Source organism: Eleutherodactylus coqui, chromosome 3 (genome assembly GCF_035609145.1).
Source record: "Eleutherodactylus coqui strain aEleCoq1 chromosome 3, aEleCoq1.hap1, whole genome shotgun sequence".
NCBI classification, from domain to species: Eukaryota; Metazoa; Chordata; class Amphibia; order Anura; family Eleutherodactylidae; genus Eleutherodactylus; species Eleutherodactylus coqui.
The window spans coordinates 102,863,720-102,935,808 of NC_089839.1; the positions used below are offsets into that span (position 1 = coordinate 102,863,720).

Consider the following 72,089-nt stretch of genomic DNA (forward strand, 5'->3'; position numbering starts at 1 on the left):
GTGGAAATATACCCTTATGGATTTTGGGAAGACCATGGAAAACAGCCATGGTGGGATTTGAGGGAGACAAATATGAAATAGTTTTATCATCTAAGATGCCAAATTCTTTGCCTACATGCAATAATCTGTCAAGTTCTTTTAAACAGCCTTGTAACGGGTTAATATCAATTTTTTTATATATATCATTATTATTCAATATTTTTTTGACAAGATTTGCATAAAGGTCAGAATCTAGCAATACTATATTGCCCCCCTTATCAGATTTACGTATCACTAAATTTTTATTATCCATGAGTTCCTTCAGACCGATTCTCTCTTTTGTAGTGAGATTATCTTTTTTCTTTTTTCTATGTAAATTGGTTTCTTTGATTTTAAACAGTTCTTTCTCCATGGCTAATTGAAAGTCATCCATGTGTTTTGTTCTAGCACTCAATGGGTAGAAGCTTGGATTTGGAACATGGAAATCGATCTTATTCACATTTTTTCTATCAACCAATTCACTCCCACCTTCTTTTTCCAACTCCATTAAATCTTTTATTACCAGAATTTCTTTAAAGGTACTTCTAGATGTACCGTCTGTCACTTGGCTGATAGAAGAGAGACCTTTTCTGACAGCAGCAATAATAAAGAGTTTAAAATTTGTAACTATATCAACTGCAATAGTACCAATGTAGTATATATGATTCAATGTAGAGAGTGTAATTTGAATTATATAGGCTGCACCACACGTAAGTTAAAAACTCGAATCAATGAACACATCCGTAACATTAGAAAAGACAATGTTAATAGTTCGGGTGCGGTTAAACATTTTTGTGATAAACATAAAGGAAATCTAAACACTTTCTCATTTTTTGGAATGGAAAAGGTCATAAATAAAAAGAAAGGAACGGTTAGCCCGGAAAGAGTGTTTAAAAGGGAGGCGTTCTGGATCTTGAATTTAAATACAAGATTCCCAAAGGGAATGAATTATAAAACAGACCTTCTATACATTTACTAGCCTTGGTAAATAACATCCACTAAGTAATATACACTGATTCCAATATGATTCCATTGTGCTGTAATTGTATAATGCAATGATTTTGAACATCATATGTTACCTTTGGTACTATCCCATGATAATAATCTATGACTAAATTTATTGCTGCTGTCGGGAGGACTGTCTTGCTTCTGCAACTAAGATTGAATTGATTATATGCTATATTGTATTTATTGGAATATATAATGTATAAATGTCTTATTCTATATGCCATTTGATATATTATGTATGGTAACTAATCAGGGTAAGTTCCTGCAGGAGGGACGAACTTTGGAAACTGAAGTAACTGATTGCCATAAGGGTTAACTGCATGTGTTTTTAATTCACTAATCTTCACTAAGCTTTTTAAAGGTTTGTGCAACAGTTTTGTTAGTCAGAGGTGAGCAAGGTTTCATAACCGAAACGCGTTCTCTGTATCATTCAAGCACTAAAGAAAATAAAAAGCAAGTTTTTCTCACAATAAGCTGGACTCCTGCAAATGGATTGTTTTGCGTCTAATCAAAGCCAGAAGTAGCTGGATGGCAATGGCTTGTGAGTATACTTGCCTGCGGGACTGAGGTTGCAGCACAAGAAGATAAGGTGGGACTCTTTGCATTTTGCTTCATACTTAGAGCGTGTTCCCCTGCCTGCGCTGTACATGCTGCCTGATCTCTGCGCCTCCCCTGCTACCTGGGCCGCGAAAATGCGCCTTCGGCCACTAGCGCTGTCGGATGGGAAGTTTACCATCAGTTTGTCCACCAGTGCCCTGTGGTATAGCATCATTCTCGAACCCCTTTCCTCTTCGGGAATGAGAGTGCAAAGGCTCTCCTTATACCGTGGATCGAGCAGTGTTTACACCCAGTAATCCGTAGTGGCCAGAATGCGTGTAACGCGAGGGTCACGAGAAAGGCATCCTAATATGAAGTCAGCCATTTGTGCCAGGGTACCTGTACGCAACACATGGCTGTCCTCACTCAGAAGATCACTTTCAGGATCCTCCTCCTCCTCCTCAGGCCATACACGCTGAAAGGATGACAGGCAAGCTGCATCTGTCCCCTAGATAGCTACAAAGCAGGTAGCGTAGGAGCGAGGGACTGGGGGGCGGGAGATTAGGACAGGAAAGGGTTAAGCGACCAGAGGAGGTGGGAGGAGTTAATGCAGGAAGAAGAGAGAAGGAGAAGGAGTAGTGTGCCATTCCACGTGGAGTAAGAGAAGAAGGAAGACGTGTGAAGGAAGGCAGAAGATTAAAAGAGAGAAAACATGGACCAGCTTGTTCTGCAGATCAAGGAAGCTGTTGCCAGCCAGGGACCTGAGTGGCTGATGAGGATGGCCGCGGAGTTCGGAGCCACGCCGTCGGGAGAAGCCGGGGCAGGAGAAGAACAGCCGGCGCAGATGGCTTCCAGTGCGCCCCGCGGAAGACCCCAGAGAAGGAGGATTCCCCCTACCAGGCTGAGCCCGAGCCCAGCCGTGAAGAAGGGGGGCCAGAACGCAAGCCCGAGACCTGCGCGTTCAAGTATCGGTGGCGGAGCGCGGCCGCAGCGAGCCGCGGCGGGAAACAACATGGGCGCGACCGGAAGAAGCGCCGGAAGAATAGAAGAAACCCCCGAGGGACTTACCGGGACTTCAGCAGCGGCATCAGGAGCGAGTAAGTCCAGAGTGGGAAGGGGTTGCCCCGCGGCTGTCCAGCGTCAGGCGGAGAGAGAAGGGGGACGGCCTGCGCGCCGTGCCGGCGGCGGGCGGATGGATCCGCGGGCCGGAAGAAGTACCGGCGCCGGGACTCCCGAGCGGAGGGAGATGAGCGCCAGCGGCGGCAGCGAGGCTGGAAACAGCGCAAGCGGCCACAGCAGCGCGAGCGCAGTACAAGGGGGAGGGGGGGGGATGAGAAGGGCGGGAAAACAGAGGGGGGGAAGGGGGGGGAGTACTATTAGGCAGTATGGCCCCCTTGTCGCCCCAGGGCTCATGCCCTAATATGAGGGGCAGCGGGATATATTATAAAGACGCCTCAGGCCGGCAAGGGGCTTACGGGGTACGAAGGAAGGAGGGAGGGGGAGGAGGGGCAGCGAGCAGCGATCACATGTCGCCCCGGGGTTCTTTCCCTTTTGCGAAGGACAGTCGAGCACAAGCAGTCGAAGGCACTTCAGGCCGGCAAGGGGCTTACGGGGTGGAGCAAAGCGGACAGGTGAAACAGAGGAAGGGTAAAGGGGGGGGGGGGGAAGCTACCTGCCCGGTAGTCAAGGGGTCGGTAGCGGGACGGAGGGGGGGTTAGGCGGCAGGCAGGGGGTTGGCAGCATGGCGCGAGGAAGCTGGCGCAGCGAAGCAAGGATAGATAGCTCGTCATCGGAGTCTGGTGAGCCTTGTACACGTCGGGAGGCGCCCCATTTCGCCAGAGGGTACAGGCGTTCGGAAGCGGTGGACAGGAGCGGTAGGCGCAGCGGCTATGGGACTTCGGTTTGGGCTTCGCAGCAGGCGTTACCATGTTCACCGGCTTCCTCCACAGATGAGAGGCGGGCCTCACGTACCGAAAGGCAGGGCGAACGGGCCGCAGCCTCCAGGGCGTCCTATGGCTATAGCATGCTACCCCGTGGTGTCTCCCGTAATAGGGACAGGGTACGACACGCGGTGGCGAGTCCGGAAAGGAGCCAACCGGGACCGAGTCACCCGTCTTTCCCCTCGGCAGGGCCGGAGGACGAATTGGAGGGTGAGTCCCAATGTGATAGAGTGTGGGGTGATTCGTCGCCCAATAACGTGAATAATTTTATGGTAGCGCTGAGAGCGCTGGTGAATGAGTTTGATAAAGGTAAAGGAACGGTGTTGTGTGTTAACCCGGGGAGACGAGACTCACCCGTGGTTGGTGATGTGGCTCACGCTACCGGGTGTTCGCCAGCGGTGGCGACCGGGAAAAGCGAAGAGTCGGTAAAAGATGGTCTACGTTTTTCAGATTCTCTATTTTGTGGCGTGGCCCCGCTGGGGGTGGGCCTCGCGGAGGACACAATTGAGAAAATCAAAAGTGGAATATACGTGGACATTTGGTCGCTCCTATCGGTGGAGCATGTGTCGGTTGATAAGGAGCGCTTCGCTGAACGGGACAAGAAGCCCAAAATAGCTAAAACATTTAGCAATTGGCTACAAGCCATGTTGACCCTGGCTCACGTTATATGCCAGTACCAGCCGGGAAAAGGCCCGGAGCTACTGGTATATATTAACACTATTCATAGCGCTTACAAGCTGCACGGCGGTGCAGCATGGTGGCGCTATGACGAAGATTTTCGTTGACGGATTTTGGGAATGAGTAACGTGAGTTGGGCGACAAAAGCGACAGATGCTTGGATCCAGTTGATCCCGGCGCAAAAGCCGGCGAAGCCCCTTTTTCAGAGCAATAACGCGGTAACTGGTGGACAGCAGGCACCCGTGGCACATAAGCCCTCGGGTTCCTGCTGGGCATTCAATGAGGGTAACTGTCGGTTTCTTGCAGCATGTAAGTTCCGGCACGAGTGCTCCTTTTGCGGCGGTGCGCATGCAGCGGTACGTTGTTTTCGGAGACAAAAGCAAAACTTGCCCGCGGCCACAGCGTCGCCCGGGGGCAACGCCAGTGAACGCGCTGTTCCTGGAGGAGTGGTTAGGCAAGTACCACAGGATAAGGGAAGCAAACCTTCTTAAAGAAGGTTTTAACACGGGTTTCGTCATTCCGCATCAACCGGGTTCGGCGTTAACGCTTAGTCGCAATTTAAAATCGGCGTAAGACAATAAAGAGATGGTGATGGAGAAGCTGCTAAAGGAGGTAGAACTGGGTCGGATGGCGGGGCCTTTTCAGGAACCGCCATTCGAGAACTTACGCGTTTCACCTTTGGGCTTGGTACCAAAAAAGGAAACGGGTAAGTTCCGGCTTATCCATCACTTATCCTACCCGACGGGCGAGTCAGTCAACGACGGGATTTCCAAGGAGCAAACAGCCGTATCATATACTTCCTTCGATAGGGCTGTCTGCCTAGTACGACTGGCCGGAAAGGGGGCTCTGTTGGCAAAAGCTGATATCGAGTCCGCTTTTCGACTATTACCGATGCATCCAGATTGCTTTCACTTGTTGGGCTGCCGCCTGGACGGCTTATATTTTGTGGATATGTGCTTACCGATGGGGTGTTCCATCTCTTGTTATTACTTTGAAGCGTTCAGTTTATTTCTGGACTGGATGCTTCGATACGAGACGGGCATCCGATCGGTGTTACATTATCTGGATGATTTCCTTTTCGTCGGGCCATCAGATTCAGAGGTATGCGGGTTGTTATTGGCATAATTTCAGGATCTGATGGGAATAAGCGGGAGTACCGCTGTCACGCGAGAAAACGGTCGGTCCGGTGACATGTCTTACATTTTTAGGCATTGAAATCGATACCATGGCAATGGTATTTCGTTTACCGGACGAGAAAGTAGCACGGTTGCGGCAAGAAGTTAAGTTGGCTGGCAGTTCTAAAAAAGTTACACTGCACCAGCTCCAAGTAATTATAGGCTTGTTAAATTTTGCGTGTCGGGTCATTCCGATGGGACGCCCGTTTGCAAGGCGGCTGTCATTGGCGACAGTCGGGATAAAAGAGAAACACCACTTCGTCAGAGTGACAAAGGGTATGAAGGAGGACTTGCACACATGGCAAGTCTTTCTTCAAACGTTCAATGGTCAGGTGATTTGTCAAACTGCGGAAGTTGCAAACGAGGAGCTGGGACTGATGTCGGATGCATCGGGCTCCTGTGGTTTTGGTGTAATTTTGGAGGACAGTTGGTGCAGTGCACCATGGCCCAGAGAATGGTGGGTGAAGAACATAACACTGCTGGAGATTTTTCCGCTAATGGTGGCGGTGGAGATCTGGGGGCCGGTTTTGGAAAACAGGAATATCTGCTTCTGGTCGGATAACCAGGCTGTAGTGACAGCGGTGAACAAGCAGACATCCAGATCTCCCTTGGTTTTGGCAGTTTTACGCCATTTGGTCTTGAGATGCCTGCAAAATAATATGAAGCTGAAGGCGAGACACGTACCCGGAGTAAACAATAACACGGCTGACGCTCTTTCTCGTTTCCAGATGGAGAGATTCAGGGAACTCCACCCGACAGCGGATGTCAAAGGGATATGTTGCCCGGCGATCTTATGAGAGATAGTAGAAGAGAGCTCACGACTCTGATTCGCAACTCCGTTGCGGAATCGACGTGGAAGCGATATATATATATGCAATATGGAAAACATGGTTGATGGCAGCACGGGGACAATTCCCTGATGGAGCGCGGGCGAGAGCGGTGACGTTAGACATTATGGCGGAGCTGCGGCGTCGGGGCGGATCGGCGAGCTCGGCGCGCAAGCACTTATCAGCCATTGCGTTTTTGTTGCGCCTGCACGGACGGCGCGATGTGACAAAGGATTTTGTCTTCGGACAGATACTTAAAGGTTGGAAAAAAGAAAGGTCGTCAAGAGACGACAGGCGGCCGATAACATTTGAATTGCTAAATGCAATGCTGAACGTTTTGGGAGCAGTGTGCAAAGACGAAAGCGAGGTGCTGCTCTTTCGGGTTGCGTTTTCGTTAGCGTTCTTCGCAGCATTGAGACTGAGCGAAATAGTGGCTCCCAGCTGTAGGAAGCTGGGGGGGTTGCGTTTCGAGGATGTGCTGTGCAGTACAGATGATATAAAGTTATGCATCAAAAAGTCCAAGACTAATGTGTATGGCGCAGGCGAGTGGCTGCGCTTGACGGCGTTGGGGACAGCTGCGTGTCCTGTGGCATTGCTGAAACAGTTTTTGTCGCAACACAGCGGAAAAGGACAACTGTTGGCGCATGCTTTAGGCGCCCCACTAACCAAGTTCCAATTTGGGGCGGTCATGCGCTCATGCTTGAAGAGATTAGGTTTCGAACCCAGCGAGTTTGGCACGCATTCATTCAGGATTGGCGCAGCAACGTCGGCGTTCGCTTGCGGATTAAGAGGAGACGAGGTGAAGCGGGTTGGACGCTGGAGGTCGGAGGCGTACAGGGCGTACGTCCGACCAAATTTGAGAGTTTTATAGTTAAAGTTACATTGTGGTGTGCCGTTATGTGTTTGTTTTGCAGGTTCGGAGTGGACAGTTTGGGTGGTGGGCCACTCTTTCATTCATTGGGCAGAGAAAAGAGCGGGGACCCGGCCCATTGGCAGGAACCTGGGCCTGAAAGAGGTCCAGGTGAAATGGCACGGGATAAGAGGTTTACAATGGGCCAGGCTGCTGCACGAGGTATTGTGTATCAGCAGATGGTCTTAAGGAAAAGTAATCCTAGTAATTCATGCAGGCGGTAATGATCTGGGGAGGGTGAAGGTAGCGGAGTTTGTCGCCCTCATGAAGGAGGATATGCTGAGGTTTAAAAAATGTTTTGAGGAGACTGTTATAGTATGGTCCGACATAATCGCTAGGAGAGTGTGGAAGGAAGCAAGGGATGTGGAGGCGATTGACAGGGTCAGAAAAAATGTGAATTTTAAAATTTCAAAGTTTGTTAAGGCTATAGGAGGGGTAGCCATTAGGCATTGGGAGTTGGAGAAGAAGGTGCCAGGGATGTGGAGGAAGGATAGTGTCCATTTAAGCGACATAGGCATGGACACATTCTTATCGGGGTTGCTGGACGGGGTTGAGGCGGCGCTGACGCTGGCATGTGGGGGGCGGATGGCAGCGTAGGCAGGCTGCATCCTTCGTGGCGGTTTAGCGGTATTTCCATGCCAGCTGGAAGATTGAGGGTGCGTACAGGCCGTAACGGGCTTTCTCACGCCTCGAAAGGTTTAGAGCATTAGAAGTTAAGAATAGGCGATAGGCATGGAAAGAAGGAAACAAGTTGATGTTATATATTAATAATAAATAAGCTGTGGCCTTCCCACATAATTTATGCCAGCATAGAGTGATATATAGATGTCTAATAAAGAAGTTTTGTTAATAAAGAAGTTTTGTTACTAAGAAGTGGTCACGTGTTTTATTGGAAGGGAGCGGGAAGAGTGGGGAGTCCCCCCAGTCGCTCAGCAGTGGGCCAAGCTGTCTCTTCCCCCTCCTCCTCATGCTCCTCCCCCTCCTCCTCAACGCGCTGAGATATAGACATGAGGTTGCTCTGACTATCCAGCGACATACTGTCTTCCCCCGCCTCCGTTTCTGATTCCAAAGCGTCTGCCTTTATGCTTTGCAGAGAACTTCTCAAGAGGCATAGCAGAGAAATGGTGACGCTAATGATTGCAGCATCCCCGCTCACCATCTGGGTAGACTCCTCAAATTTTACAAGGACCTGGCAGATGGCTGCCAACCAGGCCCACTCTTCTGTAAATAATTGAGGAGGCTGACTCCCACTGCGCCGCGCAAGTTGGAGTTGGTATTCCACTATAGCTCTACGCTGCTCATAGAGTCTGGCCAACATGTGGAGCGTAGAGTTCCACTGTGTGGGCACGTCGCACAGCAGTCGGTGCACTGGCAGATTAAACCGATGTTGCAGGGTCCGCAGGTGGCAGCGTGCGTGTGGGATTTGCGGAAATGTGCGCAGAGCTGGCCCACCTTCCCGAGCAGGTATGACAAGTGGGGGTAGCTTTTCAGAAAGCGCTGAACCACCAAATTAAACACATGGGCCAGGCATGGCACGTGCGTGAGGCTGCCGAGCTGCAGAGCCACCACCAGGTTACGGCCGTTGTCACACACGACCATGCCCGGTTGGAGGCTCAGCGGCGCAAGCCAGCGGTCGGTCTGCTCTGTCAGACCCTGCAGCAGTTCGTGGGCCGTGTGCCTCTTCTCTCCTAAGCTGAGTAGTTTCAGCACGGCCTGCTGACACTTGCCCACCGCTGTGCTGGCACGCCGCGTGACACCGACTGCTGGCGACGTGCTGCTGCTGATACATCTTGATTGCGAGACAGAGGTTGCGTAGGAGGAGGAGGAGGAGGGTTTAGTGGAGGAAGCATACACCCCCGCAGATACCACCACCGAGCTGGGGCACGCAATTCGGGGGGTGGGTAGGACGTGAGCTGTCCCAGGCTCTGACTTTGTCCCAGCCTCCACTAAATTCACCCAATGTGCCGTCAGGGAGATATAGTGGCCCTGCCCGCCTGTGCTTGTCCACGTGTCTGTTGTTAAGTGCACCTTGGCAGTAACCGCGTTGGTGAGGGTGCGTACAATGTTGCGGGAGACGTGGTCGTGCAGGGCTGGGACGGCACATCGGGAAAAGTAGTGGCGACTGGGAACCGAGTAGCGCGGGGCCGCCGCCGCCATCATGCTTTTGAAAGCCTCCGTTTCCACAAGCCTATACGGCAGCATCTCTAGGCTGATCAATTTTGCAATGTGCACGTTTAACGCTTGAGCGTGCGTGTGCGTGGCGTCGTACTTGCGCTTGCACTCAAACTGCGGCGCTAGCGACGTCTGGACGATACGCTGAGAGACATTGCTGGATGGGGCCGAGGACAGCGGAGGTGAGGGTGTGGGTGCAGGCCAGGAGACGGTACTGCCTGTGTCCTCAGAGGGGGGTTGGATCTCAGTGGCAGGTTGGGGCACAGGGGGAGAGGCAGTAGTGCAAACCGGAGGCGGTGAACGGCCTTCGTCCCACCTTGTGGGGTGCTTGGCCATCATATGCCTGCGCATGCTGGTGGTGGTGCCTCCCCAGCTGATCTTGGCGCGACAAAGGTTGCACACCACTGTTCGTCGGTCGTCAGGCGTCTCTGTGAAAAACTGCCACACCGTAGAGCACCTTGACCTCTGCAGGGTGGCATGGCGCGAGGGGGCGCTTTGGGAATCAGTTGGTGGATTATTCGGTCTGGCCCTGCCTCTACCCCTGGCCACCGCAGTGGCTCGGCCTGTGCCCACACCCTGACTTGGGCCTCCGCGTCCTCGCCCGCGTCCACATCCTATAGGCCTACCCCTACCCCTCAGCATGGTGTATTACCAGTGATTTGATTTCCCAGGCAGGAAAGAAATTGGCGCAAGCCTGCTGTTAAACGTAGCTGGCTGCGTATGTTTTTTGTTAACGTTCTGCACCCACCACACACGTACCCAGAATGCTGAGGACTGACAGAGGCAGGGCACATAGAATTTTTCCCTTTTTCTTTTAAAGAAAAGGCCCACTGACTATATTCAATCAGATAAGAAATCTGTTCCACAGAAATGCAGTTATATGAAGTGCAGCAGAGCGGTGATTTTTCCCAGGAAGGCAGGAAATAAATTGGCGCAAGCCTGCTGTTAAACGTAGCTGGCTGCGTATGAATTTTTTACTATCTCCACCCACCACACACGTACACAGAACGCTGAGGACTGACAGAGGCAGGGCACATACAATTTTTCCCTTTTTTTTTTAAAGAAAAGGCCCACTGACTATATTCAATCAGATAATATATGTCTTCTGGCCCTGCCTACACAATTCTCTCCCTGTAGTATTACTGCAGGGCGCAATGCTCTGCACAGCCGATTTTGAAAAAAAAAAAAATGCAACACTGCTAACAGCAGCCTGCACAGTACTGCACACGGTTAAATGTGGCCCTAAGAAGGACCGTTGGGGTTCTTGAAGCCTACACTCACTCCTAACACTCTCCCTGCCTAACCACCACTTCTGTCCCTGGACTATTACTGCAGGGCGCAATGCTCTGCAGACAGCCGATTTTGAAAAAACAAAAATTGTGCAACACTGCTAACAGCACCCTCCACAGTACTGCACACGGATAGATGTGGCACTGAGAAGGACCGTTGGGGTTCTTGAAGCCTACACTCCGTCCTAACACTCTCCCTACAGCAGCACCAGCAGCAGCACTTTCCCTCAGCTAACTCAGTCACAAGGCATCTGAGGCGAGCCGCGGGAGGGGCCGACTTTTATACTCGGGTGACATCTGATCTCCCCAGCCACTCACTGCAGGGGGGTGGTATAGGGCTTGAACGTCACAGGGCCAGAAATTCAATTGGCCAGAAAAGCGCTCTAACGTCTCAGAGAGGAAACTGAAAGTAACCCGAACATCGCGTGGTACTCGTTAAGAGTAACGAGCATCCCGAACACCCTAATATTCGCCCGAGCATCAGACGAGTACGTTCGCTCATCTCTAATTGTAACATATTTTAAATATGATCCTTAATTTATGATTATGATGGCACTGGTTATTAACAGGCTTTTCTAATATGCATATGCATATTTTATAATGTTTGTGTACAATATATTTTTAAATGAGATATAATTGGTTAACAACATTTTATCTATACAGTATTATACTGGTAGATGGTTTTAGGGAAAGGTTTTAAGAATGAATTTATAATAATGATGAAAAGAATTCTATCTCCAGTGTATGACTGAGGGCGGAGCACTTAGATAAATCCTGTTGAGATCACAGGATGGTCAATAAAGTTGATAGAGAAATTGAGACGCACCTTGCGGTCCAAACTAAATCGGGTGATGATTCACGTTAGAAAGAGGGGAATCCCTCCCACATCCATTACGTCATGAATTGGAAGGCGGAAGATGTAACTGTGTAACAATGTATTAAACTTCACAAAGTCACAATAATAGTTCTGAAACACGTAGCGGAATAAAAGATTTTATCAATAGAAGTTTCGTAGTTCATAATGGCGCGGGTAGGTTTTAAATAGTATATAGTGATATTCCTGAACTGGCTTTGCCTGAGAGCAAAAGCCTGTGTTACCCTGGACGCCTCTTCCCCACCAAGGAGAAAGTGGACAGAAAAAGAAACTTCCTAAAGCCGACTTGGACAACAGGTGCCGGAGGGTTCTCCCAGTGAGATGAATTAACCTTTCGAGCACCAGGTGAGTTACATATTCACCTTCCACTTTTATTTATATACATATAATTGCTTGAGGCACATTCTGATGTTATATAATTTCTTTCTGGTGACGGGGCTTTAAATACCCTTCCTCCAGCAAAGCGAGCGCTGTGATTGGATCGTGCGCCAGCCAGTCATAGCCGGCGTTCGATCCTATCACAGTGCTCGCTTTGTTGGAGGCGGGGTATTCAAAGCCCCGTTTACCAGACAGAACTGATACGAGGGGGTGCTGATAAGTCTTTGGCTTTGTGTTCTTTTTTTGTTTCTATGGTAACGAATGTTACATCACATGAAAGCCTTATATGTCTAATATATGTTTTCAAAATTTTTTGTTTGTAGCTTATGGCAACAGTGATCTAGGCAGTCGGGAAAACAAAATGGTGGAGTCTAAGGCGATATTCACAGCAAATGAGAGCAGAGGAGTGATAAAATTCTTGTTTCTGCAAGGAAAGTCCGTAAATGATATTCATGGTGATATGTCACAGACATTTGGGGATCAATGCCGTTCATATTCTACAGTTAAGAACTGGGTTGCCAAATATAAAACGGGCAACTTCAGCACCAATAATGAGGAACGTCCTGGACGACCGAGAGAGGTTGTTGTCCTGGAGATCGTCGATGCTGTGCACAACCTCATACTGGAGAATCAGAGAATTTCAGCTAAAGGAATAGCAGACATCATGGGGATTTCTCGTGAACGTGTTTGTGTCATTATCCATGAACATTTGAACATGAAGAAGCTATCTGCAAAGTGGGTCCCCAAATGTTTGACAAAAGATCAGAAAAGCATGCGAGTGAAAACTTCCCAGTCCATTTGTCAGCGTTTCCAGACTGATAAGAACTTCTTGGATCGACTGGTCACTATGGATGAGACCTGGATTTATTTGTATGACCCTGAAACCAAGGAGCAGTCAATAGAGTAGAGGCACAGTGGTTCTCCTCGCCCAAAGAAGTTCAGGGTGCAAAAATCAGTCACTAAGGTGATGGCTTCTGTGTTCTGAGATAAGGAGGGCGTGCTACTAGTGGACTACCTTCAAAATGGTTCCACCATCAATTCAAGGTATTACATTGAACTTTTGGACCAATTGAAGGCAGCTCTGAAGGCCAAAAGGCGTGGCAAGCTGTCCAAAGGAATCTTGTTCCTGCAAGACAACGCCTCTGCTCACACTGCACAAGCAACCACGGCAAAACTGGTGGAGCTAGGCTTCCAGCTGGTTGACCACCCACCTTATTAACCAGATCTAACTCCCTCCAGCTCTCATCTGTTTTCAAACCTGAAGAAACACCTCAAGAGTACCAAAATTCACACCAATTCTGATACCATGGCTGGTACGGATGACTGGTTTGAGGCACAACCGAAATCCTTCTTTTCGCAAGGCTTACAGAACTTGGAATACCGATGTAAGAAGAGTGTTGATATCAGTGGAGAGTATGTGGAATAAATGTAAAGTTTCATCTTCCTATCTTGTTTCTTTCTGGGTAAAGCCAAAGACTTATCAGCATGGCCTCTGTGATAAATTCTTGTAGATCAATCATATAATTGCTGTAATGTCTCAAATGATACTGTTAAGCCAACATAGCCACATCATGTGGGATACAAGTATGAATAGAAACCGCATCACGTCCTATCCAAAAAAAACTGAGAAGACCAACTTTAGGCTCAGAATTCCTGTGGACACCTGTGTAGTCATGAATGTACCCAGGAGCTTGCCGTACCAGAGGCTGCAAGAGTCCCAATCCAATTTGGCAAAAATCTGATCGATCACGGTGAACAGCAGTACTTAGATCAGCATATGAAATGCTAGTCTGAGTGATTATGCTCCATTGCTTCTCGGCAGAAAATATCCTTGATATGGCAGCTTATGGAGGCACCATAAGGCAGCACACAGTGCTTACAGCTCTACCTTGTACACAAGTCCTTCAAAATGCTAAATTCTAAAGAAAGCATAAAACTAAATTATGTACCCATCAAAAGTATTAACATTGATTATGTTTTGTGCAAACATTCTGAAAGACCGTCTGCTGGTGAACCAATTATCTTTTGTGGGTTCATTATTATTTTTTTGGCTGAAGCCTTTGTTTGTTTATCCAAGCTCCTTTTAATGTATATTGCCCCCTCCATACATTACTCATATAACATGATGATTATCTTGCTGGGTACAAGCAGGATGTACATTTTTAAGAGCCCTGCATAAAGCATTTAAAGGGGTTGTCCCGCGAAAGCAAGTGGGGGTAAGCACTTCTGTATGGCCATATTAATGCACTTTGTAATATACATTGTGCATTAAATATGAGCCATACAGAAGTTATTCACTTACTTGTCTCCGTCCTCGCGCTGTCTCTGTGTCCCCGTCGCCATGGTGCCGTCTAATTTCTTCTTCACCAGTCCGTTTTAGACGTGCTTGCGCAGTCTCTTCTCTTCCCTCTGTGAACGAGCCTCTCGAGCGTGCCCACGCGATACAGCTCATCTGCGCATGCGCAGACGAGCTGTCACTGCACGGGAGCGCGCAGGGGCGGCTATTCAGTTCCCGGCGTCCCTTTAAACACGGGTGAAGGAGCAGTCTAGCCTTTCACCCCGAATCAGCAGCAGCCAGATGGGACCATCCAGGAGCAGCCAGACGGGACCATCTAGGAGCAGCCAGCCGGGACTATCCAGGAGCAGCCAGCCGGGACAACCGACCAGCAGCCAGCCGGGACAATCGATCAGCAGCCAGGAGCCACACGGGACCAGCAGCCGCCAGCCGGGACGAACACAATCCAAGCCGTGCAGCTGCCTGGGTAAGTGAGGTGTCTGTGATGCTGTGGGCGCTGGGGGGGGGGGGGGGTGAGGTGTCTGGGGTGCTGTGGGCGCTGGGGGGGGGGGGTGAGGTGTCTGGGGTGCATGAATAAATGCATGGCTGGATATGTGTGCATAAGTGCGTGCGGATGCATGGATGGATGAGGCTGAATGAATGAATGCATGCATGGATGTGTGCAGGCCGCATGAGCGTTGGGATGAGGCCGCAAGGGCGGATGTGTTTGTACGTGATGATGGGTGCATAAGTCTGTGTGGATGCATGGATGGGGCCGCATGGGCGGATGTGTGTAGGCCGCATGGGCGGATGTGTTTGTACGTGATGATGCGTGCATAAGTCTGTGTGGATGCATGGATGGGGCCGCATGGGCGGATGTGTGTAGGCCGCATGGGCGGATGTGTTTGTACGTGATGATGCGTGCATAAGTCTGTGTGGATGCATGGATGGGGCCGCATGGGCGGATGTGTGTAGGCCGCATGGGCGGATGTGTTTGTAAGTGATGATGCATGCATAAGTCTGTGTGGATGCATGGATGGGGCCGCATGGGCGGATGTGTGTAGGCCGCATGGGCGGATGTGTTTGTACGTGATGATGCATGCATAAGTCTGTGTGGATGCATGGATGGGGCCGCATGGGCGGACGTGTGTAGGCCGCATGGGCGGATGTGTTTGTACGTGATGATGCGTGCATAAGTCTGTGTGGATGCATGGATGGGGCCGCATGGGCGTTGGGATGAGGCCGCAAGGGCGGATGTGTTTGTACGTGATGATGCGTGCATAAGTCTGTGTGGATGCATGGATGGGGCCACATGGGCGGATGTGTGTGTGGTTGTGTGTGTGTGTATAGGGATGGATGCATGCATGTATGTGTATGTGCAGATGGATGGATGTGTCTGTTGGTCTGTATCTGTGGGTGGGTGGGTTGGTTGTTGTAGCTTAGCATCTCTGTTGATCTACACCTTCTTGTCTTTAAAATGCAGAGCGTACACGTCGGAGCGCATCGGTGGCCATTGGAGATTCCAGGGTTTGGACTCGTGATATTCTTCCGAAGTTACTGCAGGAGGGTGAGTATTTGCACCACATTTTCTTTCCCACACACAGCAGATCAGTCACTTTAAAACACAAAATCACAATGCCTAGCTGCGTGGTTCCAACTTGCACTACATACTGGAAGAAGGGAGGCGAAAGTGCTTGTCTTCATGTCTTTCCAACGAAATCGAAAAAACAAGACTTTGGCTACAGCAGGCTCCTCACATCTTTGTTGACGTTGAAGAGTGGCTTACTAAGATTTCCCCAAAAAAAGATTCTTACAGTTATCGTTTGTGCAGCAAACATTTCTTGGAGGATTGCTACATAACAGTCGGCGACCGTAAAAAATTGAAGCCCAATGCTGTGCCAAGTATATTCCCAACAGCGTTGGAAATTGAGACCCGGTTAGCGAAGAAAGGTGAACCTTCAAGAAAACGCAGAAGAATTGGGGAGACGCAGCAGCCAGAAAGTTCAGCCACAGAAACTTCGAGGGAAGAAACTTCGAGGGAAGAAACTTCGCACAAAGAATCTACCCTGGTTGCACCTAGCGCGGTTCAAGAAATGACAGTCGACGTGTATCTACAAGGTGATGAAACACAGCTAGAAATTCCTATGACAGTAATCAGTGAAGGTTGTACAGTAGATGCAAAGGTAATTGTCAATTTCAAAAGACAGTTTGAGCAAAGAGAAACCGACAACGAAGCAAGCAATGCAGGGAGGGGTAAATGCAAGGCCTGTCAAGCAGCGGCAAATAAATCGCAACACAGGACACAACTCCAGTCAAGAAGCATTGGCATCCAATGCAATGAAGTAGAAGCCAGTCCACACCGGAATCCAATTTCATTTAAAATCCCACAGGGCACTCCGTGCTCTTCTACACCATTAAAAACCAATATGGGTAATACTGCCTTCCAAGAGATACCAGAAGAGAGCCCAATATCCAAAACAGCCAATGAGGCCGATAGAATCAATATGCAACCCTCAAGTTGCAATATTGCTTCTACTTTTGAGGAAAGCCTTTCAAGTGTTTTTTCTGATGATCAAAACGACTCGACATTCAAAGCATCGCAAGCATCGGAGAGTTCCGGTAGTGAGGATTTTGCCATTCCTTCTGATTCCAATAACCCCTTGAGCTACCCCTTACCAGAATTTGTAACCTTAGCTCCAACAGAGATGGACCCATCCGCTGAAGAAAAGTACATAGTTTTCAAAAGCTCCTTGATGGGTTTATTTTCAATGATCCCTTGCCCTTACCGAAATCAATGCTTTCTTAAACTAACTCATGTCAAGATTTTCCCAAAGGGATCAATGGTAATTGTGAAATCTTTCTGTGAAAGAGGCTACACCTGCAACTTGTGGCGAAGCCAACCACTCATCCACAATTGCCCGGCGGGGAACATTTTACTTGCTTCCAGTGTCCTTCTTAGCGGATCTAATTTTGCAAAAGTTAGTAATATGCTACATATTCTGAAACTTCAAGGAATCTCAAAAACCACTTTCTACCGCCACCAACATCACTTATTATTCTCAGTGATAGATAATCATTGGATGCAGCAGAGGGCAAATCTAATAGCAGAAATGAAATCAACACCCTTGTATTTAGCTGGCGATGGGCAATCCGATAGCCTGGGTTTTTCAGCAAAGTACACCGTTTATACTTTTTTGGAGTTGAAGAGCAAAAAAATTGTGGGCTTCACGGTGGAACAACTTGTTCCACCTGCTTCGTCAGTTTCACTCGAAACCACTGCATTCCGGAAAACACTACTTGAATTGATCGCCGATGAATTAAACATTCAAATAGTCACAACTGATCGGCATGTCTCCATACGTAAGGTAATGCGCCAGGAATTCCCAGAAATTATGCATGAATTTGATGTCTGGCATGTGGCCAAAGCTGTCGGCAAGCAGTTGCTTGTGGCTTCCAAAAGCACACACTGCGCAACCATTTCCCCGTGGATATCGAGCCTCAAAAATCATCTGTGGTGGTGTTCGCATACCAGTCAAAAAAATCCCGAATTACTGGTAGAAAAATGGAAATCGGCAACAAATCACATTATCAACGTTCACGAGTGGGAGAACAATGCCCAATATCACCGCTGCAGTCACGCCCTTCTTGAACCAACCACCGCTTGGTTAGCCCCTAACACTACAGCACATACCAAATTCAAAACCGTGGTTCTGAAAACAAGTTTACTGAAAGACATCCGCCATCTTTCCAATTTTTGTCACACTGGCGATTTGGAGATTTTTCACGCAAGTGTATTGAAATACAGGCCCAAACGAATTCATTTTTTTTATGACGGAATGGTGGCTAGAACGCAACTTGCTGTTCTAGACCACAATTACAACGTAGGTAGGATTCAAAAGCTCAGAAAAACGCAATCAGAAGACGGGATAGAGGACCGGAAGTGTTACCGAGTGGAGTACTCAAAAGCACGGAAGCAGTGGATTTTGAAAGCTCTTTATGAGCCTAAGTTCATTGCATTTGTATTTGACATAATTCGTGAGATTGTGATGTTCGCCAAAGGTGAGATGTCCATCTCCTGGCATTCAAAATCCTCAGAATTCCCTCATAATATTGCACCTGTTGTGAAACCCAGTGAAGAGGAATTGGTTCACAAATTTCAAAGTCGATTTCCAAGGTAATCAAGAAAAAATTTTGGTGGGTATAAAAAAAAAAACAAAAAACCAACACACTTTAACGAAAAATTTAGTAATATTTTTGTATCATGTGCAACCATTGTTTCATGTCTGTCTATTGTAAATAAGTGAACTACAATTTTCAACGGTTCGTCTGTCTCTTTTATCTGTGTCTCTTTATTACTTACTTTGTCTTTTGTATAGTTTACATGTGCGTTGCAATCTTATTTCCATGTGTGTATAGTGATATTTATTTAACATTTTGGTCACTTATCCTTATTTATTTCCTATGCCCTCTAGTCCCTTTTGTTAATCGCATTAACATCCCTTTTTACTCTTTGCAATCATCTGCATAAAATGTCTTTTTTGTATAGAATGTATAACTGGTACAATGTGAAATGTTGCCGGTCTTATCCCATAAATCCTATGCATTTTTCCACGGGTGTTTCTAACTAATTTTAAATTTTTTATTAATTTTTTAAATTTTGTAAAAAATTCGGTCCTTTACGGTAGAATTTTTAGTTAGGGAATTTTTAATTTTTTTAGATTGGTCTCGCAAGAGAATGAGGATCCTTGTCGTGGATTGCGGGCTTACGGTAAAATGACCAAATTAATGACACTCGTATTTAAAAGTATAGCCATAATATTTATAAAATGTTTTTGCACAAAAATTCTTAATTTGGTCATTTTATTAACCAATACCTCATTGCAAATTTTTTTTGATGTAAGTTATTGTACTAACATGACTTACAAAGTAGGTGCATGTGTTTGCGAATACATACGCACGCGCACCTTGTCCAAGTGTCCACTTGTCCAAGTGTACAAGCGTACATGTGTACATGGTTACGTCTGTCTGGGAGATATATATATCTCTCTCATACACACCCACGCAGACGTATGCATATATGTATGTATTACACACATACACACACACCTGTGGGTATGTTACATACATGCATACATAGACATACACGCGTATACTATATATATGTGTGTACACGCATATATACCCACACATATTTTGGTGAAGAAAACTATTTGTTCCATCACACCATCGATGTTGGGAGTGCATTGCAGCTATTACAGTACTTTCTGCTGAGACTTCAGCACTCGACAGCTCCCTGCTATAACGAAGCCTTGCCTCGCTGTGCAGGGGAAAGGTTCAGCACTGGACAGCTCCCTCCTCCCTTATAGAGACCTGCAAAGGAATACACAGGCAGGCAGGCAGAAAAACAGATAGAGGCAGACAGATAGAGAGAGAGAGGCAGACAGATAGAGAGAGAGAGGCAGACAGACAGAGAGAGGCAGACAGAGAGAGGCAGACAGACAGAGAGAGGCAGACAGAGAGAGGCAGACAGAGAGAGGCAGACAGAGAGAGGCAGACAGAGAGAGGCAGACAGAGAGAGGCAGACAGAGAGATAGAGAGAGGCAGACAGATAGATAGAGAGAGGCAGACAGATAGAGAGAGGCAGATAGATAGAGAGAGGCAGACAGATAGATAGAGAGAGGCAGACAGATAGATAGAGAGAGGCAGACAGATAGATAGAGAGAGGCAGACAGATAGATAGAGAGAGGCAGACAGATAGATAGAGAGAGGCAGACAGATACACAGGCATACAGATATATATGTGTGTCAAAATACATACACACACAACCCACAGTTTGTGTGTGTATATATTATACACACTAACATACGCATATGTAGTCATGTATATACATAATGATAGAACGATTAGTGATTATAGTCGAGACGTTCCAAATAAAAAAACCACACACTATATTTCACAAAAAAATGTATTAACATTTTAAAATCTGTAAAGCCTGAATACAAAATTGCACAAATTAAAACATCCTACAAGTTCAACTGGAAATCCAAATTGCTTTCAGTCGGGTCCATGTAGAACTGGAAACCAGTGTAATTTCCTTGCGGATCAGGGTAAGCTGTCCGTATTGATTTAATCACACACGCTGGTATGGGGATTCTATTGTTTTTCCCCAAGAATCCATGTATCCACGCTGTATAAGAGCGATATGCGCCCACACGCATAACCCTAAGAAAAAACGAAAGGAAATATATTAATATTTCTAAACTTATTGAAAAAATTTTAATAGTCTACATGAAAACAAAAAAAAAAAGACGCATTGATATCTTATGTTTTTCCATGTTGCCTTTTTCACTAACCTTTTTTCCTTTTCAAATAAACTTTTTCCTTTGTTAAAAATTATACTTGCATTGTCTTGTGTGTTGTACAATAAAATTGTAATAAATACCTATTGTTTGTGGTGTCGTACTGTCTCCGGGTGACCAGTGCAGATAGTCTTATCGCGTGTTCTATGTTTTCGCGCACAAGCGCATACTGAGCAAATAACGGATGTTGTGTAACACATACGCAAGCTTCTGGTAACATCTGTAGGACTACTTCGTGTTCTCGACAACAGACACACTCTGCCACTGTGGGCATGCAAATGCACTGCCCACAGTGACACCACTCTTTGTTGGCAAGCCTGCCATGGGGATCTTCAGTGGATCCTGAAGCACCCGCTTCTGGTGCACCCTGCGGATCGTTTTGAAAACACTGGAGACTGCTTATGTCCGCCTGAGCATATAGCGAGTCTGCCAGTTGTTGTTGAACCTAAGAAGGGATTAATATGAAGAATACTGTATTTAATGTTTTAGGAAAAAAGGAAGGGGTACATTTTTAATTGTATGGTGTTGCTGAAAGCGGCATGATCATCCTTATTAGGCAGGGCACAGATTCCTGTATGTATATGTGCATACATACACAGACGTACGTACGAGTTTGTATGTATATACACAGATGTACGTACGTGTTTGTATGTATATACTGACTTACGGGTGTGTATGCATTAACACGTACACGCGTGCGTACCAGTGTATGCCTAAACACGTACACGCGTGTGTCTGTGTGTATATATCTATATATATATATATTAAATATAATGTGTGTGTACACACGTAATTAAGTGTGACTGTATATACACATACACTCGTTCCTACGTGTGACTGTATATACACATACACTCGTTCCTACGTGTGTATGTATATACAGATACACACGTACGTTCGTGTGTATATACATACACACGCGCATGTGTGTATATACACACACATGTGTGTATGTATATACACAGGTGTGTGTATGTATATACACACACACACACGTGTGTATGTATATACACACACACACACACACGTGTGTGTATGTATATACACACACACACACACACGTGTGTGTATGTATATACACACATGAAATAATGTATTGAAATAATAAATTGTACAGGACTGATGCATAGTTGCGGTTTCAAACAATAAACAAAAAAAATTTTATACATATTTCAACACATACCGCCGAATAATGCCGAGTTTCGGGGAAATCCTCATCATTTTCCTCGCTATCAGATTAAAAGTCCTGCTAAAAAAAAAAAAAAATGTATTCTGTTTATTACCATTGGTTTGCTGCAACCTTTCTATTTTCAGCAAAAACTTACCTCTCCAAAAGAATCGGATGAATAATCAAGCTCCTCAAATTCAAGATCTTCCTGGTACATGTTTGTTCTTGAATTGGACTACAAAAAAACTTTTAAAAAAACAAAAAAACACCAAGTTAGTGGCACTTCAATAACAGTTATGGAAGCAGCAGCATTTTCTAATAACAATCTTTTAAAGGTCCATGGCAGGCATAATTTAGGCAAATTTTAGATTGATTACTGGGCGATTGTGGACAGATTGTTGATAGCTAGCATTATCCGCAGTCTGTAGGCAGATAGCATGCATATTGTATGTAGAATGCAGGTTAATAGTGTCGATTGAAGGCAGTGTTTGTGTGTAGATTGCATGCAGATGCTATGTCTATTCCATGCAAATTTTCCGAAGATTGCATGATAATTGTATGAATGAATTGTGCGGAATGTATGCTGATTCAAAGCGGTTTGCAGTCACATGCACATTGCAGCACATGGCAGGCACATGGAAGCACACGGCAGGCACAAAAAAAAAAAAAAAGGCAGGCACATGGAAGCATACGGCAGGCACAAAAAAAAGCAGCAAACGGAAGCACACGGCAGGCACATGGAAGCACACGGCAGGCAAATGGAAGCACATGGCAGGCCCCCCCAAAAAAAGAAGCACACGGAAGGCACAAAAAAAAATAAAAAAAAACATGGAAGCACACGGCAGGCACAAAAAAGAATAAAAAAAAAAAGGACATGGCAGGCACACGGCAGGCACAGAAAAAAAAGCAGCACATGGCAGGCACACAGAAGCACACGGCAGGCACATGTTAGAACCCGGCAGGCACATGGAAGCACACAGCAGGCACAAAAAAAAAAAAAGGGAAGCACACGGCAGGCAAAAAACAAAATAAAACAAAAAAACACATGGAAGGCACACGGCAGGTATATGGAAGCACACGGCAGGCACAAAAAAAACGAGAACACGCCAGGCACATGGAAGCACACGGCAGGCACCAAAAAAATAAAAAATACCCCTGGCAGGCACACGGCAGGCACATAAAAGCACACGGCAAGCACAAAAAAATAAAATAAAATACACTGCAGGCACATGAAAGCACACGGCAGGCACAAAAATAAAGAAAAAAAAAAAAAAGCCGGCACAAAAAAAAAGAAAAAAAAAATACACGGCAGGCACATGAAAGCACACGGTAGGCACAAAAAAAAAAAAATAAGCACATGGCAGGCGAATGGAAGCAGGCGGCATGCACAATAAACACTGCAGTCGCGATAGCAGCACACAGCAGGAAAAAAAAAACGCAGCACATGGCAGGCACTATAAAAATGTAAGACACATTACTATACAGGGCATGCACAATACATTTTTCATGCACAGACTCACTGCATAAGGCAATGATCCTGTGCTAATAAAAGCATGAAAGAGTACCGCGGAAAGGTGCACTTACCTGCGCTTCTGTGTGGTCAAGAGATGGGAGAAACAGCTGTTTGCTGTTTTCTCCGGTAGACTCCACCTCCCGCTGTGACGCTTTCTGCCGACCAGCCAATGTGGCGGCTGGAGCGGCGTTTCATTCATTTGCAAGTGCACGCCTCCACCGATGACGTCAGTCACCTGCTCACGTGACCGGCGTCTCGGGAGCGCGCATGAAGGCCTCCAGGAAGAGCGAGCATTGCACCGTGGAACGCACCCAGGGACAACGCAGGCGCCATCTTACATGGAGAAGTTTAAAAGTTATTATTTCTGCTAAACTGTAAGTAGGATGCGGTTTATAACCGCTCAAAAGGGCTGCTTTATGACGGGGGGTGACAGGGGGAATGGGCTAATAATATAAAATTTTGCGGTTTTGCCTCGGGACAACCCCTTTAAAACAAATTAAATTTCAGAAAAGCTTTGGGAGCTCAAGATGAATGTTTATGCGAAATCCAAGAAGCTGTTGTACAAACAGGTAAACTAAACATAATAATTCAAACTAATTGACTTTGAAGTTAATTTTTGTTTATTTAGCATCTATGAAAATATACCTACTTATCTTAACTCTAAGCTGCTCCATTACTTTACTGGGAATATAAAGTTTTGTGCTTAGCTTAAAGCCATATATAAAAGTTCTTCTAAATGTATATAGTATGATCATTTTCCTTAGGACTCTAAAATGTGGCAAAAAATGCCATTCTCACACCGTTATCCTACCAGCTGCAGGGTGTATTTTTTAGTGCTGTGCCACAGCTGCTGCAGAACATCAAAATATACACTATCAAAATAATTTTCAGACATGAATGTCTCTTTACTTCTAAGGCCGGAATCACACAGGCGAGAAACTTGCGCCAGTTTTCTGCGATGCAAGAGCCCGGAAAATGACACAACTATGAAATGTATTTTTTTCAATGTGTTTATTCCCATGTGCGACTTTTCTCTTTATGTGATCCTGCGAGAATTTAAAACCGCAGCATGTCCTGTCTTGTTTCAGAATGGTATGTCTTCTTGCCCATGTGTTCCTAAGGACCCTCTGTATTCTCGCATTGCCTTGTGTTGTCTTGCAATGTTTCTGTGATGCATTTTCATGCGTATTGCTATGGGAATATATGCAAATTTAAGCGGACGTGCTCATCAGCTTCTTAGCAGTGTGGAGGCCTGTTTGGAGCAGCGTGGAGGCAGGAGTTGTTGGCAACTTTCAAAAACACGACATACATTTATATAGACGAGGAGCACTTGATCTATCTGGTGCAGGGGCACCCCATCCTGTGGTACATCAGGAGAGTGGAGTACCATATCAGGAGCCGGAGGGACTTGGTGTAGGAGGAAGTTGCAGAGCTTCTTTTAGGGAAGCAGTGGGAGTCCCCACACTCCCTCCACAATACTGATGCCAGCCATAAGCCCCGTTCCCTGCAAATGATGCAACAGAATACCCGCCTGTATCACATCTTGTATCCAAGCTAAAGGCAGCCCAATAGGTTACTAGAGCCTCCATGCCCCCCTGTATCACAATTTGCATCCAAGCTAGAGGCAGCCCAACAGAGTACTAGAGCCTCAATGCCCCCGTATCACATCTTGTATTCAAGCTAGAGGTGGTACAACAGGGTACTAGAGCCTCCATGCCCACCCATATCCCATCTTGCATCCAGGCTAGAGGCGGTACAACAGGGTACTAGAGCCTCCATGTCTGCCCATATCACATCTTTTATCTAAGCAGGAGATGGTACAACGGGGTACTAGTGCCTCCATAGCCACCCATATCATATCTTGCATCCAAGCTAGAGGTGGTACAACAGGGTACTAGAGCCTTCATGCATGCTGTACCACATCTTGCATCCAAGCTAGAGGCCGTACAACAGGATACTAGAGCCTCTATGCCCACCGTTATCACATCTTGTATGCAAGCTAGAGGCAGTACAACAGGGTATTAGAGCCTCCATGCTGCCCTTATCACATCTTGTATGTAAGCTAGAGGTGGTACAGCAGACTACTAGAGCCTCCATGAGAAGGAAATATATATATCCTTGTAGGTAGATAAGAGAAAACAATGGAATATATACATTTATATAGATATAGTTATGTGCCTTTCTTTTTATATGTATACTAACTTTATTCTCATATGTACTAACTCTATGAAAAACTTAATACTTCGCCTTACATCAGATATGCCAAGATGCTTTGCAAGGCAAACAGAGAAAGAATGTCCAAAGAAACTGGATGAAGGTTAAAGTGAAGGAGAGAAGAGATATGGAGAATGCATGCTTAGCTGCTTTTTTAGAATTGAGTGGGTGATTCTTTGCACTGGAGTTAATTGAATATGTGATTTTCTGTACATAAGCCAGAGGCGCCATATCAAGATAACGACTGTTCAACTATGCATCTGAACTTTCACTATCTCAGGCCGGAAATCCGGACTTTCCATATATGGTTATACGGTGGAGTTGAGCCAATGAGCTCATCACCCATTTCTAGTTATGAGACCAAAGGGTATAAGATCCCATGTAATCTGTAATAAAGCGCGCGGCGCAGTCATGTCCCCGTGTGAGGAACTATACCAGACTTCCGTGTGTGGTGTTTTCTTCCTTACCGCCGGCAGCGGGGCAAGTGGGGTGGGCCTGATTGGTGCTGTACTTAGAATTTCTCTGACAAATGGTGCCGAAACCCGGGACGACAAAACCGGAGCCGTGCAGCCCTGTCCACCCGGATCCACGCCACGGGGAAGCCGTCCTGCTGCAACCGAGCCTGATCAACTCACAGAACTCCAGGTAAGACCAGCATATATTTATGTTGTGTTTTACACTGCGAGTCTTGCAGCAGGAGGGACTATCTGTGTTTTGTGACCGGACGGGTTGGGTTAAGAGTTCTACACGGTAACTCGTGTGGGCTTCGGGTTTGCCGTCATGGACCACTGACCGTGATATGCGCACCAATCGCTCACCCAGAAACTAGTCTGTAGTCTATTTGTACTTTGAAGTCCATAGTGTTTTAACAATAGTGGAGATTGTTGTATCTGCAGAATTTTTTTTCCTCTTACTTTTCATTTTGTCTCATAGTAGAAGGGACCCTCGGTTTTAGTTTAGTTAGTTAATGGTTTAGCAGAGGAGGAGATGCACTCTATGAGATAGGTCTCATAGAAGAAGGAACCCTCGATTTTAGTTTAGTTAGTTAATGGTTTAGCTGAGGAGGAGATGCACTCTATGAGATAGGTCTCATAGAAAAAGGGACTCTCGGTTGTTTTGCCTTATATATGGGGCTAACGATTTGATTTCAGAGAGATGCATTCTGTGAGGCTGGTTCCATAGGAGAAAGGACCCTCGGTTGTTTTGCCGGTATATAAGGGGCTGACAATTTGGAATTAAGAGGGATGCACTCTATGGAGCGTGTTATTATTATTGTTGTTGTTCTAATATGCGTAAGATCTTATTAAAGAAGACAGAGCCCTTTATGGGCCGCCGCCGTGCGGATCAATTGGTGGAGGAGAGACAGGAGTTCCAATGTGTAAAATGTAAGAAAACTTATGAAAATGTGTAACAAGGACCCGCACGGTAGATTACAGCATGGTGTCTGGGAGGAGGTCTTTAGGACCAAGAAGCGTGCCTTGAAAGACCAAGGTTTGCTAGAAAGTGCTGGAGTGAGGAGGAGAGAGAGACAGTCAGAGAAAGTTAAGTATGTACACATTATTTGTTTAGTAAAGTATCCGTAAGTGAAATGTTGGAAAGTACAGTAAGTGATCAAGAGGGTGTCGGGAGAGTGTCTATTGAAGGTTACATTGGCAGTTAGGTAGGGAGAGAAATATGGGGAACAAGCAAAGTCGAGAAGAAGGTTACAATGCATGTGATTTGTTGGCAAAGAGAGAGGAAAAGGTGTATAATATGTATAATCCATACTTGATGGATATATATATGTGTATATATGTATATACTGTATGTGCAAATGGTTAACTGAACTTGCTTTTAGATGAGAAAGATTGTTTACATGAAGCTGCAGAGCTTGTGTTTAGTTTTCAAGGTCAAGCGATAACAAAGTAGAGAGAATGAAATAATGACCCTGAAAATATCTTTGCTTGCTTAAATGGAATGAAAGCTTATAATGAATTTAATTAATTATACTGTCTTACAAGGCAGGAAATATAGCAATTTCTAAGGTATATTCTTACTTATACAGGGGTTGAAAATGCAAAACAACTCAGTCAGTGAATGCATATTCGGAGAGATAACAGTTGGTTTTACAAAAGGTGGGGGCTTTCAGATTTCACTCCAAACTCAGGGTCACAGAAACTAAAATACTTTAGCGTTTAATATAGCATATAATAGCTTCAGTAAATAAGAAAGAGAGAATGTCTCAGTCACTCAGCAAACTTTTTTCACATAATTTGTCAAAGATAGCGCTCATTCACAATCTCATCTCAATAGAATCATGTACTTTATAACATTATAGCACTCACCTCAATGTTTTTCAACTGATGTATGTTTGTTTGTCAAACTTTTTTTTGTCTGTGCGTCTGTGTGTACTGGGACACCTTCAATAGGGGGTGACGGAGCAGACTTGAGCGCATGGATGGATGAAAGTTAATGCCCAGTGCTCAGGCTGTGATGAATGTGGGATGTGTGATGCAGATATTGACTAGGGATGGAGGTCCCCCCCATGCATGGGACTTTACTTGGTTGTGATGTGGATGCTTGGACGGTTAAGCTGAAATGAAGGTGTGAAAAAAAAGACGCAAGCGACCAATATCGAAGGGGTGGAGCTAGATGATGTAAAGGACGTAATGTTTCATCCCTCTTGTCCACAAGGGAGGGGGTGAGGATCTTGAGCAGCTAGTAAAAGTTTTTTTGTTTTTTTTTCTCTCTCTCAAATTTGATAAGACATTGCAGGCAGGATCAGATTAATAATTAATTTGCTTAAAGGATATCACATTTCCAATATTAATAGATGTTTGTAGATTATTCTGCCCCGATGTAACTCATGTCTCTGTTATTGGTGCTAACATCTTACAGGCCTTATCTGCATCCATCAAATCTTTTTACAATGTGATACTACCTTGAACTCGGCTACTCTTCTTACAATTGAGTATCCTGGTTCAAAGGGGGGGGGGGGAGGAGAAGGCATAGGTGATCTAGGTATTGCAAATCAGCCATTTTTAAATTTTTTGCAACAAGATTCTGATCTTTTTGAAATAGAATATCAGCCTGATTGTCTAGCATTGATGCAACAAGAAAATTTAAGTTTTAAAAAGTTACTGAAAGCCCTTGTTAACAATGCATATTTTGAGTTGTTTTTTATAGATGGTACCAGGGTGATTGACGACTCCACACTGGATATGTAGTGGTCACACAACAAGATGTCCTAAAAGCAGAATGCTCCGCATGTCGCAGTACAAGAAGCGGAACTAAAAAGGCCATCACTGAGGCGAGTAGAGTGGCCACAGGTAAGACGGCAACCTTTTACACTGACTACTAGAGCCTCCTTTCAAGGGGTCAGTTTTTCACAATAAATTATCCTTTTGCACTGATATTGTAATCACTTACTTGTATCAAATATCAGAGAGAAAGTTTCATTCCATTCCAACAACTTCTCTTATGGGAGAGATTGTTTTTTGACAATGAGTGTACATGGCGGATTCTAAATCTGTATGTGGGTTTTGAGAGCAGAATTCAACCTTTAAGACCTAAGGCAAACTGCACCAAAATCCATGGCAAAATTCTTACCATTTTGTTTTTTCATTAAACTAAGCTTTTTATGAAGGGGTAGAAGAAGAACATCTTTTGGGTCCACAAGAGGCTCAGCAACGACATTTTTCTCGGCAGAGTCAAGATTTATTGCAGGCCAGTCCGCTTGAATGTAATTTGATTTCCTATCCCTACTCCAAGTGCTGCAGACCTCTTTTCAAATATTTTCCTATCCCTACTGTCCCACATACATAAAAAGCAACAGTATTTAGTGTACCCCAGTTGCATTCCTAAGAGTACAACCATGACTTTTAGATTTTCCTCTTGTGTTCAGCATATTTGATTGAGTCGAGGAGGGCTGTCATGTTTGCATAAAAGTCTCCTTCACGTGAACTGCATGACCAACAGGAAAAGAAGGAAGACGGTTGCTGTTGTGAAGTAATACAGCTTTCAAACTAAGCTTGGAGGAGTCTATGAATAGCCTCCATTTAGTTGGATCATGGTTCAGATTCAAACATTTTATCCAGCCATTAACGTCGCAGCAAGCAACCAGATTGGTTTTATTCCGAAAAAAAGAAGCAGATCCCCCTGACGTTGGAGAAGACTCCATTGCTGTAGTCTTGACCCTAGAAGTTACACCTTCTCCTTTGACAAGTCAAGCTTTCGAATGAGATCACTCAATTCCGCGTGACTCAGTCTGTGCCATGTATCATCTTTTACCTCAAAGTCAGGGTCATGGGATGTGGAAGGCTTGTTGAGTTCTTCTTTTTCCACACTTTCTTCAGTTTCTACTTTAAACTCATAATGTTGGGGTGGAATAGGAACTGGTCAACTATCTGAATGTGGAATAGCAGATGGAAGATTTGGGTATTGAACTGTTCCTGTTTTCTTCATTGACAATCCTTCCTTTATAGGCTGAGTCAAGCAGAAATAGCAGTCATCTGTATGGTTTGTAGGCTACTGCCAAACCATAGGCACGGCAAAAGCCATAGATAATTTTTTATTTTTCAGCCAATCTCGTAGTTTAACTGAGCAAGAGTTGAAACATATATGTGGAGCCCATGACTTATCCCGGTCCCCTACATTCATACCAAAATAATGCTGATAGGCAGTCTTTATAAGATTGCGTTTCTGAGACGAAAATGTTATTTCACCACAAATGTAACAAAAATTCTTCACTAAATTTACACATTTTTGTGGCATTTTGATATAGAAAATGTTACACTTCAAAGGCACTCCAAAACCAGAAATTCTGAGAAAAGGTAAAGCAAAAACAATATGAAACTCAGTCATAGCAACACTTATTATGTTTATAACCTACAAACATATGGAGAACGTTGTGTTATGTCAGATGAGAGGTGTGAGAACTACCCCCACCCCAAAAAAACCTCCAACAAAATAAGAATGTAAACTCTAAGAAATGATATGTCACTGTATCTCCAAAGCAAGAGCTAATCGGTCATTTTTATGTTGATTTTTGAATTCAGCAGATGAAAATACATAAGAATACGCTAATTTTGAGCCCGAAACAAAATCATCATTGGGCAGTGTAATCAATGTTAAATTTGTACGGCTTCTAAATGGTTAAAAAAACGAAAGCTTTTCAAATCTGCATCCAAAATAAGGTAAACGGATGGAAATATATATCCTAGCAAAAATGTGTACAGTATGTTTGTACATATTTATTATATTACAATTGAAAATGTGAAAAAATGAGAATTTAAAAAAAAATTGCCCAATTTTGGCGCTTTTAATAAATATACACAAATATTATTGGACTTCTGACCTAGTTGGGATAATTTGCACTCACAATGCCTAGGCCTGTGTTCCTTCCAGATTCCGTGGGGTCTGCTCTGACTCGTACTTTCGCTGCTGCAGGGAGGAAAAAGTCTCTCTGACGGCTGGGTCCACCATCTTTGTATCACTATCTCCCTGGCTTGTGATTGGCTCAGACTGGCTGGTCTGAGACTCAGCTTTCCCTCTTGTGTCCGATCTCTCCTACCACATCTTCTCTTCTCTGTCTCTCTCCCTACATTAAACTCTGCCCCCCAATCAATCCTAACCCAGACAGAAACCGCTCACAACACACAGAGCAGGTTAGGGTGACAGGGGTGCAAGAACATACAAGTTGGTTGGGACAACAATGACACAGACATACACACATACACATTCCACATGAGATAGCCAAACAAGAGCTGTGGGGGCCCCAACCTCAGGCAACTACAGTTGTTTGTCTATAATTGTCCTGTATATAACAACCAGTCCACATTTTTTACTAATTAATGTAGAAAAAGAGTTAATTACAAAGGGTTCACTTACTTTTTCTTGTAGCTATATGATATTAAAATCCCTTTTAATTCAGAATTGATCAGGAACTGTCAATCAACACCAGTGCACTGAAACTGCAAATATTAACCCCTTCAGCATTTGTATTTGTTGATGCACCATGCAGCTACAATGTATATATACATCCTCTACTTTAGCGGCACATCTTATCGTGTAGCTTTCTGCCAGTAGGTTAGCTCTTGCTAATAAACAGTGAGGAATGTAGTGGTCAAAATGAGTCAAATTACCAGCTAGCGACAGGCGAAACCAGAAAATTGAAATGGGGATCTTTGTTCTCAGGTCTTCTATTGATGATAGGCATGGGTGGACTGGCCAGTGAACTCACCAGGAAAATTCCCAGTGGGTCGATTGGGTCCTGGGGCCGGTGCTGGGGGTGACAATTTTTTTTAAATTTGACTGCAGAAGTGACATAAAATAAAAAAAACACATTTACTCACCTGGGTCTGTCTTCTCGGCTCATGGGCTCTGAAGTTCACTCAGCATTGGTTTTGCACTGATTTTCACATTACACGGTCACGTGGTTGCTACAATCAGTCTCCAGCCTCACCAATGCTAGGGACTGGCACTAGACGTAGCGATTACATGACCATGAAACCCAGGTGAGTGTATGTGGTTTTTAATTTTAATGCATACAATAGGGGGCAAAGGGGATATTATTATTATGATCAGGAGGAGTATTCTTATTACCAAAAGAAGGACAAGTGAGGCATTATTTTTATTACCAGAAGGTGGCCATGAGGGGCATTATTATTACTGAACGGGGACAGTAGGGGCATTGTTACTTAAAGGAGCCCGTATAGGATTTTATTACTTACTGAGAGTATAAAAGAAGGCACTTTTACTTTGTATGGGGCACTAAAAGTGGTACTTACTCTGTGGTGCCTACAGAGAGCACAAAAAGGGAATACTCTTATGCTTTATTACTATCTGGGCCACTCTGGATAGGAAGATTATGTAGAAGTATGCAAAACAAAGGCAGGTGGCTAGAAAATTGAGGAGTCACAGATGTCTATGTGTCAAATTCTGCAGACACAGGTTGTGACTGGGAGAAGTCATGATCGCAGTCTGGGCCATATGGATAAAAGGGAAGGGGTATTGGTATTCTTTAAAACCCTTTACTTTCCTAGCACATAGCCAGGTCGCTTTCTCAATTATAACACATTTAATCAATTGATCTTTTTTTAATCATAAGACCTTATCATTATACCATTATTACAACTATTAACCCTTTCCAATCCAATTTGTATCCTGGTTTTCCTAGGGGACTTACTCTTTTTCTGCCGTTATACAATGGCGCTATCTGTTGGCTAAAGCAAGTACTGCATGAGGTGACACGTTGGATAGGCTCCGACAGCAGAGAGGCTGGCAATATACAGTAAGAGAACCCCGATGGACGTCTTCTAACATCGGAGCTGTACAGCCTTAAATCATAATGTCTTCAGACATCAGACAGTGGATTGGAAAGGGTTAAGACATTGCAAAGGCTGGTCATGTTAGTAGCCTAGCTGTAATAAAACAGCAGAATGCTGCTACTATAATGCATCATTATCACTTATCTATGTAGGAAAAAACTGCTGAAAATTTGCACCATTTGCAAGAATTTTGACCATGACATGAAACCGCAATTATGTTTCTTTCTGTTTCTCCTAATTCATGTGGATTGTACACTATAACCATAATGGTGGAATAAATTGTATATTCAGTTGTATCTGTGAGTGGTCAAAACTAATCCTAAAGCCTTATGTCCACTTGCATGCACGGATTACACTGCTGAATCCCTGTGTGCACGGGGACATGGAGAGGAGAAGAACATTATCTTACCTCACCGAATCCAGCGCGGCTCCCCTCCGTACAGGCTGGATCTTCTTTCTTCAGCACTGCGGATGTGTCTGGGCTTTTTTTTTCTCCTTCAAATCTCCTGCTTTCCTGTGGATTTGTAGCACCTCCACAGTGACAGCTGCAGGTGTGCTGTGGTGAGGGTGGATTCCATTGATTTCAATAGAACCCGTCGCTGTTGGACCCGCTGGAAATTGAAGCATGCTGCGATTCCTTCCTATGCGTGCATCTCGCACACTGGAAAAAAAATCATATCCGCATGCTTTTACTTGCCATGCGGATGGTAATACATCCCTATGGGTGGCAAGACGCGCAGATCTCCTGTGCAGGAGACACGCACGGATTTTATAATTAAAATCCGCACCTGGACATCGGGTCTTCACAAAGGAGCTGGCTGGTTAAAACATAGTTATGTTTCATATAAAATAACTACTTTTATAGTAATGGGATTTGTCTGGTTTTTTTAACCATAAACTCTGTGGAACTGTACAGGGAAAGCTCTGTGCCCTATAGCAAGTACAAAATCATAGTAAGGTAAGTTCTGCCACCTAGAGGCAAAACATAGAAATGGCAGGGACAATGATAAATATAAGGTTCTGCACATGGGCAGGGAAATACATGTCACCATTACACACTAAATGGGAAACCACTGGGTAACACTGACATGGAAAAGGACTTGGAGGTTTTAGTTAACTGTAAACTTAAAGGGGTTGTCCCGCGCCGAAACGGTTTTTGTTTTTTTTTAAACCCCCCCCCCCCCCCCCCGTTCGGCGCGAGACAACCCCGATGCAGGGGTTAAAAAAACAACCCCCACAGCGCTTACCTGAATCCCGGCGGACCGGCGTCTTCATACTCACCTGCTGAAGATGGCCGCCGGGATCCTCTGTCTCCATGGACCGCAGGGCTTCTGTGCGGTCCATTGCCGATTCCAGCCTCCTGATTGGCTGGAATCGGCACGTGACGGGGCGGAGCTACACGGAGCTACACGGAGCCCCATAGAGAAGAGGAGAAGACCCGGACTGCGCAAGCGCGGCTAATTTGGCCATCGGAGGGCGAAAATTAGTCGGCACCATGGAGACGAGGACGCCAGCAACGGAGCAGGTAAGTATAAAACTTTTTATAACTTCTGTATGGCTCATAATTAATGCACAATGTACATTACAAAGTGCATTATTATGGCCATGCAGAAGTGTATAGACCCACTTGCTGCCTCGGGACAACCCCTTTAACTGAAGTAACCAGTGTCAGGCAGCTGCTGCCAAGGCAAATAGGATCATCAGATGCATTAAAAGAGGTCTAGGGGCACTCAGGAAGGACGTATCAGAGCCTGAGCGGGTACAAAGGCGGGCAACTGAAGTAATAAACGTAATGGGCGGACTACAATACCCAGGGAGGTTATCAAAATTGGGATTATTTAGTTTAGAAAAAAGACAGCTGAGGGGCGACCGAATAACTATGTATAAATATATCAGGGGACAATACAGAGATCTCTCCCATCGTCTGTTTATACCCAGGACTGTGACTGTAACAAGGGGGCACCCTCTACATCTAGAGTAAAGAAGGTTTCTACACCGATATAGAAGGGGGTTCTTTACTGTAAGAGCAGTGAGACTATGGAACTCTCAGCCTGAGGACGTGGTGATGGCAAAGTTGGTAAAAGAATATAAGAGGGGCCTGGACGCCTTTCTTGAGCGATACAATCTTACATGTTATATCACTGATTACTACAGAAGGTTTGGTGATCCGGGGATTATTCTAATCGCCAGATTGGAGTCATGGAGGATTTTTTTTCCCCTGTGATATCGCTGCGCTTTTTTCAATGGGAACGCAGCGATATTGCAGCATGAAAAAAACGCTAGTGGGTAAAAGCCCTAAGGCCTCCTGTCCACGGGCAATTCTGCATTGCGTTATCCGCGGCGATAATCCACATGCGGGTAACACAATGAACGCTTGCCATAGGACAACTATGGAAAGCGCAGCCCGATGTACACAAATGGAAATCCGCCACAATTTTCCGCTCAAGTATAAAATTTGCGGCATGTCACGATATTTTCCTCGATGAACCTATCATAATGATAGGATAATTGCGGTGACTTTAGTGTCCTTCCACGACAGAAATCTGCTTGCCCGCGGGCGTAAAACCGCAACACCCATGAACAGGCAGCCTTAGTGCTCCCCCCTCTGCCATAGGGGAGGAGGGGGAAGCAATAAAAGGTCTTCGCGATCAGCCTATATTAATGATAGGCTCACCACGAAGAGTCACTGCATGCAGCAATTTTAATCACACGAGCGGAAAATCGCTTTCATTTTCTGCTTGTGTGCAGTAGGCTACGCTTTCCATAGTAATCCTGGCATGCGAGTTCCGTGTGCGATTTATTGCCACGAATCTCGCAATGACACCTCGCCCATGGACATCCAGCCTCATTGAGGAAAATTGGCTTCTACCTCACTGTTTGTTTGTTTATTTGCCTTCCTTTGGATCAACATTTGGGAGTAATAGGCTCACCTGGATGGATGTGTCTTTTTTCAGCATGAGAGTGCATTCACATGAGCTTGTACATACATAGGTGCACACAAAACCGCGCACCCATGTACATGCACAAACATGCATGAATGCAGGTCTGTGTCCATTGCCCTCAATGGGGCCACGGCTGCTGTTGGCGGCCCCATTGCAATCACAGAAAATGGCCGTTAATTACTGACTGAGGAGTGCATATAGATGCATCCTCTCACCATGCAGGTAGCTGACTACCAAATGGAGGAGCCAATAACACCTGTGCAGGACCCCCCTCACTATCAAGAGGCAGTGTGAGTGGTTGTTTTATCGGTCTCCTGCACAGGTGTTATTGGCTCCTCCATTTGGTGGTCAGCTACCTGCATGGTGAGAGGATGCATCTATATGCACTCCTTACTCAGTAAGTAACGGCCATTTTCTGTGATTGTTTTTAATTCTTGATTTCCCCTTCTGTGATGCATTTATATTAGTGTAGGGACCCACTACAACGCAAGGAACCGTGAAGTGGCTAGTGGGCTCATGTATCTTGGCCAACATCCAACCAATGCCTTGCATTTATTATCTATCATTCACATACAGTGTGGCATTAAGACTCCAGGTTGGCGGAATCTGCTCATTCACCTACTCCTGGAACCCCCGTAAAAAATCCTCATGACACTTCTACAGTTGTATATAATTCCTCTCATAAGGAACATTCATACATTATCTCTATAGCTGTTTTAGGTACTGGGTTGGAGCATTAGGTGTAGCAGCCGCAGATGTGGAAAGAGTAGTTGGGGACGAGCCAGGAGTCCGCAATAGGAGGTCTTATGGGCAGAACAAATGGAGTAGATGGGTCGTGTTGTCAAGAGGGAAGCCAGGGGTCGGTATCAGAAGGTCTCAGTGTTGAGTTAGAAATGGAGAAAGTGGGTCACGTTGTCGGAAGGGAAGCCAGGGGTCTTATCAGAAGGTCTTCGTTGAATAGCAGAGAAGCAGGCAGTAGTAGAGCTTGATCAATGGCTGCTGAGGCACAATATTCACGCAAAGGAGGCGGGAACATGGCCTGGTTTATATAAGAGGCTTAATCAGAAACAGAAGCATGGCCATTTTTATATAGGAGGCCTAATCAGGAACATGGTGGGGACAAGACAGGGAAACAGAGAAGCATGGCTAGGTTTCAGCAGAGGAGCTGTCCAAGACCTGGACAGAGCTGCCGACTGGAGCGCAGCAATATTCTTGAGGTGCAAGCGAACTGTTCAGGCCAGAGATTGGATGTAGGGGTAAAGGAGGGATTGGAGTCGAATGGGCCTGTGGTGCCTCACACTGAGATGGAGATGTCAGGATGAGGTCGGTTAGTAGCGGGCGGAAACAGGAGAAGGTCAGTTTTTGGGAGGTTCAGTTTAAGGTAGAGAGTGGACATAGGGTTAGAGACCACGTACATCCGGTTGCATACTGAAGAAACGGTGCTGTAATGTCATGAGAGGAGGTGTATAACTGGGTGTCGTCGGTGTAGAGATGGTACTGACAGCCAAATCTCCTGATGGTCTGTCCTGATGGTAGTGGCTGTGTTAATGGAAAAAAGGAGGGGGCAGAGGACTGAGCCCTGGGGGACCCCAACAGCAAGGGAGGAGGATCAGTAGGGAATAGTTGCCCCTCGATTTAGCCGTTAGGAGGTTGTTTGACACTTTAGTCAGAGCAGTTTCTGTCGAGTGTAGAGGATAGAAGCTGGACTGTAGGAGGTCAAGAGGAGAGTTTTCTGATAGATAGCTTTTAAGGCGGGAGTAAATTAGGCTTTCTAATAATTTGGAGATGAAGGGGAGATTTGAGAAGAGTCGGTAGTTGGCAGCATCGGTCGAGTCAAGAGTCGATTTCTTTAGCAGTTGGGATATGATAGTCTATTTGAATTAGGAGGGGGAGATGCCAGAGTTTTGGGTGTGAACGGTCTGAAGGTCCTGTACATATGGTAGGCTGGTGGGTCTGATGAGATTCTAGGCAGCTTGACAGGCAAAGAGAGGAGGTTATGGTCCGAGAGCGGGATAGGGGAGTTAGTGAAGTGGCAAGCAGAGCAGAGATGGAGGAAGACTAGATCAAGAGTATTGCCATCTCTGTGAGTGGGAGAGGCTGTGAGTTGTGAGAGACCAAGGAAGGAGGTCTACATTTGCTGTAATTGAGCCTCTAGAACATGCAAACTCGTAGACTGTCGAAGTTGGCATCCCAGATGGTCCAATACATGTTCTATTGGCGATAAATCTGGCAACTGGGCAGCCATGGAAGTGTGACAGTGTTGTAGAGACATTCCTAGAAACCCTTGTTGTGGGCGGCCAACTATTATCCTGTTGGAGGCCGCCATGAGAGACAACACATGTGCCTGCAGGATGTGCTGAACATATCACTGAGCTGCCATTGTCCCTCGTACCACCACTAGCGGTAGCCGACTGTCATGCAATGGCCCCCAGATCATCACACCAGCAGTGTGAGCAGTGTACCGCTCCACAGCAAAGGCAGGATTGCAGTGTTCACCCTCAGGTCTCCAAACACGAACACAGCCGCCATCAATGCCCAAACTAAACCTGGATTAATCGCTGAAGACAACTGGAATCCACTTTGTAGCATCCAGTTTAATCGTGCATAACACCACTACAAATGGTGATGGTGGGTGTCAAAGGCAGTACACATCATGTGTGCCATGAGACCAAAGGTCCTTTAGCCAAACACCTGGAAATGGATACAACAGATGCAGGGGTCTAACGATGGTGTCACCTGTTTCTGAACTGCTCATACTTGTCGAACGATCATATGATGTTGTCTACTGGTGGTCTGTCGAGGGGGTCCTGAGCCCAGTCCCCTTGTGTGCCCTTACACATCCACTGGTCCCAACACCTCCTAACAGTCTGGTCAGAACGGTCCAGGTGTCGGCAATTCCTTAATATGACCATCCAGCTTCTTACATCCCAAGAAAAACCTTCTGTGTGTCTTAGAGGCGTCTAGTGGTCAACAAGCTCTACACAAGCAGAAGAAGAGGTCACTGCACACAAGTAATCACTGCTAAAAGGGATGAAGCTGATTTTTAATCTGCATGAATTATTTTAGCTCCTGTTGTTCTAGCGTATGAAGCGGGGTTTTAAAAAAAAAAAACAAGAAAAACCCCAACATATTCTGACTCTTCGAACTTCGCGCCAGTGTGTGTGAGCGTGAAAAGACGGGTCCTGCCGTAACTCTTCTTGCACACAACATGCGAGCGTCCCGGTAGTGGAAACTAAACCAGTGATCAGTGGTTTCGTATCGTCCCATCATGCGGCCACATAACGGCCCGTGTGTTGAGGCCCTTACCAAGGATATTCATCGGGGATCTTACAAGATGCTATATAATACAAACCTGCAGCAAAATAGTGTTACATGAGACTGGATTTATCACCAAATCACAGCAAAATCATGGAGATTCTGATCCTGCCCTTATACTTTGTATTACTAGTCAGCATTATTATAGTATTACTACTGCTGATTCCGGAAGGTCTCAGATGCTCCTCGAATCGCTTCTCTAAGATGTGACAAATGTCTTCTCTAGCAGTATAAGGCTGCTGTCACGCCTGCGTTGGGGTCGCTTCAGGGTTTCCGTCTCTCTGCTCCATTTTTGGAGAACAGAAACTGAAATAAAACAGAAAACAACGAATCCATTTTTTCCCCATTGATTCCAATGGGGTTTCAATAAAGCAGAAAGGCTTCCGTATGCTTCCATTTCATTAGATTTTCGTTTCTTTGGATGATAAAATAGCGCAGTCTGCAGCGTGATTTTTCTGTTTAAAAAACGTAGGCCTGACAGAATGAAGGCAAACAGAAGCCTTTCTGTTATTTTTCAAACCCCATTGAAATCACTTGGGTAATAAATCATTTTTTCTCTCCTCTAAAAATGGAAACCGTGAACTGACCGTCACGCAGGTGTGAGCGCGGCCTTATTCTGTAATCCCTGTGCCTCGTGTTTTGTATGTGGGATATATGTGTTTGTCAGAACTTCCAAGTCATTTCATGTTTTAGAATCTCAAACATTTTGATCTTAATTAGAGATGAGTGAACCTACTCGTTTTGAGTAATTACTCGATCGAGCACCGCAATTTTCAAGTACTTCCGTACTTGGGTGAAAAGATTCGGGGGGGGCGGGGGGAGGCGTGGCGGAGCGGGGGATAGCAGCAGGGAACAGGGGGAGCCCTCTCTCTCTCCCTCTCCCCCCCACTCCCCGCTGCAACCCCCCACTCACACACGGCGCCTGCCGAATCTTTTCGCCCGAGTATGGAAGTACTCAAAAATCGCGGCGCTCGGGCGAAAAAAGGGCCTGGCCGAGTACGCTCGCTCATCTCTAATCTTAATGTAACACATACAACAACAGTAGTTTCAGGCTTCCCTCACACAGGCGTTGTGGTAAGCGCTACGATTTAAATTGCGGGGCTTTGCAGCATTTTACTTTAGTTTTGATGAGGAACGCGAAACGCTCAAAAATAGAACAAACCCTGCTGGAAAATCACAGTGCTAAAAGTCACTGCAATCGAGCGGCTGTCTGAGCGGTCTAATCGAAAACAATGGGAGCGCTATACCGCGATGCTGAAAACGCCGCTCTAGTCGTGGTAAAAAATGTCTCTATGAGGGAGACCGTAGGCAGGTGTGAAAAATGCTGCAAAGTGAGAATGCTTTCAGAAAGAGAAGAAGTGTTCTCAGTTTCATCAAAAACCAAAATGCAAAGTGAGTGAAGAGAGGAATCTAAATCAGTATTTGGTGTGACCGCCCATTACCTTCACAACAGCATCAGCTCTTCTAGGAACGCTTGCACACAGTTTGTGAAAGAGCTCGGCAGGGAGGTTGTTCCAGACATCTTGGAGAGCTAAGTACAGATCTTCTGTGGATGTCGGCTTGTGAAACCATTGGTCACGTTTTGCGGGCGTGATTTTAATCGCTTAGTAAGGTTGGACTTGATGGATATTTGTCTGTTTTCAACCTACATAAACCAAGTAGCTGAAGAGTTTGTGCCTGCGGCTGCTGACGTCTCCTGATGCCCCCCACCGATGACGGTTGTCCCACCAGACCCCTTGTTCCCCGTCTTCCAGTAGTCAGGCCATATTCAGCATCAGAAACATCCAACACGGACTTCAATGGAAATCCATGGCATAAATCTGCATGTTAACGGTAGATCTCTGACATGGATCTGGATTAGAGCTGCCGTAGGTACGCACACCAACTACTTGCATTCAGTCTGTATGTGGATACACCGCTGCGGAATCCACATCAACAAGGGACATGTCACTTCTCTTCTTTCCATGAAGCCTTTGGGCCATGTGCTGTCTGTGGTAAATCCCGGGCAGCACATGACCCCATTATAGCCTATGGGTCTATGCAGATTAACGAGGACCGCTAACTCATCGCATGCTCTATTCCTGTCCGTATCACGCTGATGCATGGCTATGTGCTATATCCAAGTGAGTCCGACAGCACATGGACAAGTGTCCGCGTGTTGTCCGATGCAAGTTAAACCCCAATCACTCGGGCGCAACTTGTACACACGGTAGGTGTGCACACGGAGTAATGCAGATTCCACCATGTGAACACGGCCTAATGGATACAAGTAGTAATCTTGTATATACTCTATGCAGCACTAGTTACAGGAGGTCCAACCATGTGAACACGGACTAATGGGTACAAGTAGTAATCTTGTATATACTCTATGCAGCACTAGTTACAGGAGGTCCAACCATGTGAACACGGCCTAATGGGTACAAGTAGTAATCTTGTATATACTCTATGCAGCACTAGTTACAGGAGGTCCAACCATGTGAACACGGCCTAATGGGTACAAGTAGTAATCTTGTATATACTCTATGCAGCACTAGTTACAGGAGGTCCAACCATGTGAACACGGCCTAATAGGTACAAGTAGTAATGCTGTACATACTCCATGCAGCACTAGTTACAGGAGGTCCAACCATGTGAACACGGCCTAATGGGTACAAGTAGTAATGCTGTATATACTCCATGCAGCACTAGTTACAGGAGGTCCAACCATGTGAACACAGCCTAATGGGTACAAGTAGTAATCTTGTATATACTCCATGCAGCACTAGTTACAGGAGGTCCAACCATGTGAACACGGCCTAATGGGTACAAGTAGTAATGCTGTATATACTCCATGCAGCACTAGTTACAGGAGGTCCAACCATGTGAACATGGACTAATGGGTACAAGTAGTAATCTTGTATATACTCTATGCAGCACTAGTTACAGGAGGTCCAACCATGTGAACACGGCCTAATGGGTACAAGTAGTAATCTTGTATATACTCTATGCAGCACTAGTTACAGGAGGTCCAACCATGTGAACACGGCCTAATGGGTACAAGTAGTAATGCTGTATATACTCCATGCAGCACTAGTTACAGGAGGTCCAACCATGTGAACACGGCCTAATGGGTACAAGTAGTAATCTTGTATATATAAAGCTGAAAGCCCTCACTGACTCACTGACTGACTGACTCACTGACTGATTGACTGACTCGCCAAAAGTTCTCCAACTTCCCGATATCGTAGAAACATGAATTTTGGCACGAGCATCGATTATCTCCAAAATAGGAAAAGCTAATGGGTCCCAACTCGATTATTCAATTCTAGCGCAAAAGAATTGGCTTCAAAATTTTTCGTGCGGAATGTAATTTTTTCACTTTCCGGTGTCATAGAAATGGGAAATTTGGCACGAGCATTGATTATGTCATAAACAGGAAAAGCTAATGGGTCCCAACACCATTATTCAATTCTATGTGCAAAAGAATTAGCGTCCAAATGTTACGTAGATAATGAAAATCTCTCACTTCCCAATGTCATAAAAACATGAAATTTGACACAAGCATTGATTGTGTCATAAATATGAAAAGTTAATGGGTCCCAACTCGATTAGTCAATTCTAAGCGCAAAAGAATTAGTGTCCAAATTTTATGTACGTAATCTAATTCTCTCACTTCCTGATGACATTTTATATAAAGGAAACGTCGCATGGTTTCCTCCACGTGGTGTTTCCTGGGTAACGCAGAGAACTATGCAAAATGGTGAACATATGTTTTTCTTCAGTATCTCTAAAGTAACCACGACTTCGTAAGATTTTCCGTGTGAACACCAGATAAACACCAGTACCAAATTAACTCGGGCAAAGCCGGGTATATCAGCTAGTCTTGTATATACTCTATGCAGCACTAGTTACAGGAGGTCCAACCATGTGAACACGGCCTAATGGGTACAAGTAGTAATCTTGTATATACTCTATGCAGCACTAGTTACAGGAGGTCCAACCATGTGAACACGGCCTAATGGGTACAAGTAGTAATCTTGTATATACTCTATGCAGCACTAGTTACAGGAGGTCCAACCATGTGAACACGGCCTAATGGGTACAAGTAGTAATCTTGTATATACTCTAAGCAGCACTAGTTACAGAAGGTCATGTGAAAGACCTGTGGATGTGAGGCATTTTCATGTGGCAGCAGCGCCAGCCCCATTGAAAGCAGTGGGAGAACTCTGGGAGATTCTCTGTGACAGCAGCAGCAGGGGATTCCTTCATCCCCGCAGGGAATCGCTTCACCCCAGTCAGGGCTGAAGGGATTTCCCCACCACATCTTAAGGGATTCCCCGAGAGGATGAAGGAATCTCCTGCCGCTGCTGTAATGGAGGATGACCGCGTTCTCCCATTGCTTTCAATAAGCAATGGGCGATATCGCAGCCAGATAGAACATGCTGCGATCTGTTTCTCACATAGCACCGTGCTGCCATGTGGGATAATATCTCTCATGTGTATGAACCTATTAAAATGAATGGGATTCATGTTTGTGCGTCTCGCAACGCAGAAATCTCACCCGATCTTATCAGCCGTGTGAAACTGGCCTTATTCTTTAGTTGCGGGTTTGTAACTAATTGCAACCTCCGTCCCCCGGAGACTGAACCTAGCTATCGGGTTGTTCAATATAAAGTTGTCTTCAGGTCCTTTTAGACGAGCCGATTATATTATTGTTCGACCGGGCGAATGGCGTCACCGCGGCCTCGTTCACTTGTGCTCTCTGTTTAGACAGGCAGATCCATTGTTGAATCATTCAGTCTGTATAAACGGAACAATAAGTGAAGGAGCCGATGGTGGCGTATATGCCTGCAGAAAATGAATGAAACGCGAATGAATATCGTTTGTCGTCCAGTCGTTGGCTCGCGTTTAGACTGAACGATTTTTATTCGCTTTCGCTTGTTTGAACGATAATCGCTCCGCCTGTAGGCACCTTTAGGCCTCATGCCCACGGGGAAAATCAGGCCCGCTACGAATTCTCCATGGAGAATCTGCAGCGGGTCCCTCCTGCCCCGCGGACATGAGCGCTGAAAATCAGAATAAATCAGAATTAACTCACCTCCCGCACGCTCCGGATACTTCCTTCGCCGCGGCGTCATCTTCTCTGCGTCGCGGCCGGATCTTCTTTCTTCGGCCCGGCGGATGCGCAGGATGACGTCGGTGACGTGCCCCGCGCATGCGCCGTCCCGAAGCAAAATGATCCGGCCGCGACTGAGAGAAGATGACGCGGCGGCGAAGAGAAGAAACGGAGCGGGTGAGTAAAATCTGATTTTTGTCTCCCGCGGATCCGGACGGCTTCCATAGGCTTCAATAGAAGCCCGCGGGAGCCGTCCCCGCGGGAGACCCGCATGAAAATGGAGCATGGTCCAGATTTTTTCATGCTCCATTTTTTTTTAAAATCACTTTTATTGACCATCCGCGGGTATTTATCTACCCCGCGGGTGGTCAATGCATCCCTATGGGGTGCGGATCCGCGTGCAGGAGAAGAGTTAAAATCTGCTGCGGATTTTAATTCTTTTGCCCGTGGACATGAGCCCTTAGGCCTCATGTCCACGGGGAAAATTAGGCCCGCTACGGATTCTCCATGGAGAATCTGCAGCGGGTCCCTCCTGCCCCGCGGACATGAGCGCTGAAAATAGGAATTTAAAAGAATTTACCCATCCGGAGCGGTTCGGGAAAGTCTTCTCTTCCTCACGGCCGGATCTTCTTTTTCGGCAGCGGATGAACTCGGCACGTCGCCGGCGTGCCGCGCGCATGCGCCGGGCACATCCGCCGAGCCGAAGCAAGAAAGATCCGGCCGTGAGGAATAGAAGACCTTCCCGGTCCGCTCCGGATGGGTAAATTCTTTTAAATTCCTATTTTAGGTCTCCCGCGGATCCGGACGGCTTCCATAGGCTTCAATAGAAGCCCGCGGGAGCGGTCCCCGCGGGAGACCCGCACGAAAATGGAGCATGGTCCAGATTTTTTCATGCTTCATTTTTTTAAAAATCCCTTTTATTGACGATCCGCGGGTATTTATCTACCCGCGGGTGGTCAATGCATCCCTATGGGACGCGGATCCGCGGGCAGGAGAAGAGTTAAAATCCGCTGCGGATTTTAATTCTTCTTTTGCCCGTGGACATGAGCCCTTAGGGAACTGGGCTGTCATTATTCCGACTACCTGGAGAGGGATGCCCTGCCTGGGGGGCTCATACATTTGGCCCCAGCATGGCCGGTAGGCTGCAGCCGCCTGAGGGAAGAGAGGAAGACCTTCAGCTGACGCCAGGCCCGGGAGCGATGGCCAACATAATGACCATATTTGCGCATGCTTTTGCGTACCTAAAGCAAAGGTGTAATAGAACGTCAATGTATTTACTCCGATGAGTGCGTTTTGCACGAGGATTTTGCGTACTTGGACAAAAGTAGGAACTGTCGTATTTTCCTGTGGTTTGTGCAGCAAAGTCCCCCAGAGAAGTCTATGGGAGGAGCGCAAATACGCAAGAGGGAGCGTGAAACACTGCGCAAAACACGGGGAATACAACACATCTGGAGCTTATAAAGCTAAATGGTTTTTTAATCCACGGAGGGGTGTGTCGTGTGACCTGGCCCTGCGTTCGCACAAAGTACAGAACTACACGCAAACACGAGCGCAAATATACTTAATTCACTATAATGCGCTGCGGCGAGTGTTTTTCTGCATATGGTCGTGTGAAGAAGCTCTAAGGCCGGGCTCACACGGCCAAAAGTGTAAAGCGCAGCGTGGAGCCGGCTGTGACCGTGCATATGGCGGCAAAATCCTACTGCACATGACTGTGTACTCACGCACCCCGCCATGCGCAGCACACCTGTGTCTTTTTATACTCCCCTTAGTGATGATGCGTATACCCCCGCCCGTATGCATGTAATTGTATATACATACGCGTATATATGCTTGGCAATAGAGAATAATGGGCTCTAACTCACGTATTAATGGTGCTTGTGTATTACGCAGTTCCTTCTGATAAGCGTACAGCAATGTAAGTGATGTTGAGTTACCGCGTATCGCACGGCGTACAGATCCCATGTAATACGCTGTAAACATACGGATGTGTGACTAGCCCTGAGACAGGCTGTGAGGTAACAGCCATCGCAGAACCCTCAGCCACCAGCCATGGCTTCTTCATCTGCCCCAATAGGGCCACCAGCTGCTTCCCTACAGAATGGGGGCCGCTGCCGCAGTGTGTGAACGGCCGTGGGAAGGGGACTGCAGCCGTCTGTCGGGACATGTATTCTGTAGACGGCCCCTGTCGTGACATCCTCCAGGCTGGTGACAGAGCAGAGCCCTCCTCCTCGGCTGCCTCACTCTCCGCCTCAGTGCTACAGTCTCGGACGGAGGACATTACTCCGGTGATGGGAGCCGGGCTGCTGACAGGAGGATGCGGCAGTCATCACTGGCGGGAAACACGGTGAGTCGGGGGAGACGGGAGGATGAGCTGTGATATATCGTGCAGGGGCGTAGCTAGAGGCTCATGGGCCCGGGTGCAAAAGTTTAGCTTGGGGCCCCCTTCCAGACCCGTCCACCCACCACTCCTTTTCACAGCTACTCCTTGTATATCACTTTTAGCTACATTACTGTTTTTTTTAATGACCCATCAATGGATCATTAGTAATCAGGGGTTTTAGATTTTTAAAACATCCAGAACACAAGCCTCAAGGCACGCTTTGCTTCCTCAGGAAAGAAAAAAATAATTCTATATACACATACATAATACAGGCACACATACATTGGAGACAGCATGAGCTAACTTTTATCACATGTTAGGGCTCATGTCCACGACCAGGTTTTCACCACGTATTATGCACACGTGGTAATCCCAGCATGCTCTCTTTCTCTGCGTACCACGTAACGTGAGCCCTGTACACTTGTATGATACACTGCCCATACACATTACATTGTTTTCATACGCATTGTCACTCTAAACAGAGTGGGGAATTAAAAAAAGAATCCCCCTGTGCATGTGCAGTGCTACACAAGGCCATATGTGGTCCCTGCCGGCAGCGTGCATGGTTGGGAAATGTGTGAGATGCCGGTGGTCTCCCACAGTGTTGTAGGCTTACAGCTGTGGCATTGAGCCCTCAGTCACCAATACAGCGGCTCGGTTCTAGCATACCTCTAATAGTGAAGTCAGGTGCCGGCTCGCAGAACCCCCCTCACTCACCCCCACTCCCCATCACACAGAACCCCCCTCACTCACCCCCACTCCCCATCACACAGAACCCCCCTCACTCACCCCCACTCCCCATCACACAGAACCCCCCTCACTCACCCCCACTCCCCATCACACAGAACCCCCCTCACTCACCCCCACTCCCCATCACACAGAACCCCCCTCACTCACCCCCACTCCCCATCACACAGAACCCCCCTCACTCACCCCCACTCCCCATCACACAGAACCCCCCTCACTCACCCCCACTCCCCATCACACAGAACCCCCCTCACTCACCCCCACTCCCCATCACACAGAACCCCCCTCACTCACCCCCACTCCCCATCACACAGAACCCCCCTCACTCACCCCCACTCCCCATCACACAGAACCCCCCTCACTCACCCCCACTCCCCATCACACAGAACCCCCCTCACTCACCCCCACTCCCCATCACACAGAACCCCCCTCACTCACCCCCACTCCCCATCACACAGAACCCCCCTCACTCACCCCCACTCCCCATCACACAGAACCCCCCTCACTCACCCCCACTCCCCATCACACAGAACCCCCCTCACTCACCCCCACTCCCCATCACACAGAACCCCCCTCACTCACCCCCACTCCCCATCACACAGAACACCCCTCGTTTCCCCCACTCCCCATCACACACAGAACCCCCCTCACTCACCCCCACTCCCCATCACACAGAACCCCCCTCACTCACCCCCACTCCCCATCACACAGAACCCCCCTCACTCACCCCCACTCCCCATCACACAGAACCCCCCTCACTCACCCCCACTCCCCATCACACAGAACCCCCCTCACTCACCCCCACTCCCCATCACACAGAACACCCCTCACTCACCCCCACTCCCCATCACACAGAACACCCCTCGTTTCCCCCACTCACCATCACACACAGAACCCCCCTCACTCACCCCCACTCCCCATCACACAGAACCCCCCTCACTCACCCCCACTCCCCATCACACAGAACCCCCCTCACTCACCCCCACTCCCCATCACACAGAACACCCCTCGTTTCCCCCACTCACCATCACACACAGAACACCCCTCACTCACCCCCCTCCCCCCTCTTAATCATACCGAGGACGTTCCCTCTCACTGACTGCACTTACTTTCACTATGGTCTCTGCGCAGGCAGCCCCTCTTGCACATCGGCGTTTCCTCCCAGGAACTCCGCTCAGACTCCTCCCCTCTGATGATCTCTGTGCTGGAGAACCAGATGGGGGAGGGGTCTGAGCGGAGGTCCTGGGAGGAGCGCCGATGTGCCCGGAGAGGCTTCCTGCCTGCGCAGAGACCATAGTGAAAGTAAGTGCAGTCAGTCAGTGTCGCCTGACTGACTGCAAAGTAAGCCCCGTGGGCCCCCTGGGGCTCAGGGGCCGGGTCGCAACCGCACCCCCAGCACCCCCTATATGTACGCCAGTGATATCGTGTATATCCCGACAGACAGACAGACTGCTGTGTGTATATACTGTATGTGTGCATGGGGGTCGGGAGGACATGTCAGCTGTACGGCACGGGGGTAACAAGTTGGTCTAGTCAGCATGCAGCCCGGACTAGTTGTTGTACTTGGTTACCAAGGAGCAGGACTGTCAGCCACAACACAAGGCTGCCTGAGGAGAGGAGGCTGCGGAGGGAAGCCCTGCACGAGGGGGTGTGAGGGCTGTCAGAGAGGGGAGGGGAATATGAGGGCTGGCATTGAGGTGAGGGGAGTATGAGGGCTGGAATGGAGGTGAGAGGGGTATGAGGGCTGGCATGGAGGTGAGGGGGGTGTGAGGGATGGCATGGAGGTGAGGGTGTATGAGGGCTGGCATGGAGGTGAGGGGGGTATGAGGGCTCGCATGGAGGTGAGAGGAGTATGAGGGCTGGCATGGAGGTGAGGGGGTAGGAGGGCTGGCGTGGAGTTCAGGTGTGTGTGAGGACTGGCATGGAGATGAGAGGGGTATGAAGGTTGGCATGGAGGTGAGGGGGCTATGAGGGCTGGCATGGACGTGAGGGGGATATGAGGGCTGGCATGGAGGTGAGGGGGGTATGAGGGCTGCCGTGGAGGTGAGGGGGATATGAGGGCTGGCATGGAGGTGAGGGGGGTGTGAGGGATGGCATGGAGGTGAGGGGGTAGGAGGGCTGGCATGGAAGTGAGGGGGGTATGAGGGCTGGCATGGGGGTGAGGGTGTATGAGGGCTGGCATGGAGGTGAGGGGGGTATGAGGGCTCGCATGGAGGTGAGAGGAGTATGAGGGCTGGCATGGAGGTGAGGGGGTAGGAGGGCTGGCATGGAGGTGAGGGGGTAGGAGGGCTGGCATGGAGGTGAGGGGGTAGGAGGGCTGGCATGGAGTTCAGGTGTGTGTGAGGACTGGCATGGAGATGAGAGGGGGTATGAAGGCTGGCATGGAGGTGAGGGGGCTATGAGGGCTGGCATGGACGTGAGGGCGATATGAGGGCTGGCATGGAGGTGAGGGGGGTGTGAGGGCTGGCATGGAGCTGAGCGGGTATGATGACTAGCATGGAATTAGATCAACAGTTTAGGGACATGAAGTAATCCTGCCGTATTCCGCCCCTCAGGGTCCTGTAATGTAAGGCTGGGTTCTCACATGTCGGATTCCCGGCGAAAAACTCGCGGTTTGGCTGCAGCGAAAAAACGTGAGATTTCCTCCGGGAAAAGCGCTGCTTCAAAACCCGTGGCACTGTGCCGCAGGTTTTGAAGCGGCCTGGCCGGCAAATCCGCGCCGCAGCACCGGCTTTTGCCGGCTTTGCCGCGATGGATTCGCTGTCCCGTGTGGACAACATTTCTGAGAAATCCGCCCTGTGCGAACCCAGCCTAAGAAAGCCGTTGCGCTGTCCGTGTTTTAATGTCATACGACCCCTTTATGTATGCTGAGTATATGGCCGGGCTCACACAGTGACATTCATACTCGCTGCGCCCGCCAATCCCCACGCACACGTAATACACGTCCAGATAGAACATGCTGTGGATTTATTCTCTGCACCAGTAATACACGTGTGAAAACCCGCAGATGTGAGCGATCCAATACAAGTCAATGGGCTAACGACATCACGAGCTGCATATAGGAGAAGTGCGCATGCACAATAATAATACACCCGTGTGACACCTGTATGACTTGAAACGCGATAGCGAAGCCCAAGCACTTTTACAACACTGTGGCTATGAATGTTTTGGGGTGAAAGTGAAGAATTCCTATCCTATCCTCTGCCAGGAAGTTAAGTTGACTAAAATACTTCTTTGGTAATTTTTAGAGACATGTTTTCACAATTAATGCTAATCTGACCACTCCATAGTGTTTTTACGTCCTGCCTAAGTGAGCTGTAATTCCCGGGGACGTAAAAACATGCTGCCTCTGGGGATTAAAGCCCTGCAGGCTCTGGACATCGCAGTTCCTGGCTGCCAGCTCCCGGAGGTAACCGACAACCTGGAGCTGTCATGGGGGGCCGCAGGAAGCCCCCTTCCCACAGTTACACGATCGCCAGTATCGCCCGAATAACCCATGATCATAGTATGAGTAGTCAAAAGCACAGAGCTGTCACCGGAAGCTGCTGTATGTGGTTCCCGGTCACTTCATTGCTGTTATCCAATGGATAACAGCGACCATGTAAAAGTTTAAAAAAGGTGTAAAAGAAAACCTCTCCCCTCATGGATTATGTCCGTAAGGGGAGATGAGATTACGTTCGGCCCTCGGATTTATATGTGGATTTTACCCTGGCTGTTGCGGACGCGCCCGTCGCCAAAATAGCGGACGCATGCACAAAAGCCGGGATAATATAAAATCCCCCCGCTCTTGGCTACCAAACGTTGCCGAGAGTCTGGAGATGCCACAGGGGGCCGTGGTCCTTGGTCACATGATCGCTGCTATCCAATGGATAACGGCGATCACGTAAAAGATTTTTAAAAAGTTTCACCTCCCGTCACGGATCTATACTTGTGACTCGGCTTTTTAAGAGATAAAAAGGTTATGGCGGTGAGAAGACGGCAACAGAAAATACTATATTATTAAAGAAGACATTTTATTATTAAAATTAGTAAAGAAAAAAAAACGTATATATATCTGCGGGCTGTACCGAAAGTGCAGAAGTGGTCATAAATTCTTTATTAATTGATGTAGATTGTTCAACTTGCACATGTAGTTGGAGGGACTCTTCCTCTATACGGGGGCTTCAGAATCTTGATCTTCCTTGCAGGTCAGTAATGGATTCCAAACAGAAACAACGTGCTGTCATAGAGTTCTTGATGAAGGAGGGATGACGGCTGTCCGACATCCACAAAAGGCTGCAGAATGACACCATTGACAAGAGGAATGTTCACAGGTGGATGAAGAGGTTTACAGAAGGTGAAACCAGCACTGAAGACAAACCACACAGTGGGAGACCATCAGCTGCGACCACTGACACAAATCGTCAGCGAGTGGATGAGTTGATTCACGGCTGGACTAATGGGTTGAGGTCAAACAGTGACCTCCAGGACTGCCAAGTCTGGTAATATTCCCAACTAGTAATAACACGATTATGTGTTACAAGTACAAGTAAATCAATAATTCATCTGTGCACCAAAATGGATCTATTAGCCCCTTCTCCTATAAACAGTATATAAACAGATTAAAATGGAATGTGTAGGCCCTGTAAGAATGGTAGAGGGTGATGGGGAGAAAGCAAATCTGTTAAAAGGTTTATTCCCCAGTGCATTCACACAAGAAAATAAAATGTTAGATGAAATGCAGAGTGATTTTTCTTGGACATAGAGTGACCAAAAAGGCGCAATTGTGGCATTGTGTAATTTCTTTTTTCTGACCGCGTCCACCCTGCAGGATAGATAATGCATTATTTTTTAGGTCAGACTTTTACATTAGTGGCGGTACCAAATATATTTGGGGGTTTTTTTTGCTTGTATTTTTTAATTATAAATACAAGAAAAGTTGTTTTTTTTTTAACTTTTAGTATGTTTTTTACAATAAATTTTTTTTTGTCCCCTTAGGGTACTTGAACTTGAGGTTGTTTAATCGACTTTAACATTTGATGGAATACTTATTGCTGTATATGGTATTTTTATCAGCATTCTATTATGACGGGCCACAGGGAACCCTGAGGGCTTCAAAAGGCCTTGGGCTGCCATGACAAGCGAACAGCACCTCGCAATCTCATCACGAGGGCGCCGTTCGGGACTCTCAATCTCCGATTGGATATTTATAGGGTTAACCATCGGTGTTAGCGCTCACGCTGATCATGGCAGTTGTGGTGAATTATCAGCTGTCAAAAATAGTCGGTATTCACCATCTCTGGAGTAAAATTGGCTCCCAGTCCCGCTCCACACAAACCTTCCCCAGGAGGGCGTATATATACGCCCTTTATGGTGAAGGTGTTCAATTTTAAAACATCTGTCTTCGGTAGACCATCCCTTTTTTTTTAATAGAAATCAATAGTGATCAGCCCTGATCCGGCTGCTCTGATGCCCGGTAATGTCATGTATTTATGGGTTGTGCTGCCAATGCAGAAATTGGTCTTATAGAGCGACACACATACAGAAGGATCCGGAGCCGGGAGCCACCTTCTATGGCATCCACAGGGATTATAGTCAGGGGTTTATGTTTGGTCAATTTCACTTTTGCAGTCTCTTAAAGGGATTGTCCAAGAGTTTAAGAAATAAAGCTAACAGTAAAATGTTATAAAAATAGCAATCATTACACTTCCGTTAAATCACCAAGCGCTCTGGTGCCGATGCTCCTGGGGTCCCAGCCATTCTTTATTCTCCTGGTGCAGTGATGCACTATACTTCTGGTTAACAACCTCAGCCAATCCGAGGCCTCAGTAGACATGTGCCATACATGCTAGCATGACTGCCGAGGCCAGTGATTGGTTGTAGTGGTCACATGGCTGTGGTAGTCACATCGACAAGCCAATCGCTCTAGTATCTTTGGCTGTCATGAATGGAGAGGTAGTGCACACGCATGACCACCGGTCCGAACATTCATGGACATGTGAAAGTTCCTAATTTCTTGATCGTTGGGATCCATGCAGTCAGACCCTTGCCAATCAGATGCTTATTCTTTATCCCTAGGACATTCCCTTTAATCATATCTTAGAAGTTACCCATATCTTCCTGCACAGAGGTCTTTAATGTCTTTTACACCCCTTACATGCCCTAACACAGCAGAAGACCGGGATATTGGCGTGTAGAATGACTTTTCCCGGCGCGGATCATACAGCAGCTATATGGACAGTCCCTCTACGGGGATCACTGCTCTCACACCCTCGGTGTATATATATTTGCAGTATTTAATCATCTTAGAGGGCATTAGGCTTGAAATGATTAAACCCATTATACAGCATTTACCTGTTTAGAACGTTTATAGTGTTCTTGCTGATGGTTTTGTTGCCTTTCGTACAAGTCCGGGGTTAGAGTATATTAGAAGCATCTTGGATAGTACTAGGTAGCAGTTACGTCTTCGATATATAAAGTACTGGCGCATCGCTCACACGGATGACTATATTTACGGATATTTCACTCTATACACCGCGGCTGCAGGAAATGCGCTTTCAACAGTAATTGTCTGCTTGGCACAAATAATACTGCATATCCTGGCCTGCCAATCTTTGTCGGAATTGCTAATGAGATTACAGGTTTTAGCATTGCAAGAAAGCATGCAAGTCTCTTCTAAATCCTACCTCTGTGTCTTTTCAGGCAGCTTAAGGACAGGACCCATGAGAAGAGATTGAAAGCGGCAGCGCAGTCGTGAGTGGTCTGCTGGTGTTTTGGTGCCAGTGACTCAAGCATCAGCCGCCTAGTGGGAATAGGAGGTAGAGCATGCTTCAGGAGAGCCGTGCAAGATATTGTGTGACATCTTAAGAGCTAAACTTGGAGTCAACATTCCTATAGCTAAGGATACCCTGAAGAGTCAACATGGCCACCTCACGGCTCGCGAACAGAAGCACCAGGGACATCGCAAATGTGATGCAAAGGTTGCAAGGTAAGTGACCGTCAAATAAACTGACCTTTAGTGCATTATCACTTTAGAATACGCCTCTGCTCTGACAATCGTAGCTGGAGCCGTCCAGGTGTCATGGAAGCCAGAGGCCTTTTTTTCATGCACCCACAGAAAATAGTGGGCATTCTTGAACAAAATCACTCAAAATAGAACCTGCTGCAATATTTTTAATCTTTACCATTGGTACGAGCAAAAAAAATTCACAGGAGCGTATATCGGCCGCCGTTTTCACGGCCGGCGATATACACTACCATTTGAGCTTTCTTCTTCTTTTCCTCCCTCTCAACAGCTCTCTACATCTCTACTCCCTTCTGACTGTTTGCAATGGGAGGGGTGAGACGGAGGTGGAGCTAAGCTGCTGCCCCCTCCCCACGTGTTCTCCACAGCCATTGCAAACAGCCGGAGGAGAGGAGAGGCAGTGAGTCGGGGAGGGGGAGGGAAAGTGGAAGACAGCTCAGATGGTAGCATATATCCGCCGGTCGTAAAAACGACGTCATGGCTATCATAGATAGTAAACAAAAATTATTTTAAAAATTGGTAAAAAAAGACAAAACAATACAATAAAATTATACACGTAAAAAAGAAAATGACCCAAAGCCGACACCAACCCAAACCGTCATCGTATGCATCCTGTAATCCGAAGCTATACAAAAAATATATATCTAAACATCCAAAGCAAAATGAGGAACCCATTCCTGTACTTTATTTTAGCGTAAATAAACTAAGAAAAAAACAGGTATAAATTTCAAAAAATCTTTTGAAAAAAAATAGAAAAAAAAAGTCATTGAAAAAAGATATAAAAATAGCCCCATATGTCAGGGGAAAAATTATGTTGGTAGCTGAAGGAAAAACAATAGGGCAGTAAAACCAGCACATGGGTAAATTCTTTAAAAAGTGTCCAGTCCCTAAGGTGCATAACAGCCTGTTCCTTAAAGGGTTTTACTAATTAAAACCCGATAATAGCACATTTTATTTTTGTAATCTGTTTTTATTTTCCGATTTGTAGATTTTTCTTCAATTCTATTATCAGTGCATGACTATGGGGCCGCCCATTCTGCATTCAACAGCATTTAGAGATACGCTTTACAGCAGCCTCATGGATCATTTACACAACGGACAGGAAGGGACTCATTGCTTCTATGGGAGACTGTTCTAGACATGTGCTTTGACATGTTCAATGGTAATTTCGCAGGGAGGGGGAAGAGGTGAGCTGTGACCATTACCTATTTTAAATGGTACACCCTGTTTTATCTACATGTATTGTAGGTGTTACCTTTCATTGCAATCCTGCCTGTGATAATAGTGACTGCTGAAAAGTTTTCCGTACAGAACAGGAAAAGTTGGGTTGATGATCAGTATGAAAATATAGGATTTTAGGGATTTTTTTTTTTTAAATACAATTAGTGACCAATTCTTTTCTTTTTTAAAGGTCACCAAAAAATCTTATGATTCTTACAATTCTAAACATTCTCATTAATCATTGTGTCCCCTGTATCAGCCTCAGCAGTAATAGTATTACTATTGAGGCCTTTGTGCGGGTCACTGTTATTACTGAGGCCACTGTGGGGAGTCACTATTATCACTGAGACCAATACAGGGGACAGTATTACTACTGAGGGTCACTGTTATTACTAAGCGCGACAGTAGAGGGGACAGTATTACTACTCAGGCCTCTGTGGGGGTCACTATTACTACTGATGTCAATATAGAGGACAGTATTACTGCTGCGGCCAATATATATATATATATATATATATATATATATATATATATATATAACATTATTGCTACTGAAGCCACTGTGGGTGTCACTATTATTACTGGGGCTGATATAAGGGACACTATTACTACTGAGGCTGATGTAGTGGACACTTTTACTGCTGACGCCACTATGAGGGTCACTATTACCACTGAGGCCAACACAGGGGACAGTATTACTACTCAGGCCTCTGTGGGGGTCACTATTACTACTGATGTCGATACAGAGGACAGTATTACTAATGAGGCCACTGTGGAGGCTACTGTTACTGCTGGGGCCAATAAAGGTGACATTATTGCTACTGAAGCCACTGTGGAGGTCACTATTACTCCTGGGGCTGATATAGGGGACAATATTACTACTGAGGCCATTGTGGGGGACAATATTACTACTGAGGCCATTGTGGGGGACAATATTACTACTGGGGCTGATATAGGGCAAGCACTATTACTATTGATGCCACTTTGCAGAATACCTTAAGCTGACTTAGGTTATGTTTATACTTGGCGGAAATGCTGTGGAATGTGGCAAATTATGCAGCATTCCCGCTTCCAGATACGGCCATTTAAAGCTGTTTTTTTTCTCTTCAGCGCCGTAGAAATATGGCGCTGCATTAGAAGTCCGTCGCAGGTCTCTTCTGCCAGAGGGAGCGGGTGCTCAGCTGTCAGATAATGGCTGAGCACTTGTTCTAACAGTGGGGACTGAAGATACCTTTTGTTACACGCTATTTAACTCTTTGCACGTTGCAGTGTAACCGCGGAATATAAGAAGCAGAAAAAGGAAGGGGGCTCCCTCTGTCACCCATTGGACCCCCGTAATGTGATTACGAGGTCTCAGTGGGTTGCTATGGAACCCAGAAGCTTGGATGTAGCCTCCAGGTCTGTGGCCGAGGAGGCTCAGCCTCTACTAACCTCATAGGCTTTCTAATGCACTACTATACTGGAGTGCAGGAATTACCTATATTGACACCGGCATGCGTCTGTCATGTTGTGCTACTGGGACCTGTAGTGCTACGGGTTTCCAGCAGCACGTTTCCAGAAGTGTGGGATGATTGAGCTGGCTGGGTGTATATTGCTCCAGCTAGCCAACCTCCATCGGTCTGTTGCACATATATACCAGCCCCTCTTACTAGAGGGTTCTAGTCATTTGTCATTTATATCATTCCCTCTCAGAACTGTGGAGCTTGGCATCATGCATGTTCTGCTTTGGTGTTATTGCACACATGAGGTTCTGGGTAGGATTCCCTTGTCTCTTTGTTTGTGTGAACAGTGACATGTTCAAAGTCTGTATGTAGGTGTTTACACATTAGGTGTGAATTTTCCAGTTCAGTGTGTGTTCCTGCCTGTCACCATATAGACAACGTGGTTTTGTGGGCTTACGTATTCTGGCCAAAATACAATCCCTTGTGTGTACTAACTTGTTAGATATTTCCATCTGTCTGGGTGTTGTAGTACATTGGTGAGTATTTTGGCGCTTATCGTTCAGTGTACGTGCATGCACCGACATTTATGAATTACTGCATATTTACTGTGAATGGAGGCGCGTGGGCCGGAAAGATCCCCAGCTGCCTACACCTCCATTCACTGAGCGATGATCAGGCCTCATGCAGAGTGCTGGGTCGGATTCCGCTGCGGGAATTCTCACAGTGGGATGCGAGCCGTGCTCCTGCAGTGACCCTCACGTCTTACTTCCTCCAGTGTCTACTCCGCTCTGCTGTGTGCCGTCTGCCGACAGCATGGGTGGGTGCCAGGAAGCCAACGGCGGTACATAAATATATCCCATTGCATTGCCCATCACAGCTGAGGTAATGTCATGTTTAAAGGGGTTGTCCCACGCCGAAACGGGTTGTTTTTTTTTCAACCCCCCCCCCCCCCTGTTCGGCGCGAGACAACCCCGATGCAGGGGTTAAAAAAGAACACCGGACAGCGCTTACCTGAATCCCCGCGCTCCGGTGACTTCTTACTTACCTGCTGAAGATGGCCGCCGGGATCTTCTCCCTCGGTGGACCGCAGGGCTTCTGTGCGGTCCATTGCCGATTCCAGCCTCCTGATTGGCTGGAATCGGCACGTGACGGGGCGGAGCTACACGGAGCTACATGGAGCCCCATTGATAAAAGAAGAAGACCCGGACTGCGCAAGCGCGTCTAATTTGGCCATTAGACGCCGAAAATTAGGCGGCTCCATGGAAACGAGGACGCTAGCAACGGAGCAGGTAAGTGAAAAATTTCTTATAACTTGTGTATGGCTCATAATTAATGCACAATGTACATTACAAAGTGCATTAATATGGCCATACAGAAGTGTATAGACCCACTTGCTTTCGCGGGACAACCCCTTTAATGCAGGTGGGTTTCGGCCCACACTGCATGCCCCAGTCAGACTAGGGTTCTTTAGAAGTGGACACATGCAGTTACAACTCCGTGTGCAATATCCCATTGCAGTGCCCAGCAGAGCTGATGTAACGTCAGCTTTAATGCAGGTGGGCAAAAAATTAATTGGATTATACTGTAGGCGAGGGACCCAAAAAATTGGTGTACCAACAGTACTAATGTACGTCAGAAAAATTGCCCATGCCCAACCAAGAGGGAAGGTGAAACCCATTAATAGCTTTGGTTAATGTGGCTTAATTTGTAACTAGGCCTGGAGGCAGCCCAGTTAAAATAAAAATTGGTTCAGGTGCAAGTTTCAACGCTTTAATGAGCATTGAAACGTATAAAAATTGCTTACAAAAATTATATGACTGAGCCTTGTGGGCCTAAGAAAAATTGCCCGTTCGGCGTGATTACGTCAGGTTTCAGGAGGAGGATGAATATTATACACAGATTGATGAAGCAGAAATGTCCCTGTTTTGGATGGTGAGAGAGAACGATGCTTCCATCCGCGGGTGCAGCCAACGTATTGCTTAGGTATCGCTGCTGTCCGCTGGTGGAGAAGAGAAGTCTGGGGAAATCCAGGCTTTGTTCATCTTGATGAGTGTAAGCCTGTCGGCACTGTCGGTTGACAGGTGGGTACGCTTATCCGTGATGATTCCCCCAGCCACACTAAACACACTCTCTGACAAGACGCTAGCCGCAGGACAAGCAAGCACCTCCAGGGCATACAGCGCGAGTTTAGGCCACGTGTCCAGCTTCGACACTCAGTAGTTGTAGGGGGCAGAGGCGTCACCGAGGACGGTGCTGCAATCGGCTACGTACTCCCTCACCATCCTTTTACAGTGCTCCCGCCAACTCAGCCTTGACTGGGGACCGGTGACACAGTCTTGCTGGGGAGCCATAAAGCTGGCAAAGGCCTTGGAGAATGTTCCCCTGCCTGCGCTGTACATGCTGCCTGATCTCTGCGCCTCCCCTGCTACCTGGCCCTCGGAACTGCGCCTTCTGCCACTAGCGCTGTCGGATGGGAAGTTTACCATCAGTTTGTCCACCAGCGCCCTGTGGTATAGCATCATTCTCGAACCCCTTTCCTCTTCGGGAATGAGAGTGCAAAGGCTCTCCTTATACCGTGGATCGAGCAGTGTGTACACCCAGTAATCCGTAGTGGCCAGAATGCGTGTAACGCGAGGGTCATGAGAAAGGCATCCTAACATGAAGTCAGCCATGTGTGCCAGGGTACCTGTACGCAACACATGGCTGTCTTCACTAGGAAGATCACTTTCAGGATCCTCCTCCTCCTCCTCCTCAGGCCATACACGCTGAAAGGATGACAGGCAAGCAGCATGGGTACCGTCAGCAGTGGGCTAAGCTGTCTCTTCCCCCTCCTCCTCATCCTCCTCATGCTCCTCCTCCTCCTCCTGAACACGCTGAGATATAGACAGGAGGGTGCTCTGACTATCCAGCGACATACTGTCTTCCCCCGACTCTGTTTCCGAGCGCAAAGCGTCTGCCTTTATGCTTTGCAGGGAACTTCTCAAGATGCATAGCAGAGGAATGGTGACGCTAATGATTGCAGCATCGCCGCTCACCATCTGGGTAGACTCCTCAAACTTTCCAAGGACCTGGCAGATGGCTGCCAACCAGGCCCACTCTTCTGTAAATAATTGAGGAGGCTGACTCCCACTGCGCCGCGCAAGTTGGAGTTGGTATTCCACTATAGCTCTACGCTGCTCATAGAGTCTGGCCAACATGTGGAGCGTAGAGTTCCACTGTGTGGGCACGTCGCACAGCAGTCGGTGCACTGGCAGATTAAACCGATGTTGCAGGGTCCGCAGGGTGGCAGCGTGCATGTGTGATTTGCGGAAATGTGCGCAGAGCTGGCGCACCTTTCTGAGCAGGTATGACAAGTGGGGGTAGCTTTTCAGAAAGCGCTGAACCACCAAATTAAACACATGGGCCAGGCATGGCACGTGTGTGAGGCAGCCAAGCTGCAGAGCCGCCACCAGCTTACGGCCGTTGTCACACACGACCATGCCCGGTTGGAGGCTCAGCGGCGCAAGCCAGCGGTCGGTCTGCTCTGTCAGACCCTGCAGCAGTTCGTGGGCCGTGTGCCTCTTCTCTCCTAAGCTGAGTAGTTTCAGCACGGCCTGCTGACGCTTGCCCACCGCTGTGCTGCCACGCCGCGTGACACCGACTGCTGGCGACGTGCTGCTGCTGACACATCTTGATTGCGAGACAGAGGTTGCGTAGGAGGAGGGTGGTTTAGTGGAGGAAGCATACACCCCCGCAGATACCACCACCGAGCTGGGGCACGCAATTCGGGGGGTGGGTAGGACGTGAGCTGTCCCAGGCTCTGACTCTGTCCCAGCCTCCACTAAATTCACCCAATGTGCCGTCAGGGAGATATAGTGGCCCTGCCCGCCTGTGCTTGTCCACGTGTCTGTTGATAAGTGGACCTTGGCAGTAACCGCGTTGGTGAGGGCGCGTACAATGTTGCGGGAGACGTGGTCATGCAGGCCTGGGACGGCACATCGGGAAAAGTAGTGGCGACTGGGAACCGAGTAGCGCGGGGCCGCCGCCGCCATCATGCTTTTGAAAGCCTCTGTTTCCACAAGCCTATACGGCAGCATCTCTAGGCTGATCAATTTTGCAATGTGCACGTTTAACGCTTGAGCGTGCGTGGCGTCGTACTTGCGCTTGCGCTCAAACTGTGGCGCTAGCGACGTCTGGACGCTACGCTGAGAGACATTGCTGGATGGGGCCAAGGACAGCGGAGGTGAGGGTATGGGTGCAGGCCAGGAGACGGTAGTGCCTGTGTCCTGAGAGGGGGGTTGGATCTCAGTGGCAGGTTGGGGCACAGGCGGAGAGGTTGGATCCTGGAGCCGTGCGGACATCAGTCATGACTGCAAATTCTGTCAAGGCAAAAGAAGGCATTACTGGTACCATGTACAACACATACTGAGGGGGTAATGCCAACCTGGCACCAGTGCAGGGCAGTCACCATTTTCTGAACTGAACAATTACTTATGAGAATGCAGTCAGATTTTCTTTTGATGATCACAAGATTCATTGCGAGTTGCCGTAATCTTACCATGACTGGAGAAAACACAGCTACACCCTACTGGCTCTGCTACATCCTTAGGTCTCTAGGAGTTTATAAACTTTTGGGCATAACACTTACCAGAGGATTGCACATGTGAAGGGATCTCTGCCTAAGGGCTTATTTAGACAACCGTATATATAATGTATACGGTGTCCTTGTCTGCAGGGGGGGTGAGGATGGAAGAGCCAGGAGCAGGAACTGAGCTCCTGCCCCCTCTCCGCCCCTTGCCACTATTTGCAATAGGAGAGGGCGAGACAGGGGCGCAGCTAAGTCCCGGTGCTTAGCTCCGCCCCCGCCCCTCCCATTGCAAATAGTGGTGAGGGGCGGGGAAGCGGTGGGAGCTCAGTTTCTGCTCCTGGCTCTTCTATCCTCGCCACCCTGCAGACAAGGACACCGTATATCGGCTCGGCGTGAAAACCGAGCCGATATAAGGTCGTCTGAAATAGTCCTAAGGGACTCAGTCCCAGGAAATTACAGGCATCTGCGTACTTTTTCACTGTGGGAAATGTGCTCTTTTGTAAATGTGCTCTGATGTGTTTTTCATCTGCTGCACTCTGTTTTTTGTATAGTCGAGTCGCTCGGTCTTGTTTCTACTTGGAAGCTTTGGCTTTTTGGCCACAATTCATCCATGAAGATCACTTCTGACCAGACTTCTCTGAACAGTAGATGGGTGTACCTGGGTCCCACTGGTCTCTACTAGTTCTGAGCCGATGGCACTATTGGGTATTTTCCGATTTGGAAGGGAAGTAAGCATGTGTCTTTCATCTACTGCATCAACCTCCCTTAGCCGACCACTGCATCTACAGTCCTCAATGTTGGCCCTTTTTTTTGCCCTTTCAAAAAAAACCTTGAACAGCACATGTTAAAACTCCATTTTATTTTGAAATCTTTATTTTGAAAACTGGGAAAATAAGGATTCCGAATCTGGCACTCAATGTCCTCCGCTTGTTCCAGCTGCAATCTGACAGGGAAGATGAATCTGTATGGCATCTGGACAGCTCTCTTCCCTCGTAGAACTTCAGGCTGGGGTTGGGGTCCTTCCTCTTCCTCATGACTCTTCCAGGCTGCAAGAAAATGAAACCCAAATGATTTGAATGACCTCATTAAGATTCTCAAGTGCATAACTGCCAGCACCCAGTCTTTGGTGGCCCTGGCGACCCCGCAATATCCAGAGGCCCTGGCGACCCGGTGACATTTAAAGGCCCTGGTGATATAGTTCCCATTCCTTTGTGGTATATTGATAGCTAGAGCTCCCAGTCTTCTGTAGCACATCGGTAACTGGAGCTCCCTGGTGGTTCAGCCATGCGCACAGCACCAGCTCCTACCATAGTTTATTACATACCAATAAGTGGATAATTTCACATACCTACTTGTTTCTCCATCTGCACCAAAGTATCTTCTGTGGGGGCTCGTTCAGTAGCTTCTCTGCCAGATGACAACCACGAGCCTTCAGTAATCTGCCAAAAACTTTTTCAGGTTATATCACAATACCAAATAAGACGATGCAACCAGAAAATCAGCATTAACATCCTACGTTCTCGATCCATCAGCCCCATACCTTACATGTGGTTGGGAGATCAATTCATTTCCACAATTATTAGTCCACCATAGTAGATACAATACATAGGTGGATACAGTAGTTCCTTTCCTATTCCTATGTATTGTGGACTTGACAGCTGATGACCCCGGTGAAGAGAGCTAAAAGGTGGATCCTATATTTGTCAATGAAATGATTAGCCAATAGCCATGCATTGGCTGTTGGTTGTCCCTCTGTGTCACAGGGAATATATGAACCAGGTGAACACTACAAATTTGCTGGGGAAAAAAAGGTGTCTACCTGAAAAGGAAATCCCCCTTAAAATTTGAAAAAAATTGCGCCCCCTAGTCAGAATTAGCCGCCTCCCGGCTTGTCCCAGTTTTTCCTGGCAAGAGACCATCTCTTAGGTATTCCAATCCCCTTGCTGACGTGATTCATTAGTGACCCGGTTCTACATTTCATTTAAAGGCTTTTTCTGAGTCAGGCAAGTGTTTATTTTTTGCGCGGGCAAAAAAAGCGCTTCTAAAATAACCAATGGGTTCCTATAGAAGGGCTCACATCAAAGAATGTAGTTGAGTAAAACGGTTCGCACACCTAACAAAGATAGGACATGCTGCAGGTCACATGCAGCTCTGCGATGTGCACCAAACATAGGACCTGTCCTATTTTTGGTGTGCTCTGTGCAGGAGTTTCCATTGACCCCTATGGGAGCAGGAGCTTATGCAGGACATTTAAAACCTGCTGTCCAGACGCACATTTTAAATGACTGCTGTAAACTCCTATTAGTCCTCGCGGAGATGAGGAGACTCCCTGAGGGTTCCCTTAATCCCTGCGGGGACTAACAGGAATTTACAACAGGACATTTACAATGTGCTTCTCGGCAGCATGTTTTAAAATGTCCTGCTGTAACCAGCGGGGTATTCCTCCAGCTCTGCTGGTGGGCAATTCCCCAGCAGTTCAGAGCAGTAGGGGACTCTCTCCCCCAGGTATTTCCATATAGCAGGAATACAGAGGGGGTGGAGTTACGGGGCTTTCCGGAGGGCTTTCCAGAAAGCGTGGGTGGAGGGGGTGGGGCTAGAGGATCCACGCTCTAGCCCCACCCTCTATATATTTGCTATGGGAAATCTGAGAGAAGCCCTATAGCTCCACCCACTCTCTAGCCCCACCAACTCTCTCTGCGCTATGGGGATATTTAAAGCCCTTCCCTGAAAATCACTGCAGGGGTTGCTGGCAGCCCATTGCTTGCAATGGGGCCATCGGCAGCAGTTGCAGCCCCATTGAAGGCAATGGGCACAGACCTGCATTCATGCGTGTTTGTGCACATACATGGGTACGCACTTTTGTGCGCACCTATGCACGGCACACGCTCGTGTGAAGCCACCCTTAGAGTGTGTTCACACAGGACAGAAATGCTGCAGAACATCTGCAGCATCTTACAGGACGAGCGTTATGGATAGGATTTCAAAAAATTCCATCCACAGGCTGCAAAAAAAGTGCAGCATAAATTGACCCGTGCCACGGATTTTACATCTACAGCAGGTCAATTCATACTGGGCATGTTCACACTTTCATATGAAGGGCTGAAATCCGTGGCAAATCTACATCAAAACCTGCGCCATTTAGCACGGATTTGGTGCGAATCTTGTAGCTGCAGAAAATCCAGTGAATTTGCAATGTGTGAAGAAACCAGAAAGCTGGAAAAGTCTCAAAACACATCCAAGAAACATTCGCTGTTTTTCAACTTTAGGCCACTCCCACACAAACGTTTATAAACACGCTGCGTTTTTCAGCGTTGAGAGCAGCGTCTTTACAGCATATTTTCTGTAGTAACACCGATGACATCACTTTTTTCTCTCTCCCAGCGGCATTACAAGAGTAAAAAACACACTCCAGAAACACGCTGCAACGCATGAAAGTAGAACATGCAGCGTTACTTTTAGCGACCGTTATAAAAGCCAAATGATCTTTTTGCCACACACAGTGAATCGCAGTGCGGGCATCTTTTTTTGTTTTTCGACACATATGGCCAATTACACCACAAGCACATTTCTTTTTATTGCCACACACAGCCAATCGTACTGCGAGCATCTATTTTTTTTGTCACACAGCTAATCGCAGTGCGGGCATGTTTTTTTTCCTTCTTGCCACACACAGCCAATCGCACTGCGGGCATCTTTTTTTTTTTCTTTGTGCCACACACAGCCAATCGCACTGTGGGCATGTTTTTTTTTCTTCTTGCCACACACAGCCAATCGCACTGCAGGCATCTTTTTTTTTCTTTTTGCCACACACAGCCAATCGCCCTGTGGGCATCTTTTTTTTTGCTTTTTGCCACACACAGTCAATCGCATCACAGACACCCTTTCTTTTCCACACACTGCCAATCGCACTGCGGGCATCTTTTTTTTTTCTTTTTGCCACACACAGCCAATCGCACTGCGGGCATGTTTTTTTTTTTTGCCACACACAGCCAATCGCACCACAGACACCCTTTTTTTTCCACACACAGCCAATCGCACTGCAGGCATTTTTTTTTTCTTTTTGCCACACACAGCCAATCGCACTGCTGGCATCTTTTTTTTTTCTTTGTGCCACACACAGCCAATCGCACTGTGGGCATCTTTTTTTTTTTCTTTTTGCCGCACACAGCCAATCGCACTGCAGGCATCTTTTTTTTTCTTTTTGCCACACACAGCCAATCGCACTGCGGGCATCTTTTTTTTTGCTTTTTGCCACACACAGTCAATCGCATCACAGACACCCTTTCTTTTCCACACACTGCCAATCGCACTGCGGGCATCTTTTTTTTTTCTTTTTGCCACACACAGCCAATCGCACTGCGGGCATGTTTTTTTTTCTTTGCCACACACAGCCAATCGCACTGTGGGCATCTTTTTTTTTTTTCTTTTTGCCGCACACAGCCAATCGCACTGCAGGCATCTTTTTTTTTCTTTTTGCCACACACAGCCAATCGCACTGCGGGCATCTTTTTTTTTGCTTTTTGCCACACACAGTCAATCGCACTGCGGGTATGTTTTTTTTTCTTTGCCACACACAGCCAATCGCACTGCGGGCGTCTTTCTTTTTTCTTTTTGCCACACACAGCCAATCGCACTGTGGGCATGTATTTTTTTTCTTTTTGCCAGACACAGCCAATTGCACTGCGGGCATCCTTTTTTTCTTTGCTTTTTGCCACACACAGCCAATCGCACTGCGGGCATGTTTTTTGTTTTTTCTTTTTGCCACACACAGCCAATCGCACTGCGGGCATGTTTTTTTTCTTTTTGCCACACACAGCCAATCGCACCACAGACATCCTTTTTTTTCCACACACAGCCAATCGCACTGCGGGCATCTTTTTTTTTATTTTTGCCACACACAGCCAATCGCACTGCGGGCATGTTTTTTTTTTCTTTTTGCCACACACAGCCAATCGCACTGCGGGCATATTTATTTCTTGCCACACACAGCCAATCGCACTGCGGGCATCTTTTTTTTTTTTTGCTTTTTGCCACACACAGCCAATCGCACTGCGGGCATGTTTTTTTTCTTTTTGCCACACACAGCCAATCGCACCACAGACATCTTTTTTTTTCCACACACAGCCAATCGCACTGCGGGCATCTTTTTTTTAATTTTTGCCACACACAGCCAATCGCACTGCGGGCATGTTTTGTTTTTTCTTTTTGCCACACACAGCCAATCGCACTGCGGGCATATTTATTTTTTGCCACACACAGCCAATCGCACTGCGGGCATCTATTTTTTTTTTGCTTTTTGCCACACACAGTCAATCGCATCACAGACACCATTTCTTTTCCACACACTGCCAATCGCACTGCGGGCATCTTTTTTTTTCCTTTTTGCCACACACAGCCAATCGCACTGCGGGCAGGTTTTTTGTTCTTTTTGCCACACACAGCCAATCGCACCACAGTCATCCTTTTTTTTCCCACTAACAGCCAATCGCACTGCGGGCATCTTTTTTTTCTTTTTGCCACACACAGCCAATCGCCCCATAGACACTTTTTTTTTCACACACAGCCAATCGCACTGCGGGCATTTTTTTTTCTTTTTGCCACACACAGCCAATCGCACTGCGGGCATCTTTTTTTTTTCTTTGTGCCACACACAGCCAATCGCACTGTGGGCATGTTTTTTTTTCTTCTTGCCACACACAGCCAATCGCACTGCAGGCATCTTTTTTTTTCTTTTTGCCACACACAGCCAATCGCACTGCGGGCATCTTTTTTTTTGCTTTTTGCCACACACAGTCAATTGCATCACAGACACCCTTTCTTTTCCACACACTGCCAATCGCACTGCGGGCATGTTTTTTTTTTTTTGCCACACACAGCCAATCGCACCACAGACACCCTTTTTTTTCCACACACAGCCAATCGCACTGCAGGCATTTTTTTTTTCTTTTTGCCACACACAGCCAATCGCACTGCGGGCATCTTATTTTTTTCTTTGTGCCACACACAGCCAATCGCACTGTGGGCATGTTTTTTTTTTCTGCCACACACAGCCAATTGCACTGCGGGCGTCTTTCTTTTTTCTTTTTGCCACACACAGCCAATCGCACTGCGGGCATCTTTTTTTTTTCTTTTTGCCACACACAGCCAATCGCACTGCGGGCATGTTTTTTTTTTTTGCCACACACAGCCAATTGCACTGCGGGCGTCTTTCTTTTTTCTTTTTGCCACACACAGCCAATCGCACTGCGGGCATGTATTTTTTTTCTTTTTGCCAGACACAGCCAATTGCACTGCGGGCATCCTTTTTTTCTTTGCTTTTTGCCACACACAGCCAATCGCACTGCGGGCATCTTTTTTGTTTTTTCTTTTTGCCACACACAGCCAATCGCACTGCGGGCATCTTTTTTTTTATTTTTGCCACACACAGCCAATCGCACTGCGGGCATGTTTTTTTTTTCTTTTTGCCACACACAGCCAATCGCACTGCGGGCATATTTATTTTTTGCCACACACAGCCAATCGCACTGCGGGCATCTTTTTTTTTTTTTTGCCACACACAGCCAATCGCACTGCGTGCATGTTTTTTTTTTCCTTTTTGCCACACACAGCCAATCGCACTGCGGGCATCTTTTTTTTTTTTGCTTTTTGCCACACACACACACACAGTCAATCGCATCACAGACAGCATTTCTTTTCCACACAACGCCAATCGCACTGCGGGCATCTTTTTTTCTTTTTTTCCTTTTTGCCACACACAGCCAATCACACTGCGGGCTTCTTTTTTTTTTTTGCTTTTTGCCACACACAGTCAATCGCATCACAGACACCATTTCTTTTCCACACACTGCCAATCGCACTGCGGGCATCTGTTTTTCTTTTTTTCCTTTTTGCCACACACAGCCAATCGCACTGCTGGCGTCTTTTTTTTCTTTTTGCCACACAGCCAATCGCACTGTCCGCATCTTTTTTTTTTTCCTTTTTGCCACACACAGCCAATCGCATCACAGACACCCTTTCTTTTCCACACACTGCCAATCGCACTGCGGGCATCTTTTTTTTTCCCTTTTTGCCACACACAGCCAATTGCACTGCGGGCAGGTTTTTTGTTCTTTTTGCCACACACAGCCAATCACACCACAGTCATCCTTTTTTTCCCCACAAACAGCCAATCGCACTGCGGGCATATTTATTTTTTGCTTTTTGCCACACACAGCCAATCGCATCACAGACACCCTTTCTTTTCCACACACTGCCAATCGCACTGAGGGCATCTTTTTTTTATTTTTTTTGCCACACACAGCCAATCGCACTGCGGGCATCTTTTTTTTCTCTTTGCCACACACAGCCAATCGCACCACAGACATTCTTTGTTTCCACACACAGCTAATCGCACTGTGGGCATCATTTTTTCCCCCCACTCACTGCCAATCGCACTGCGGGTATCTTTTTTTTCTTTTTTCCACACACAGCCAATCGCATCACAGACACCCTTTCTTTTCCACACACTGCCAATCGCACTGCGGGCATATATATATATTTTTTTTCCTTTTTGCCACACACAGCCAATCGCACTGCGGGCAGGTTTTTTGTTCTTTTTGCCACACACAGCCAATCGCACCACAGTCATCCTTTTTTTCCACAAACAACCAATCGCACTGCGGGCATCTTTTTTTTCTTTTTGCCACACACAGCGAATCGCACCATAGACGCTTTTTTTTTCACACACAGCCAATCGCACTGCGGGCATTTTTTTTTCTTTTTGCCACACACAGCCAATTGCACTGCGGGCGTCTTTCTTTTTTCTTTTTGCCACACACAGCCAATCGCACTGAGGGCATCTTTTTTTTATTTTTTTTGCCACACACAGCCAATCGCACTGCGGGCATCTTTTTTTTCTCTTTGCCACACACAGCCAATCGCACCACAGACATTCTTTGTTTCCACACACAGCTAATCGCACTGTGGGCATCATTTTTTCCCCCCACTCACTGCCAATCGCACTGCGGGTATCTTTTTTTTCTTTTTTCCACACACAGCCAATCGCATCACAGACACCCTTTCTTTTCCACACACTGCCAATCGCACTGCGGGCATATATATATATTTTTTTTCCTTTTTGCCACACACAGCCAATCGCACTGCGGGCAGGTTTTTTGTTCTTTTTGCCACACACAGCCAATCGCACCACAGTCATCCTTTTTTTCCACAAACAACCAATCGCACTGCGGGCATCTTTTTTTTCTTTTTGCCACACACAGCGAATCGCACCATAGACGCTTTTTTTTTCACACACAGCCAATCGCACTGCGGGCATTTTTTTTTCTTTTTGCCACACACAGCCAATTGCACTGCGGGCGTCTTTCTTTTTTCTTTTTGCCACACACAGCCAATCGCACTGCGGGCATGTATTTTTTTTCTTTTTGCCAGACACAGCCAATTGCACTGCGGGCATCCTTTTTTTCTTTGCTTTTTGCCACACACAGCCAATCGCACTGCGGGCATCTTTTTTGTTTGTTTTTTTTGCCACACACAGCCAATCGCACTTCGGGCATGTTTTTTTTCTTTTTGCCACACACAGCCAATCACACCACAGACATCCTTTTTTTTCCACACACAGCCAATCGCACTGCGGGCATCTTTTTTTTTATTTTTGCCACACACAGCCAATCGCACTGCGGGCATGTTTTTTTTTTCTTTTTGCCACACACAGCCAATCGCACTGCGGGCATATTTATTTTTTGCCACACACAGCCAATCGCACTGCGGGCATCTTTTTTTTTTTTTGCTTTTTTCCACACACAGTCAATCGCATCACAGACACCATTTCTTTTCCACACACTGCCAATCGCACTGCGGGCATCTTTTTTTCTTTTTTTCCTTTTTGCCACACACAGCCAATCGCACTGCGGGCATATTCTTTTTTTTCTTTTTGCCACACACAGCCAATCGCACTGCGTGCATGTTTTTTTTTTCCTTTTTGCCACACACAGCCAATCGCACTGCGGGCATCTTTTTTTTTTTTGCTTTTTGCCACACACACACACACAGTCAATCGCATCACAGACAGCATTTCTTTTCCACACAACGCCAATCGCACTGCGGGCATCTTTTTTTCTTTTTTTCCTTTTTGCCACACAGCCAATCACACTGCGGGCATGTTTTTTTTTTCTTTTTGCCACACACAGCCAATTGCACTGCGGGCATCTTTTTTTTTTTTGCTTTTTGCCACACACAGTCAATCGCATCACAGACACCATTTCTTTTCCACACACTGCCAATCGCACTGCGGGCATCTGTTTTTCTTTTTTTCCTTTTTGCCACACACAGCCAATCGCACTGCTGGCATCTTTTTTTTCTTTTTGCCACACAGCCAATCGCACTGTGGGCATCTTTTTTTTTATTTTTGCCACACACAGCCAATCGCACTGCGGGCATGTTTTTTTTTTCTTTTTGCCACACACAGCCAATCGCACTGCGGGCATATTTATTTTTTGCCACACACAGCCAATCGCACTGCGGGCATCTTTTTTTTTTTTTGCTTTTTTCCACACACAGTCAATCGCATCACAGACACCATTTCTTTTCCACACACTGCCAATCGCACTGCGGGCATCTTTTTTTCTTTTTTTCCTTTTTGCCACACACAGCCAATCGCACTGCGGGCATATTCTTTTTTTTCTTTTTGCCACACACAGCCAATCGCACTGCGTGCATGTTTTTTTTTTCCTTTTTGCCACACACAGCCAATCGCACTGCGGGCATCTTTTTTTTTTTTGCTTTTTGCCACACACACACACACAGTCAATCGCATCACAGACAGCATTTCTTTTCCACACAACGCCAATCGCACTGCGGGCATCTTTTTTTCTTTTTTTCCTTTTTGCCACACAGCCAATCACACTGCGGGCATGTTTTTTTTTTCTTTTTGCCACACACAGCCAATTGCACTGCGGGCATCTTTTTTTTTTTTGCTTTTTGCCACACACAGTCAATCGCATCACAGACACCATTTCTTTTCCACACACTGCCAATCGCACTGCGGGCATCTGTTTTTCTTTTTTTCCTTTTTGCCACACACAGCCAATCGCACTGCTGGCATCTTTTTTTTCTTTTTGCCACACAGCCAATCGCACTGTGGGCATCTTTTTTTTTTTCCTTTTTGCCACACACAGCCAATCGCATCACAGACACCCTTTCTTTTCCACACACTGCCAATCGCACTGCGGGCATCTTTTTTTTTTCCTTTTTGCCACACACAGCCAATCGCACTGCGGGCAGGTTTTTTGTTCTTTTTGCCACACACAGCCAATCGCACCACAGTCATCCTTTTTTTCCACAAATAACCAATCGCACTGCGGGCATCTTTTTTTTCTTTTTGCCACACACAGCCAATCGCACTGCGGGTCTCTTTTTTTTTTTGCTTTTTGCCACACACAGTCAAACGCATCACAGACACCCTTTCTTTTCCACACACTGCCAATCGCACTGCTGGCATCTTTTTTTTCTCTTTGCCACACACAGCCAATCGCACCACAGACATTCTTTGTTTCCACACACAGCTAATCGCACTGCGGGCATCATTTTTTTCCCCCACACACAGCCAATCGCACTGCCGGTATCTTTTTTTTCTTTTTGCCACACACAGCCAATCGCACCATAGACACACTTTTTTTTCCACACACAGCCAATTGCAGTGCGGGCATGTTTTTAATTTTTTTTTGCCACACACAG

General features: G+C 46.7%; 1 long non-coding RNA gene across 1 annotated transcript; it reads right to left on the bottom strand.

Moving 5' to 3' along the window:
• Positions 1–21,561: 21,561 nt before the first annotated feature.
• Positions 21,562–48,294, bottom strand: LOC136619795 (uncharacterized). The gene is made up of 3 exons (XR_010791036.1): positions 48,235–48,294; positions 21,767–21,855; positions 21,562–21,690 (listed from the first exon to the last, which is right to left on the bottom strand). It is a non-coding gene; the product is annotated as an uncharacterized lncRNA (long non-coding RNA).
• Between the last annotated feature and the right edge of the window lie 23,795 nt (positions 48,295–72,089).